We start from the raw sequence: 72,089 nt of genomic DNA, 5'->3' as shown, positions 1-72,089 counted from the left end.
ATACCCAAAATGTTACGCGTAACAGAAAATTTCCATAAGGTTGAGTAAAGAAAATCTTCATTTTTTTTCCTAAAGTGAATCACGATAGTTGATTCTTGATCAGATTATGTCCGTTATCAAGAAAAAAAAATCTAACGCGACTTCACATCACATCACGTCACATCGAGTTGACTCGTGTAGTGTACGAAACTGCAGAGCAGTCTTGGTATTACATTCGTTTAGTGCAATTTGGCCTTTCTGTTCCAAGAATTTGCAGTTTATTCATAGCGTACAGAATCCTTCCCGGTCGGAGCTCGACTACTGGTTTGCAAGAACAGCGCCGTAAGCATTGAACCACCAACCAATGCATACTTGAGAATATGAATGCTTCGTTGAATTAATCGATAGGTAGTTTCTTTCAGTAATGTTCAAATCTTGCAGATCCTTCCATTTTCAAATAACAAAATTTTCACTTCCAAACTTCGCTTGATTTTATTCATGGAACTTAGTAGATGTATAGATCATTCACGAAATAGATTAATCAAACAACGTTCACCTTGAGTTTCAAAGAGGAAATGAAGTACATGTTCAACTCCTGAAAAAGCAATCCACAATGCCGACCGACATGCAGTTTATAGCTTCAGCTTGGTACGTCTCCAGTGGCGACGTTTGGCATTGTATCTGGAATTAACAATATGGGTAATTATACAAATTTTTATCATGTTTGAACATACCGGATTGTGTTGCCCGTACGCATCCTAATCCATTGCGGAATGGGCCTGTTTTGCTTGAGCTTTTTGGCCAGCTTTTGCTTAATCCTAAAAGTTTTATGGGCCGACTAAAATCAATTTTAGATGAAAAATAAATTAATTCAATATTGTCAACCAAGTAACGAGAAAACATTCAACACAATATCGAAAATAAACTATTTATTACGTACCATCTTGATCTACCGTGTTCACTTTGATCCAATTTGACGGAAAAGAAGGTGAAGTTCTAGCGGAAGTTGGCAAACGCAACAAACCTCAGAAGCAGAGATGCCATTTATACAGATTTATCTGTATTATACAGATACTAACATGCTCATACGATTTAATACAGAGTACAAATTTCATACAGATTTTTTCAATTTAATACAGATTTATACAGATCTCACAAAAAGTAAGAAATAAAAAAATAATCTTTTGTCTGAACTATCTTTTAGTGTTTGATTCCAGTGACGAGATCAAAGTCTAACAATCAACGAACAAATCACAAATTATATGGAAATCTGTTGAGAAATCTATTTATATTATAATTTGAAACCAATTTGAACTGATATTCAAGGAAGTAATGGCATCATGAAACTTTACTGTCAAACTGAGAGTTGTATGACCCGACTTGACGTTAAATATTGGGGTTTGAAATTCCATGTCAAATTATGAAGTGAATAATTTCAAACTAGATAAATATATGAATTTACAATTCAATTGTTGTGGATAAAAAAAAATTATCTTGTGAGCGCGGCAATGACTGATTGAATCTACAATCCTACAACCACAATCTATTGGAATAACATCTTTTGGCTACATTTTGTTGTAAGAATTTCATTTTATTAGTGAATACAGATTTTTTATACAAAGCAATACAGATTTTATATGAAAATATCTGGCATCTCTGCTCAGAAGAACGCATAATATCGTGACTGCCATCTCACGGTGAACATTACCAAGTATTAAATTTACACTGTCAAAATTGAAGAATCTTACTAGCATGTTTACCACAAGGTATCGTTATGCTGATGATTTGACATTTTTCCTTTGATTTTCTAATGAATTTGTCGATTATTTCAATTCTTTAGAAATAAACTGAACAATTAGCGGCTTTTACACGATCATTAAAAGTGTCATTACTAAGTAATGACACTTCTGTTCAAACGCTCGTCATTACTACATTACTGTACATCATTACTTTTTAGCATTACACGTTCATTATTAATGATGAGTATTTGTAACTACTCCAGCACCGGGCTTGTGACCAGAATAACTTTCCGTCTGAAATTAATGAATATTAGTAATATTCTTTATCTTCGTTTAGCTGAAAATAAATTTGATTTGCCATTGAAACGTTAAGGTTAATGAAACATTAATAATTTAAATCTTCACTTTGTCATTTCCAGAATTTTTTTCACGTATAGTTCTGAAGAGAATTTTTACTTCATGGTTGTCGAATTTTCTCATCTAATAGCGGCCCTTACACGATCATTAAATGTCATTACTAAAAATTATGACACTTTTAATGATCGTGTAAGGTCTGCGAGTTCAGTAATGACACGAGTAATGATGGAATTCCGGATTTTCCATCATTACCAACATTATTTCTTCTTCTTATTTTTTATGGAAGTGCTGAATATCGCCAGCAGAAGTGTCATTACATAGTAATGACACTTTTAATGATCGTGTAAAGGCCGCTATTAGTTTTTTTCCGTCACTGCTAATTTCAATTTGATGAACACATTTTAACAGTTTGTGAAGAGTTTTTTTGTTTGTCTGTTGACAGAGGGTAGCTCAGGTCAATTTTTCCTAAATAGAGTTTAAAACCATTGTTGATGATTCGATTTGGTTTGTTTCAAAGATTTATTAAATAAATGTGGCTAGTTGCGAAGTGTAAAGATGATTGTTTGAGATGTGTTCATCGGATTTTTTAAAGCCTATTTGTAAACAGTACTGCTGTACTGTCAATGATTAATGCTTGTTATTTTGTGACGTAACGATAAAAATCTAATGAAGATAAATCGATAGTCCCACGACAAAAGGACATAAGAGCAAATGACAGTTTTTTATTGTTTACTTTTCCTTTCGCGATTTAGCGGATTGATTTTTTATTTGACACCATACCCTTCGTAAACATTTCAAGTTGAAACGACAAGCTTTCGATTTATATTGAAAACTTCCGAAAAATTTCTCTAATGGTTCCGTAATTATCATAAGAGAAAGTGAAAAAAAGAGAAGCTCTCATTTGCTGTTAGGCCCTTTTGCTGGATCAGGGTCATTTCACCGAAAGCCATTTCGCCGAAAGCCGTTTCCCCGAAAGCTAATGTATGTGGTATTTTCCGTTTCCTCAGTGAAAAAATATCTAATGCGGCTTCGCCACATCGATTTGATTCTTGTGCTGTCCGACCTCGCTACCGCTCGTTCGGACCTAACTAAAACAAAGAAACCTTGCTTTGAGTAGACCGGGCAAACGAGGCGGTTACATGTTTGTATGCAAGAGGCAGCCGTTTCCGACGGCGGGTCGGCGGCCACCTCACCCGGCGTTGCCTCGCCGGCTTTATGCCACCGAACCATCTTGGCTTCGGTTATGTGGCTGCGCCACATCAGTTATGCAGGTATCATAATACTATGTTTACACTATGAGTTAAAACAACTTTCAACTCTGATTTCATGTTTTAAGCGAAATAACATGTTTTACTTTTGCGTTATTTCATATTCAGAAACGTCACATTAAAACATGTTTTCCCGAAATAACATGATATAATTGTCAGTAAAGCACAACCCTGCTAGCATTTTCCGTCACTTTACGACTATGTCAATCAGAGATGCCAGGTCTGCAGATTTGTCTGTAAATCTGCAGATTTGGGGTATAGTGCTGCAGACATTTTTTGTTGTGCAGACTTTTGCTGACTTTTGAAATTCTCGCAGATTTTTGCAGACTTTAGAAATTCTCGCAGACTTTCGTCTATATTTACAGACTTTTGAAATTTCCGCGAACTTTTTTTTTTTTGCTCGCCAAGTCAGTTTTGCGTGTCATACTTTATAGAGAAATTGCTGCCAGCAAGACATACTTGCAGACTGCAGATTTTTTTTTCAGATTTACAGCCCCTGTCTGCAGATATTTGAAATTTTTACCTGGCATCTCTGATGTCAATTGACCAGCTGTTCAACAACAGCAGTTTTCCATCGAAGTAGCCAAGTAGGGTAAGGGCTCCCTATTTCATCTCAGCTCCAATTTCCATCTCATTCCTTCACCTCATAACTTTGAACATTAATCATATCTTTAAACGTACCTGAACAAAACTGTGGAACGTTTTAAAACATTTATTCTAGGTTTTGCCACACTTTCCAAATGGAAAAAAATAGTTGAAAAACCTTCAACGATCGCTTTTTCATTTAAAATAAACTCACTTTTTGATTTAGGAACCATTTTCGTCTGAAGTTTTACAATTCATCAATTCATCATGTTTCTGAATATTTACTAATTGATTCGTCTCGAAACATGGTCACTATTTCACATAATTACACCACTATTCAATGTTGGATGACTTTATAGTTAGTAATGTTCACTTTCCATTTGTTTATTCAACGATTGAAGACTTCTGAAATTACCTGATAAGCAATAAAAGCAATTAAAAATATGAGATGAAAATTTGCACTTAATTCACTTGATTGCGCTTTGTTTTCATCTCATTTCGTATCGCAAGGTTGCCAAGTTTTCTCATAATGTTAAATAAATTTTTTTCTTCTTTAAATTATCATCAACAAGTATTTTTTTAAATCCGTGACATTAGTTTAATTATATCATTGATATTTATATATAAATAAAACTGTTTCGAATTCTAATATTACCAAATAGAGCGTGTTAAATACTAATCAAATAACCATTGTGTCAAATCTAGTAGCACTGATTACTTTCCGCTATGCGTCACCATAACACTGTTAAATGTGTGTGTTTCATCGGCTGTACACAAAGATGTCAGATATTTTCATAGAAAATATGTATCTGCTCTATCTGTTTTCACTGATAAAATGAATCAAATTCAAATTCAGTGTTCATCATCAAACATTTGCACAAAAGATTTCCATTTTAACATGTGATTTGTCCGTTGATTAATAAACTTTTAAAAAAGTACTGTAATCAAATACTAATAGATACTCAGAGAGAAAAGTCTAACGTTTTACTTTTTATGAACCTTTACAAATCTGTATTCAATTTAGAAAATCTGTTATCTGATTTAACGAACGCGAACGCAAAAATCTATACAATACAGATAAATCTGTATGAATGACATCTCTGGTTCTACATTTTGTTTTCAGAAGGGCTAATGTCTAAATAGTAACAATTCTTTTTTTGTTGTTTTTTTAAGTTCTTCAAATCAACTGCAAAGTAAAATTTTAAATTTGAAACGAAAGGTAACAAAAACGATCCAAAAAATTTTAAACATCGAAATGATTCCAAACTGTTTTTTTTAAATATCGTGTATTGTGTCATAGTTGGCATTAAGCCCTTTTTAAGGAAAATTCTGACATTTTGAACCTGAGAGTGTAATCGACGACACGACCAGCCACCCAGTAAATCCGAACATCGGACGCATCGTGCACGAAAGCTTTTGATTGCGTTTCGAGCTTACATAGTGTATCGGTAGAACAAAAGAGTGAAGATATACCAAAGCAGAGAGCGGATGTCTGATACTCAGGGGATGGGATATATCGGGGTTGGATTTCCAACCCCGAACATAGGGCCAGAGTTTTCCTGGCCCTAAGAGGCGAATGACCATAAGGTCAAAGCCTATATGATCGAAACAAAAGAATGTATTTCACACCCTATCGGGAGACGTCGGCTCGAAAATGCCTTGTTTGATGTTCCCTCGCTCTGCTTCTCTAGCGATACATAATGTAAACATAAAGCTTTTTTAGGTCAGCGCGGTTGATGCAAATGGTGCAGAATTGTCCGATGACGGGCCGATCGAAGCGCTACGATCGGCCCTATATCGTGCTCAATCGGTCCGATAATCGGACCGATGATCGGACTTATGCGGGTCTACAAATTTCACTGGGCACTCGTCTATTAAAACTGTATCATAAATTTAACTACCCCCCAGTAACTCGTAATGTCAAAACGAGTTTGTTCAAACCTTTTGAGTAACTGGCAATATAGGGCAAAACTATTGATTTCGAATAACGGTTACTATGGTTATTATTTATTGAAGACACGATTGGGAATGCAAACAAAACTAATTTCAACACCAAGCAAAGTTTTGGTTTGAATTCAATTGTGTTTATAAATAACACAGCAAAAGTAAGCTACTCTCAATGATCGGCACTAATGCTAGCGCAAATATAGCGATATCTATTCCTGGTTCTCAGCATCGAAACATTTTACCACTAAACTACATAACATTTGCACTATTTCGGAGACAACCTGCATTCGTCCTATATTGCAGTTTATTTTGAAACATGCCACCATTTTGCTATGGATGTTGTATCTATCCGGTGAAAAAAAATACAGAAAATTCGATTGGAAAACTTTTTCAGCTTTTTAGGAAATGCATGGCACACATTTTAACGAAAGATATTTAACACTATGTTTATTTTTTACTGCTAATATTGATTATCATCAATTCGCAATCACTACCAGACATGATTTTCTAGGCTAATCATGATCGAATCATCAGTATTTTTTTTAAAATTGATGCTTTATTTGAATTCCCTATATTCATGATCATGACATATATGAATCATAATCGCATCGGAATCAGATCAATATGGTTAAATATATTCACGACATAAAAACGTATTTTGCAAATACAAGAGAAATAGAGCATTTTATGATTAACAAAATCTAATTATGTATAATATCTTTACTTCATAGTATACTAAAGCATAAAGTGTATTTAGAGATTTCCGGCACCTGCGCTAAGTGCACTTAAACGGTGAGCCTTTTGTATCACGGACCTTAATACCTCCATTTAATTGACAGGTTTCCAGTAAGACTCAATTCGTATCTTTATCGAATGGTTGCGTTTTGGCAATAGTGTAAATGGGTGACAATGATAGTACAAGTTCGATTTTCATGTCCAGTTTTAGGTTCATTTTAGGACGTTGTGACCTAAAAAAAAGGCAATTGTTTCGAATGCTATTGAGAACTATATTCCATGTTTTGCATTCAACGAAGCAAAATTCTAATTCAAAAAGTTTAGCACTTACTTTTCCTGATTTGATTTTCGTTTAGCTAGCACTGACTATGTTATTCCGCTATTGCAATGCTCTCTGGAATTACTTTTTCTCTTGCACCGAAGAGGCCGCAAAAAAAACTTTTTAAAAATTTTAAACCGTTTATTTATTTATGGCTGGGTTCCTTGGCAACTAGTCTGTAGCAACCATAACAGTGTTGCTTGACAAGATTGTTTTTATCGTATTCAAGGGGCCGCTCCATTTTTGGTAACTGGTGGTAAATCACTAAAGAACACTTTTTATGCCGATTTTTCTACAGAGTGCCTGGTCGTGTCGTCGGTGTAATAGTGCAACACGCAGAGAAATTGAGCATGTTTAAAATAACAAATCGATTAGTAGATTTTCGAACTTGATTTCTGTTTATTTCAAGCTAGATCATGATTGTTACAAACCAATTTCTCCCATCAACATTAAAAATAATCTCTGTTTAATTTGAATCAAAATTTTGGTATAACCAAACGAAAAGAATATTTGTTCCGGCTGAGTTTATTGTTGAAATGAACTAACTATTTATTACATGTCAACCAAAGTTGAGTTAATGTTATCAGCCATGTCCTTGTTGATTCAACTCAGCTATATCTTCAAAACAGGAAAAAAAAATTGGTTCGATTTATATATGATTTTATTTGTGTTAAGATACAACAACTTTACCGTTTAAATGAACCGTAATAGTTTTATTTCTTGTGAACCAGAGAATTTTTTTCCCGCGTGAATAAACCAGGGCATTCTTTCTCGCGGATAAAGTTTGTACGCGTTTCATAAGTAAAATTTTATCTGCTTATTCATTCTCGTTTAAGGTTTTCAACAATTCAAGTGTACATTCTCTTCACAAAAAAACCGGACTGATGGAGCACCTAACCGTTGGATGTTATAAAAATCGAAAAACCTTGATTATGGTATGTGAATTCGTTCGTTGATCGACAAAACTCCTGAATATTTTGAAAAATTCATGATGAAAAAAAAATTGTTTTTCAGGAATTTTTTAACAAATATAAATCGAAATAAAAGTTGTATCAAAAATTACCTTGTAAATTAGTTTGAAAGAAATCTTTTCATTCTTAAAAACGAACAAAAATGTATGATTTCAACAATCAAACACGTTAGTTAAAATAGCTAAATTTAAGGTAATTTATTTCAACTAAAAAGTTTGTTAATTTAAAGCGCAACATTTCTTAACTTTATCGAAAGTTCGTTCATTCATAATAAATGTTTTAAATTGAATTCACTGTGAAATTGTTTGTCAAAAAAAATGACAAGAACGCACACGAGAAATATTTGTTGTTTTTATCAAAATGTCGCTTGAAACAAACTAACCCACTGAGTAAAATTGATTATCATGTTTTGTAGTTTCAAGCAGCAATGTTTTCTATATCAAACCAGATTTTCTTTTGTCACTATTTTAACAAAAAAAATCGTTGCGAGAAACCCAATTTTGGTTATATTTACAATTTTTTTCTCTGCGTGAATATTTTGGTTTTGATTGCTGTCGCCATTGCTAATTTATGGGATGAATAAAGGACCAACGATAGGTTGAATACAAAACCTTTGAGATGAAATTAGGAGCACAGTAGTGAACATATCTGTTGAAAATAACAAAGTAGGCAGTTGTTTATTTTTAGTCAACAACTCGTACAATAGCAACGGTTGCCATCAGTAACCAGATGATATAAAAGTAGTTGTCAGTCGTTGGAAATACTCAGTCATTAAATAAACTTTGCTCTTAACGTTCAAACCGTATTTCTTTACAGGTTATGGGCCCAGTCGCGCCATACCTACGAGTAAAGTGATAAAGTTACGTTTCGTGAAGCTGTTACAGATTCAGGATGTCCAGTGCAAAGAAAGCAGGGATCACCCAGTTTGCTGGTGAAGGTTACGATACGTGGAAGTTTCGAGTAGAGTCTCAACTATCGGCTCAAGGAGTAAAAGAAGCGATTACGGAAGACCCTCCTGAAGATGAAGAAGCTAAACCGGAATTCCAGGAAATGGATAACAAGGCCAAAGCGCTTCTGGTGGCGTATATTGCAGATAGTCATCTGGAATATGTTCGCGATAAGCAAACCGCGAAAGAAATGTGGAAGTCGCTAGAGAACACGTTTGCTAGAAAGGGATTTGCTGCTCAAACATACATCCGACGTTCAATGGCCATGCTCCGAATGGATGAAGGAACGTCACTGGCGGATCATTTTCGTCGTTTTGATGAACTTGGACGACAGTTGAAAAATGCAGGTGCTACAATAACAGAGCTCGACATGGTGAGTCAGTTGTTTATTTCGTTGCCACCTAGTTACGATGTGGTTACCACGGCGATGGAAAATTTGGACAACGAGCAACTAACGATTGAAACCGTCAAAGCTCGTCTTCTAGCAGAGGAACAAAAGCGGTGTGGAAGGGAATGCAATTCGACTCCTACTAACGGATCAGATGGAATGGTGCTGGCAACCAAATTCAAAAAGCGAAACAGTAATCCATCGAAGTTTCTGGGAAAATGCTATCTTTGTGGAGAGGTTGGACACAAGAAATTTGCTTGTCCCAAAGCAAAAATTCGATCTGGTCTAGCTCACATAGCAAAAGATCCAATCGATAAGGAGATTGCACTAGTTTCCGGCGCGGTAGAACCATATAGTAATCAAGAAATCTTATGGGTTCTAGATTCAGGTGCGAGCAGTCATATGGTTAACAATGAACAATACCTTCAAGAAATCCACGAACGAAATGAGCCTTTGCATATAGACAGTGCAAAAGATGGTGAGACACTTACAGCAACCAAGGAAGGAACTGTAAAAGGCAAGTTATGTGTCAAAGGAAATCGATTTACGTTATTATTCGGAAATGTGCTATATGTAAAAAAGTTAAAATACAACCTACTATCTTTGGCAAGACTGTTGAAAGCGGGAGTTCAGGTCGAGTTTAAGCCAGATCGGGCCATTTTGATAAAGGATGGCGAAACCATCGGTATTGCCAGTTTGAAGGGAAATTTATTCTATTTGCGAATGAAAAATGTTTCAAATGAAACAGTTTTGGCAGCTGATTGCGATGCGGATCTACAAACTTGGCATAAACGGTATGGACATCTCAGTTATAAAAGTTTATTGAAATTAAAAAATTCGAAGATGGTAAATGGATTGAACGATATCATCAACGGTAATAGTAAATTTTGTGATGTATGCATTGAAGCCAACATGGTTAGACAGCCGTTCAACAACACAAGACCGCAAACGCGAAGACCACTGGAACGTGTACATACGGACGTGTGTGGACAAATAACTCCTCCTACATTTGATGGACATCGATATTTCCTTTCTTTCATAGACGACTATACACACTTCGGAGTCGTTTATTTGCTAAGAAGAAAAGATCAGGTATTCGATTATTTTAAAGCATATGAAGCAATGGCGACAGCAAAATTTGGTACAAAAATAGCAAATCTGCGCTGTATTAATGGTAGTGAGTATTTTTCAAAGGAACAGTTGACTTACTACAAGAGAAATGGTATTCAAATAGAATCAACGGTAGGATATACCCCGCAGCAGAACGGAGTGGCGGAACGTTTTAACCGTACCATTGTTGAAAAGATGCGTGCAATGCTGACCGAGTCAAACGCACCAAAATATCTTTGGGGAGAAGCAATATTGAATGCTGTGTATGTTACCAATAGAAGCCCGAGTGAAGCAATAAAAGGTAATCAAACGCCGGCGGAACGGTGGCATACGAGAAAACCGGATGTGAGCAAGCTGAAAGTGTTTGGATGTGAGGCTTTTTCTTGGATACCGAAGCAAAAACGGAATAAGCTTGATCCAACGGGACAGAAATGTGTTATGCTTGGATATGCTCCAACCGGATATCGACTCTGGAATCGAGAATCACGAAAAATGTTTGTGGCTCGTGATGTCCGATGCAACGAAGTAGTTTTTCCATTCAAATCATCGAACGACGATGTTGATCGTCGAATGGTAATTCCTGAAGAAATATCGCCAGTTTCTGAAAGGAAAAATGAACTGAGGTTAATGGATCAAAATGAAACTGTGGATGATAATTCTCGAGATTCTAATACTCCAACTGAGGATGAACGTTGATGTTCCAAGGTCTAGTGGTAGGGAGTGCAGGAGACCAGGTTGGTTTTCTGATTTCATTGCTTACAGAGCTCTTTCTGCTGGTGTAAATTCCTTACAGATTCCCGAATGTTACTCTGATGTTGACGGTCATTCAAATGAATCAGAATGGAGAGAAGCAATCTACGATGAATTGGAAGCAATGCGGAGGAATCATACTTGGACTATAGTGAAATGTCCTACTGAAATACAACCCATACAGTGCAGATGGGTGTTCAATATAAAGACAGATGCTGATGGAAAACCTTTACGTTACAAAGCAAGGCTGGTCGCCAAGGGATACACACAAAAGCGACATATAGACTACGAGGAGACTTTTGCCCCTTTAGCGAAATTGACTACCATTCGAACGTTGTTAGCAGTAGCCACAATTAATAACATGAAAATACATCAGCTCGATGTAAAAACTGCTTTTCTTAATGGAAAACTTAACGAGAAAGTTTACATGCGGTGTCCAGAGGGGGTAACAATGCGTTCTGAAGAAGTATGTTTGCTGCATCGATCACTTTATGGACTGAAGCAGTCATCCAGGTGTTGGAACAGTTATTTCAACAATTTTCTAACCACCATGGGTTTTACACGGTCTAATCACGATTACTGTTTATATGTTGGAGCTCACGAAGACGATACGGTATATATAGTGGTGTACGTAGATGATCTCCTGATTGCTGCTGGGAGAGAGACCAGTATTGAACATGTAAAAGTAACACTGATGAAAAAGTTCGAAATGACGGATATGAAACAGCTCCATCATTTTCTGGGAATTAAAATTGATAGAGATTTTGATCAGGGACTAACGAAACTGTCTCAAAAAGAACATATTGAAAAGATACTTGCTCGTTTTGGTATGGAAAAATGCAATCCTTCGAAGACACCTTGTGAAACGAAACTACAGTTGAAACGAAGTACTGAAAAATGCGTGTACCCTTATCGTGAGCTTATTGGCAGTCTTATGTACATAATGATGGGCTCGAGACCAGACTTATGTTTTATCGTTGGATATTTATCAAGATTTCAAGATGCTGCTGGAAATGAGCACTGGAAGCATGCCAAGCGTGTTCTTCGATACCTTCAAGCAACAAAGGAAATGGAATTGGTTTACAGACGAAATCTGTCAGAACCAACAGTAACTGCCTATGTGGATGCAGACTATGCAAGTGACGAATCTGATCGAAAATGTGTTTCTGGATTTTTGCTGAAAGTTCAAGGAAACACTGTTTCCTGGTCTTCAAAGAAACAATCTACCGTGGCGATGTCATCAACTGAAGGTGAATACGTTGCCATGAGTTCTTGTGTAAGTGAAACTATATGGTTGACCGGTTTAATGACTGATCTTCGGCAAAGCGTTCGGCTGCTTCCCGTTCCTATTTATGAAGACAACCAAGGAGCAATTGCATTAGCTGAACGAGAGGATACGAAGCGAATCAAACGCATCGACGTGAAGCATCATTTCATTCGAAATGCAGTGTCTGATGGAAAAATTAAATTAGTATATACTCCAACTCAGAAACAGCAAGCAGACATTCTTACAAAATCGTTATCTGCTTCAACGTTTCTAGTATTAAGAAATCAACTAGGCTTAGAAGAGAAACAAAAATAATAACTGAGAGGGGGTGTTGAAAATAACAAAGTAGGCAGTTGTTTATTTTTAGTCAACAACTCGTACAATAGCAACGGTTGCCATCAGTAACCAGATGATATAAAAGTAGTTGTCAGTCGTTGGAAATACTCAGTCGTTAAATAAACTTTGCTCTTAACGTTCAAACCGTATTTCTTTACAATATCAGAAGTGTTTTTAGCTGATTTCTTAATTATTATTTTAATTACCAAGGAATGCGAATCATTTCCCAATGTGGAGCAAGACGAATTAGGCAGAAATATGAAAAAATCGTAGTGTTTTTGATGGCTAAATCAGGTTTTTAAGGTAAGGTCTTTACAAATTAAATGAAATATGGAGCCCTTACCCTACTCATAATCAAACAAAACTGGAAACTGGTACCAACGTTGCCAGGTATACCGATTTCTCGGTATTTATACAGATTTTTGCCATCTATACCGCAATACAGATATGTACTCCCGAAATACCGATAACTCACGAATCATACAGATAAGTACCGATTTTGGTTTTTAGCTTGAATAGACATGAGAAAAGGTTGTCGTGGGACCTGTTTTTGCTTACCTCTTGGTGACATTTTCTACTACTTGTGTAGAAGAGACTCTGATACCGATATGGTACACACTTAGAAAATTTCGCAGTATTCGGTAATTTTTTACCGAATTTTCAACAGCTGAACGTTCGGTAATCAGTTCGGTAATCGAATTGATTACCGATCGTTCTGTAATTGCTGAACTGTCAAACAATTACCATAAACTGTAAACCAAATGGATCTAACAGATTGTTCGGTATTTTTTGTTTGTTTGTTTTTCTTTGGTTTAAATTCTGGATTTTCGGATTTCGAAAAACAACACATATTCACAAAAACGAATGAAGAAAATGGTTTTATTCCACGAGAAATTTAAAAAGTGTCAGATGTTCCGACTGACCGGAATTATGAGCGCCTTCCAAAACACTGCACAATCCGTCGAGTCCAACAAAAATTACCTTTGAACGATTTGTGTTGGCAGCAAGTGGACAAGTGATACAAAATTGTTTTCTGCCTACACACTTAAAACCATTTCTTGAGCTCGGCATAATAAAATGCCGAAACTGATCAGCAACACGTAAATTTTGCTGACTGCTCAGTAATCAATACGCATGTTTCTGAGCTTCGTTAAATGCATTCACTGATATTTCGGTAAAACGCTTCACTTTGCCGAAATTTGGCATAATTGCTTGCTGAATTTATCAGTAAACAACAGATATGCCGACATCAGCAGAGACGTTTGCCGAGATTTCGGAATATGCGCTAGCTGTTGCCGAGATTCAGCACGACAGCTGTCATTTATTGCCACGCTACATTTTCGCTACGCATTGCGCGATTATTTTCTGATGAATTTCTCGAGTGAAAAAATGGATAATCTTCGAAGAAACGTGGAACCACTTGCAAGTAAAAGTATTGAATAAATATAGTGACATGTTTCGCTTTATAAAAAGCGACTTTATCAGATCACATTATAAGGGAAAAACACCCAACACGGGGCTCAAAGAGTCCTGGAGACAAAACTTTGGGGGATATGCGAAAAAATAACCCAATGCATGGACAAATTGAATAGATCAAAGTAAGTTCATTTTTTGAACAATACCGTATATGCATCATTAAATATTGAAAATTTTTGTATATTTATTTTTATTTTCATATTTCCAGCTCGACTCAAGGTGGCCGCATCCGGAAACGCCGCTTTTTATTATGCTACATGTTTAAAGGTAGAGGCTTTAAGCACCACTGGCAACAAATTTGTAAGCCTCCTTTAAATGTTAATAAAATGAATTTTTGATCCTGAATGGTGTGTTTATAATGTTTAGAAATTACAAACAAAATTAATTGACTAGATTTTTAATTACTGATGATTCGGTAATTTGTTTTTTTTTATTTTTTTCGCTTTATTGGATTGCCGAATATTCAGCGAACGTTTCACTGAGCAAACAGTAAATCTTATGCTGACGATTTCGGCAATATTTGACGTTTGTCAAATTTGAGGGTGCCGAGACGCTCAGTTATTTTATTTTTGCCGAGATGATTGCTGATTACTCGGCTGTGCGAATCTCGGCATTTTTTTTACCGAGACTCAGCTAAAAAATTTAAGTGTGTATAAGTAAACAAAAAGCTGTTAGTGGCTCTAATGTCTTTAAAACTTTTATCACCTGTACCTCAATCCATTCGATGAACCCTTCAACATTTTTTTCGTTTGGTTAACAAAAAGACACTCACTGAATAGACAGTTAGTTTCGTGACAATCAGTTTTCACAGAAGTTCGGTTATTGGAAGATAACTTTACCAAACGGACAGTATGATTTTTACAGTATTTGGCGACTATTCAGGTTTATCGTATCAATTGTATATCTAATACAGAATTCTGTAATGAAAATTTACGTTAAACTGATCGTTCGGTGAAAATTTGCATTATTGTTGTAAAATAAAACCCATGTACCGAAATATCGGTTATTTCTATAGATTACCGAAAGTTATCGTCAAAAATATTACCGAACTAAGGAATAAAATCTTAGTGTGTACAGATAGATTTTTGCGCCGAATACAGATTTTTGGAAAAACGACCTGGCAACGCAGAATGGTACAACTACTTTTGTTTTTGAATTAAAAGATAACTTTTGTGATCATTTCCTGCTCAAAAATATTCGAAACGTTGGCAATAAGTGTGTAACGATAATATCGGATGGATTTTTCGGATGTTGTCAAAATACTTTATATTTTTATAACTATAAATAACTATTTATTGGAATATGAGTTAAAATTAAATTATTAAGATTTAAATTGGGTGTTCAGCCACAAGTGGTGACTTTTCAGCCCTGTTATATATATATATATATATATATATATATATATATATATATATATATATATATATATATATATATATATATATATATATATATATATATACATATATATATATATATATATATATATATATATATATATATATATATATATATATATATATATATATATATATATATATATATATATATATATATATATATATATATATATATATATATATATATATATATATATATATATATATATATATATATATATATATATATGATCCATGAAGACATCATTTGCTTCCGCAATTCTGAGATTTTTGTGTAGGGAAAATTCTAAACCTACTTGTATTGTGTAATGGGGAAAAGGAACTTATATACTAACTTACTAACTAATACAGAGAGCGAATCGATTCAATTGAAGATTGCATCGATTTTTGTCGGAATTTGCTTATAATATTATGTGACATTACATCTAATGGTTCTATATTTGTGAGTCTGTGTAACTCATTTGTACTAAACCAGGGAGGACGCTTCAGAATCATTTTCAGAATTTGACCAAATTGGTACCGCATAAAGCATGGCTGGTCTGAAAATTTGTTTATAAATTAACAATTTGTTTTTTAGACAGAGCTTAGAATTTCTGTTTATAAGAGGATATAAACATTTAATATATTTATTACACTTTGCCTGGATTCCTTCAATGTGATCCTTGAAAGTGAGTTTTTTGTCATACGTTAAACCTAAGTATTTAGCTTGATCAGACCATGTCAATTCCAAGCCATTAAATTTGAGAATGTGATTATTGTTTGGTTTAAGAAAAGAAGCTCTTGGCTTGTGAGGAAAGATAATTAATTGCGTTTTTGCTGCATTTGGTTTAATTTTCCATTTTGACAGATAATCACTGAAAATATTTAATTTTGCGACTGCAGATCACTCTTAGATTTCTACCTGTGGCTAACAGACTTGTGTCGTCACAGAATAGCGATTTCTGACAACCAACGGGTAGATTTGGAAGATTAGAAGTGAAAATATTATACAAGATTGGAGCTACACTCGAACCCTGCGGAACACCGGCTCGTACGGGTAGCAATTCAGATTTACAATTCTGATAGCTAACCTGAAGAGTACGATCAGTTAAATAATTTTGATCAAATAAATAGGAAACTGGAAATCAGACATTTTTGCTATTAAACCTTTGTGCCAAACACTGTCGAATGCTTTTTCTATGTCTAGAAGAGCAACTCCAGTGGATAACCCAGAAGATTTATTTGATTTTATCATGTTCGTTACTCTGACAAGTTGATGAGTAGTTGAATGTTCATGACGAAACCCAAACTGCTCTGGTAAAAAAATTGAATTCTCATTTATATGAGTCATCATTCTCAACAAGATAATTTTTTCAAAAAGTTTACTGATAGAAGAAAGTAAGCTAATTGGGCGATAACTTGATGTTTCTGCTGGGTTTTTATCAGGTTTTAGGATAGGAATTACTTTAGCGTTTTTCCATCTTTTTGGGAAGTAAGCTAATGAAAAACACTTGTTGAAAATTTTAACCAGGAGTCTCAAGGCAACATCGGGAAGATTTTTAATAAGAATATTAAAAATTCCATCATTACCAGGAGCCTTCATGTTTTTGAGTTTCCTAATAATTGATTTAATTTCATCAAAATTCGTCTCAATAATGTCATCGTGTGATAACACTTGGGTTGAAATATGATCATATTTCAGTGAGACTTCATTTTCAATAGGACTCACAACGTTTAAATTAAAATTGTGGACACTCTCGAACTGCTGAGCAAGTTTTTGAGCTTTTTTACCATTTGTAAGAAGTATTTGATTTTCTTCCTTGAGAGCAGGAATTGGTTTCTGAGGTTTCTTAAGAACCTTAGAAAGTTTCCAGAAAGGTTTAGAATATGGTTTAATTTGTTCAACTTCTTTAGCGAAATTTTCATTTCGCAAAAGAGTAAATCTATGTTTAATTTCTTTTTGTAAATCCTTAACTATGTTTTTCATAGCAGGATCACGAGAACGTTGATATTGTCGTCGACGAACATTCTTCAACCGAATGAGCAGTTGAAGATTGTCATCGATGATAGGAGAATTTAATTTAGTTTGAGCTTTGGGAACTGAAAGATTTCTAGCTTCGATAATATAATGATTCAAATTATCAATTGCTGTGTCGATGTCCGCAGAATTTTCTAAAATAGTTTCATGATCCACATGATTTTCAATGTGAGATCTGTAATCCAACCAATTAGCTCTATGATAGTTGAAAATAGAATTAATTGGATTAATTATAGCTTCGTTGGAAAGTCTGAATGTTACAGGAAGATGATCTGAGTCAAAGTCAGCATGAGTAATCGGTTCACTACAAATGTGACTTTGATCTGTTAGAACCAGATCAATTGTAGACGGGTTTTTCACGGAAGAGAAACAAGTAGGATTACTGGGATGAAGAACTGTGAAGTAACCAGCTGAGAGTTGATTATGAAGTATTTTACCATTACTGTTATTTTGCCTACAATTCCACTGGACATGCTTAGCATTTAAGTCCCCTATTACGAAAAATTTCGATCGATATCTTGTAAGTTTTTGCAAATCGCCTTTAAGGAAATTTAATTGTTCGCCGGTGCATTGGAATGGCAAATATGCTCCAGCGATGAAATAAATTCCATGAATGGTTTCAACTTCGATTCCCAAGCTTTCAATAACTTTAGTATTGAAAGAAGGTAAAATTCGATGTTTAATTTGCCGTTGGACAAAAATGGCAACTCCACCACCCATTCCAGTGAACCTGTCAAATCGATGAATCACATAATGTGGATTACTTTTCAATTTTACATTTGGTTTAAGAAAAGTTTCTGTCACAATGGCAATATGAATTTTGTGAACTTTGAGAAAATTATAAAATTCATCTTCACTCGATTTCAAAGACCGAGCATTCCAATTTAAAATATTCAAATAATTATTCAACATCACTGTTAAATTTTAAATTCATTATAATATTATTTGCAAATTTCCATCCGATTTGAAATGCTTCAAAAAGTGATGAAGTCGAATTCATTTGGATGATCATTTGAAAAAGTTGATCTTGTAGGTAGATCATTTTATTTTCAGTTATATCGCCTAAATCGACTTCATTTAAAGAAGCGAATGGCATTGAAGGAATATTTGTAGGTAGACTGCCATTAGAAGAAGATGATTTGGCCGGTCTATCTATTAATAAATTGTTTTCGTTAGAAGAAGAACTGCAAGGCGGTCCTGTGTTTTGATTATTTACATTAGAAGAAATAGGTGATAGATTTCTACCTAATATACCAGCATAACTGACATTAGAAGAAGATGATGACGAGGTCGATCTACCTGTCAATAAATTGTTTTCGTTAGAAGACGAATTGGCAGGCGTACCTGTTTTTTGTTTCCAAGAAATCAGTGCCTTAGAAGAATTAGGCGTGGCATTTGTAACGGTTTTTTGATTTTCAGGTATGTTCTGTAAATTTAAGGTCGTTGATTTGACTTGTTGTCGAAGCGAAAGAGCGTTTAAAATTTTTTCCCTGACAGGACATTTCAAATAATTGGATTTATGATTTCCATTGCAATTTGAACATGAAAATTTATCAGTGGTTTCATTCATTGGACAAACGTCTTTCGAATGCGATTTACCACAATTCAAACACCGTATATCCATATGACAATTTTTGGTTCCATGACCGAAGCCTTGGCAACGACGACATTGCGTTAAGTTTGCAATACGATTATGCCGTTTATAATGTTCCCAATGAATTTTAATGTGGGAAATGAAACGTACTTTTTCTAAAGTTTTCAAATTGTTTACATCAGTTCGATTGAAGTGTATTAGGTAAAGTTCATGGGAAATTCCAGAGCGTGGTTTAGAAGTACCATTCGCTCTTTTTTTCATAAGTATTACTTGGGCAGGGACAAAACCAAGCAATTCTTTTAGTTCATTTTTAATTTCATCAATACTTTGATCATTTGATAATCCTTTCAAGACAGCCTTGAAGGGTCTGTCTGATTTTATATCATATGAATAAAATTTATGAAGTTTCTCGGACAAATATCGGATAAAACGTTCGTAATCTTCCAATCCATCCACCAAGACTCGACATTCTCCTCTTCGTCCGATTTGAAATGAGACTTTTACTTCCGGGAGAAAAGTAGAAAGCTCAGTACGGAATGCCTTGAAGTCGAAAATCATCACCGTCACTGGTGGCATAGATTGATGTTTTTTCCCAGAACAAGCGTCCATTTTGGGAATTTTTGAAGAATTTTCTTCTATGTCGCTACAATCGGATTCAGGAAGAATCTCGTAAATATTGTTAGACGGCATAGGATCAACGGAAGGGAAATCCGTCCGTTGTCTTTTATTTTTACATTCAGATTCTATAAGATCGTGAATGTTATTAGAAAAATGTTGAATAACGGATTGTGATTTATTCCGCATTGAATTATTTTTAGCCTTAGGCTTGTTGCCTTTCCGGTTGGACGCAGGCATTTTTGAAATTAATGAAATGTTAAATTAAATTAATTAGGCTAAATTAGTCTTCGATTAGACTCCTAGCTAGCCTTAAAAAAGGCTGATTAATTTCTTAGTCACTCTAATATCACTTAGTCACTCTAATATCACTCTTTGTATCACTTAGTCACTTATTTAATGATTCAGGTAGCCTTGAAAAAGACTGAAGCCTTGAATCAATGAAACTCTAGGTAGCCAGAAAAAAAATTCCAGGAGCCAAGAGCTATACGCGTGCGGTGCGAACGACTGTTCAACACCGACTGATTGTCAAAATACTTTTTTCTGTCCTACCTGCGACGTAGGCATTTTTGCAGTTTGTTTATAAACAAACTCAATACCAAGTAATATGTCATGCGTATAACATAATCTTAGTGTGAACAGTGCTGTTTTAACTTTATACTACTATCGTTATAACATGTTATTTTCTGCAGGTGTGAACATAGTATAACGATATTTTACTTCTTAAAGTTGTTCAAATGATTATTCAATATATAAACAGTATCCTTAATCAACTCACCACGAAGGCAACCGAACAAGTTATCATCGATACTTTGGATATTTTTGTTACAGGAATTTTCGTTGTAGCAATATACAATCGATTTGCCGTGAATTAGCGGAGCTTAGACACGAACTTTGCAATCTGTCCCCAACATATCTTCAGCAAACCGCGATTTGCTTTTTCAGGGGCGTATATTCGTGGCTCCATTTTGGTGCCTACAATCCAATATCTTTAACTATTACTTCTTCGATGACAGCAAAGCAATATCCTTTAGGTCTGGTTTCGCATTTTCACTTCTGTGGGAATGACTTGCATCGCGATATTTTGTTATTGATAAAATGTTTCCACAGAACCCTTCCGCAATACATTACACATAAGTACACATTAATTTTGAATAATTCGAAAAATACAAAACAATTCAAAAGTACCATTGCGTTCCAATGCGCAAAAATACATTTAACGCACTTATCAATACACTACCCTGCATCCAAAATACGGAAGTGAACCGCCCTTCGTTTTTGCTCACCAAGTCAGTTTGGTGTAGACGTTTCCCGCATAGCGTTTTGGCTACCTGGGCAGCCATGGCCACCAGAAGGCTACCAAAATTGATTCAGTTACGGTTGTCAAATCCAATTTGACAAAACAAAGTCGCCTGTATCCAAGTTAGCCGAGCGTTTTTTTCTTCTCACCTTCGCTGAAAATGTCAAAGATTTCAATGTGGAAAAATCCTGGTGGATACGGTTGTATCGTTTGAGTTGTATTCCTGGCAGCGGTGAGGCAGCCGGTCACCAGAATGTCTGCCAGCCATATTTTTCCAGCTGGCAGCGTTTAGTCAGCCATCTGGCAGCCATGCGTATGCGGGAATTATAGCGAAATTCAGCTGTTTTTCAAAGATGGGCAAATCTTACAAAAGCAAACAAATCGAGTTTTTTTTCACCTACCGATAAATGCTTCAAAATCCTACAATTTTGCCTAAAAATTTGGATTCTACAAAAATCTCAATATTTGTAATTCAAAGAACTATAAAGGGCGAAACTGTCATTCCATTTGTTTACGTAAAGTTCGCCCTCCGTGTTCCATGCCAACAAACAGGGCGAGATACTTCAATCGCTAGTAAGGGATGGCGAAACTATTTATTTTCTTCATTTTAGATGGTTTCCGAACTATTTATTACTGGAAATAGTAAATGAGACAATAAAATTATTGGAAAATTTATCTTAGTCGCGCAACCTTGTTTGAAGCTAAGACAAGACCTGACAACTGACTTCTTAAGTACGATTCAGACGGTCCGGTTTCTTCCGTCACCGTCACCGGAACGTCAACGTCCGTCACCGTCATTCTGATTCACACGATCCGGTTTCCTATCCGTGTACGTCATGTCATTTTCTTACACGCGGAATTTGAAGAACTTAGTTTCGCACAATTTTATTCCACTAATACAAAATCTGGGAACTTTTAAAGTAAATCGATCTGTTGTTTTCCTACTTTTTAATCGAATAAATAACTTTCAAAATGAACTAGAAAGAGGAAAAAACAAAACAATCAGTTCCACTCAACAACGTAACGTACTTTGCAAATTTACTGATAAGTTTAATTACTCATATGTGATATATTTCGTTTAAGAGTGGGATGTTGACACCGAATACATACATAAGAAACGTCAGCTCAATACCGTAATCATACAAATCGTGCATGTGTGCGATAATCACAGTCCGTCAAATATCCTTTCGGATAAATGTTGACGGAGCTTGCCGTTGACGAACGTTGACGTTCCGGATCTCTGCTGGAACGTGTGAATGCGCAAAGGGAAAACTCATTTGACTAATTTTGACGGAGGCTAACGTTCCGGTGACGGTGACGGAAGAAGCCGGATCGTCTGAATCGTACATTATTCTTTCTTCCGAATCATCCTTCTCGTCATTTTTGCCCTGTGGAATTGAGGTTTCTATGCCCAGTGAAAATGAAGCCAACACTGAAATGAAAATCTTATTTATAATCATCAGATTTGTCATATGAATCATATGCAGAATATAATTTATAGAAGTTATATGGGAACTTATAATCTTTATTTAAAGTGTACGTTAAATCTAAATAGACGTCACCATAATGAAAGTTATGAGAATATTCCATATAATGTATATGGAAATCCGATGAAACCTAACTCGTTACATAATTTATATTCATTGGATATGTCTTATGAATCGTACACAGATGGTATTTCACAAAAGACATATGACAACTTATGACCTTTCATGGAACTCTACATAAAATCTAAACTATGTTCAATGGATTTTATATCTTCATAATCTTTATGATATTGATAAAAATACCATATACAAGTTGAAGCTGAAGATGTTGTAGTTGTGTCCTCGATATTCATCAACTGCTCCAGACAGTTTTTTTAGGAAGTTCCGTTATTTTAAATCGCTGACAAGACAGCTCATTCAATTTCGTTCCAGGATATGCCCTAACGGATTATGAAATAATTACCCGGTACGTCTCATCATTCTTTCTGTCTAATAAGAGGATTTAAATTATTAATTTATAGTTTCGGGATCCTACCTTCTTCGCAAATATCATAACGACTAGTATAACTCAATTCCTCAATAAAAGAAGTAGTTTCCGATTCGTTGCGCATCTGATTCGTCTGGTAACTGTAAATATCTGATGTAATCAGCCAGTTCCAAAGAAGTAAGTGTAGTTGAAATATGAAAATAAATTTTCATTGTAAAACTCTTTACATACGAAAAATATAACAAGTTTTTAATAAGACAATTATATTTATTGTTTTTGATTCCGTTAAGCACCATTATCCCAGTATTTTATTTTATTTGAATCTTATATGTATCACTTATTCAATCAAATAGCAATAATTTGATCTATATATAACTGCTATATAGAACTGGGATGACCTTCATCAAAAGTTATATATAAATTTTATGAAACTAGTCATATGGTATAGATAAACCTATCTATATTAATCCGAAATTAATATAATATGCGCTTCATAAATTGTGTCCATGTATGTTGTGTGGATATCTAGTAATGGTTATAGGTGCGCGCCAATAAATTTGACTCAGACTGGAAATTTCATTCGTTATATGAGGATCTTGTAAAAATAACGTTACGAAGAGTTTTATGTTTCATAAGATTATCTTATATATTTGACATGATGTTGAATACACTTTGTAGCTATCAATGGAAATGCTAATAGTGAAAAATCATTAGAATATCATATAATGTGAAAATGAGAATTTAGCTCAGTGAACGTATCGGCTACAGTGTAGCCATATTTACAGATTTTTTAAGAAATTTATGCTAAGAAAAAATTATTAATCATATTTAAATTTTTAGACTGGATTTTTGATTTGAAATAAACATGAAAAATGTTTTGGTGAATGCATTTTTTTTGTTATATATTAATGCTTAAAAACAATTAATTGAGCTTTGATGACAAAACACGAAATATTTCATGTTGAACGCAAAATTGAATCCATTGTTGACGTATTTCCTGGACCTTTTGGGAACTGGAAAAAGTCAAGTTTGGATAGAAATGCTTAGTGTGACCTCAGTATGCTTGTGAGGAATTCTGGCAACCGTCAGAAGGCTGGCTGCATTCCGGCTGTTGTCAAAATTGTCCAGGCGAAATTGCGTAATTATCTCGCCGTATGTGTCTTGTTTATTTCTCTCTTCCTTTTTTTATTTTCTTTATTCGACTTTATTTGATATTCGACAATCCCGCATGTACATACAAAAAAACAAATCTTGAGACGAGGTAAATGAGATTAAAATATGTATGTTTGGTAGTGAGAAAGTAATGTGAACATATTCCATAATTAGAATATATGAAAAGCAATAACTTATTGCCTTTCATATGTACTTTTTATTGAAAAAATAAAACCAAGACGCTAATAATGTGAAACCGATTCAAACCGGTTCTGGCAATCTTGTATGGCAAAAATCCGACAGAAACAGAACCGTTAAGGCGAAATTCTCTGTCAGAAACGGTTGTTGCATTGTTGCCAGACTCTAAAAAATTTTATTTTCATTGGGGAGCTAAAATTATACATTTTAATAAAATTGTTTTCTGATTTTCTTTGTACTTGGCATCATTGCTTGCGTACCCTGCAAAAGTTTTTTTTTCATAATGTGTGGGTAGCAACATCAAAATCACGCGTATTTTTTTAGAACGGCCAATAAGCCACTTCTCAACTTCCACTTTTGTAAGAAATTTCAAGCGAGCTATGAAAGAAAGTGTATTAAATTTAACACAAGACGAAAGAGAAAACTTTCGTCTGCCGTTTACTATTATGACTTACTCTCAGCTAGTGCCGAGTCATTCGAAATTACACTTCAAAGTGAATGTTGATGGATGGCTTATCGGCCGTTCTAAAAAAACGCGTGAAATCAACCAAAAACCGAAACTGGTCCATTTTGAAACAAAAGCAGCCCCCCAGTTGTCTGGTCTTGGCGTTGGTCTGAGGATATTCGAATTTTTTTACCTAACATCTCTGTTAGTCTGTCACAGAGATGCCCGATTTATTCATAGGAAATCTTTATTACTCTGTATAAAAAATCTGTATTTATCTGTATTCGCAAATAAAATAAATTTCAATGTGCAATAATTCTTTCCATCTGTCTGTTGGAACAGAAAGGTCAAATTCCACAAAAGGTATGTAATGCCGAGACATTGCCTCTCGTCACGGCATTTAAACAGTAATAGATTGCTAATGCGAAAAAGGTTTTTTATGCTTCTTAGGAAATCCACATTAAATTTAGAAAATCTGTATCAAATCTGTATTCTGTATGCGTATGTAAAAATCTGTATAGTACAGATAAATCTGTATAAATGGCATCTCTGGTCTGTCAAGTTAGTGACACCAGCGTTGCCAGATTGCAAGAATAATCTGGCCAATACCAGATTTTTCTCGCTTCCTAGCTTCCTGCTATGACGTCATGAAACTGTGGCCAGCATCATTCTTCAAAAACCAAAACAATGAAGAAGAATGGCTATCAAAAAGTTGGATATTACAAACTACTTGTTTATTCAGTAGCCTTTACCGCACTTCCCAGCAAATTATCGATCAGAATATCATTACTACGATAAGGAAATTAAGATTTTACTCGATTTGAAATGCTCGAATGTTTGTTTACCATACTCTGAGCGCTCTGATTGCCCACCAAATGCTCCAGATGTTGAATACGATAGCACTTGCTGAAGCGCTTGTATTTGGTAAAAATGCATCTCTGAAAACAAAAATTGAAAAAAAAATTATTAAAGTTGGCCGAAAAATATTGATAATAGGGCATATAGTTAAAGAAACTGGTCCTCAATTAGGAGCTGACATTTGCTCCGAAGTAGAAGAAGAAGAAGAAGATGCGGACTCGCCTGAGGGCGCCATGCTCGCAAAAAAGGATGTTGCCAATGATTTGTACGGGAAATGTGAGAGCTGGATATCTTGTTAAAATGATGTCTTTGCCTGCGTGTAGCATTATCTCGGAATTATAGTGGTTTTCAGCTGGACATAGAATGCGACGGAATTGTCGCACACTCAAATAAAAATTCACGTTCGATTTACTTGAAAAATCACGTAAAATGGTTTCAAATGTCAAATTGAATATTTTACGTGACGAAAATGAATGTTATACGAACATCCCCTAAAATGAATAGAGTCATCACATAAGGTTTACGTGAATTGACCAAACGTCAAACAATCTACGTGAAATTCCAGTGTAAAAAACTCGATTTTGAAAATGGCGAACAGGGCTAAAGCGTCGATTAATACGCATTATCAATATGAATTCATTATGACACATACGCATTATCAATATGAATTCATTATGACTGAAGTTTTCTTATGCCCCGTTTACCAGAGATGCCAGGTCTGCAGATTTGTCTGTAAATCTGCAGATTTGGGGTATAGTACTGCAGACATTTTTTGTTGTGCAGACTTTTGCAGACTTTTGAAATTCTCGCAGACTTTAACAGACTTTTGAAATTCTCGCAGACTTTTGTCATTATTTACAGACTTTTGTAATTTCCGCGACCTTTTTTTTTTTGCTCGCCATACTTTATAGAGAAATTGCTGCCAGCAAGACATACTTGCTGACTGCAGATTTTTTTTCAGATTTACAGACCCTGTCTGCAGATATTTGAAATTTTTACCTGGCATCTCTGCCGTTTACACTTCTGCTGGCTGCCAGCATGCTGGTGTCAGTGTACTGCCCTCTTAGGAAAAAAACGTGGTTCAACGGTGGTTCTTCGTTGGTCTAATACTTTGGATCATTGGACCACAGTTGAACGTTTTTTCCTAAAAGGGCAGTACACTGACACCCAGAGATGCCAGGTAAAAATTTCAAATATCTGCAGACAGGGTCTGTAAATCTAAAAAAAAATCTGCAGTCAGCAAGTATGTCGTGCTGGCAGCAATTTCTCTATGACATACGCAAAACTGACTTGGCGAGCAAAAAAAAAAAAGGTCGCGGAAATTTCAAAAGTCTGTAAATATAGACGAAAGTCTGCGAGAATTTCAAATGTCTTCTAAAGTCTGCGAGAATTTCAAAGGTCTGTAAAAGTCTGCATAACAAAAAAAATGTCTGCAGCACTATACCCCAAATCTGCAGATTTACAGACAAATCTGCAGACCTGGCATCTCTGCTGACACCAGCATGCTGGCAGCCAGCAGAAGTGTAAACGGGGCATTAACAATAAATAAAAAAATAGTCATTGTAACGGTCAATTTAAAAAATATTTTTTTCTGGCTTGTGGTCTCGAAGGGGATGAATCGATGCGAATGACAGTTTTGCAATCTTTGCGGCATTTTATCGCTATCTTATCGCATCGCAATCTTTTCTAGCCGACAGTGAAAATCACTATAATAGGAAAAAACATCTATGTTAGAAAGCCATGTTCGTGAAACCATTCAAAATAAAAAGTAATATTTTATTAACTGGCTCCGAACGAAAACGCCTGAAACAACGTACTCAAACTCAGTTTGGAGTTTCAGAGTCCGCTCCGTTTGTCGAACTATTTGGTAACAAGTGTAAAGTGTGTGTTGTGAAAATTGTTACTTACAACGAGACTTTGGTTACCGTCTATACCAGCGATAAGCGTCCAATATTTTTCGAATTGGACGAAAAGCTTCTTCCTACGGTTTACACTTTATGGTGCTGTGTCGAACTTGTTCCGTACTTTACAACTCATGCAGCAGTTCTTCCTAAGTTGGCCAACGGAGCAGATCTTATGATCCCTGGTGTTGTTCGAAATGGGAGTGATTTGAAATCTTGGGGAAACTTTCGTAAGGATGATGTGGTTGCTGTTAATTTGACGTCTAATCGTTCGGCAGTGGCAGTGGGACTACTGGCTCATGGGAGTGATGACCTGTACATGTGCGGTGGTCATGGAGTTTGTGTTCGAGTGCTACACGTTTTTGGTGATAAGCTCTGGGGAATGGAACCCTCAGTCTGTCAACAAATACCTTTGCAGGGAGGAACACAAGTTGTTCCGAAAGCAGAAGATTTTCCTCCTCTAACATCACCGTTTGAAACAGATAAGCAGCAGCAAGTAATTTTGGTTACAAAACAAATGAGAGAGGCGAATATTAATGACGATGAAGACCAAACTGAGGAAAAGGTATAGTTTCATTTTAATACGTAAATATGGTATGAAGTGCAGTATATTTTTCAGAATTTGGATCCAAGTCATGAAAAAAATTGTTTACCGGACTCAGATAAACTTATTAAAGCAGCTTTTCTAAACGCACTCAAGCTTCATGGGAAAAAAATTCAGTTGCCTATACTGACCAGCAATTTTTATCCGCAATACGTTCAACCGGAGCTTCCTGAAGGTATAGAAATGAAACGCAGCTCTTTCAAAAAAGTAGGAACGTTCCTAAAACAAATGGCAGAAAATGGTTTGATTCAAATAAAAGAGGAGAAAAAAGGCGTGGAAAAAATTGTATCACTCAGCTTAGATCATCCAGAACTTGTGTCATTCTATCCCTACAAAATAAAAAGAATCGATGAGCTTGATGTGGGTTCTACCGATCACTCCGCAGCTACTCCGTTGCTCCTAACAAAAATGGTGCAAATGTATGCCGTAAACACTACGACAGAAAAACTCTTTACATGTCTTGGGCTATCGAAGGGACGAGCTTTGAACGAAACACAAGTACGAAACTATGTCAAGGACTACGTCGGTAGATATAAACTCATAGATCAACCTAGCAAAATAGTGACTTTAGACGAAATGTTGCAGCAAATATGCGAAACAGAATCAACGCAACTATCCCTATCTGATCTTACGAATCAGATTCTTCAACAAATGAGCAATACATTTGAAATGCACAGTCAAAAAGGACCAGTGAATAAAGGAGGTAGACGATCAATTATCCATCTGACGACTGCAACACGTTCGGGCAACAGAAAAGTAACATTGATTAGTAATCTTGCGGATTATGGTGTTAATATATCAGAGTTTGCCAAAGCTGTCAAATTGGGCGCGGCTGCTAGTACCAGCATGACGGAAGTGCCCGGCACTAAAGGTGAACAGCTTCTTGTTCAGGGAAATCATGTCAAATTTGTTTACGATCTGCTAACGGGAACATATCAGATACCGAAGGCTTGCATCACTGGTTTGGAGTTTGCAAAAGATTCGAAAAAGAAGAAAAAGTAAGATTATCTGCAGTGTTCGAGAATAAAATTATGTGATGCGATATACAAGGTTATGGAAACATCTAGATGACTTCCTACAAGACATGTTTGTAGATAAAAATGCCAAATTTATTAAAACGATTGAGTTGAGAAACAAAAAAATATACAATTTTATAAGATAGTTGCACAATTTCAAAAACATGTCAAACTTTCGGAGACTAAACCGCCTGTTGGATTAGACTTCGAAGCATTGTTTCCAGCTTTCGTCCATCAGCAGCAAACTTTCGTATTCCGTCGGAAAGCTTATCAGTGGACATTTGATCTTCGTTTAGCAACCAACGGAATGTTGCCTCGTCCATATGAATTTTTTCTAAATTGCTAGCTTTGGCCGCCGAAGGGTCGAGATAACGTTTGATCTTATCATCACTCTTCTCTAAATCCCCAAGTAGTTTCGGGCTAATCGTCAACAAATCGCAACCAGCCAAAGCACAAATTTCTCCTGTATTTCGGAAAGATGCTCCCATGACGACTGTTTTGTAGCCAAATTTTTTGTAGTAATTATAGATTTTCGTCACAGAAACGACTCCTGGATCCTGTTCTGGGTCAAATGTTTTATTATTTGTATTGGTCACGTACCAGTCCAGAATGCGACCAACAAAAGGAGAAATAAGTGTAACGCCAGCCTCTGCGCAGGCTACAGCTTGAGCAAATGAGAACAACAGCGTAAGATTACAATGAATTCCATAGTCCTTCTCCAACACCGCAGCTGCTTGTATACCCTCCCAGGTCGATGCCAGCTTAATTAACACTCGTTTCCGATTGATACCGTTCTCCTCGTACAGTTGAATCAACTTCAGCGCTTTCTTCACCGATGCATCCTTGTCAAAAGACAGTCGAGCATCGATTTCGGTCGAGACGCGACCTGGAACTAGCTTGAGAATTTCACATCCGAATAGTACAAACAGCATATCTGCTGCTTCGGCGACCTGTTCATCTTCGGTACTGAAGCGATAGTAAACTAATTACAAAAAAATTCAACAATCAAACGAAGGAATGAATACTCACGATCCATGCTTCAGACCATACTTGATAGCTTTGTTCATTAGGTGCTGATACTGCTCCATGCCGGCCGCCGACAGAATCAAGGAAGGGTTCGTTGTGGCATCCGTCGGTTTGTATACCTTCATGGCTACAAAAAAGGATATTTGATTCAATTGCCTTATGCATAAATCTATGACTTATTTCTTTTAATCGCTTATTGAAAATTCTATTCGCAACGTGAAATGTTATGTAGGTAGGGGTACTACTAGTTGCATAGATATACATTCACTGTACGATAACATTAACCTTAGAGAATGATACGGTGGCTCCAAAAAGAAAGGTACACCAGAAAATAGATATCTTCGTGGCACACTATGAATGGTTTTGTATTTATCTAAACCACATAGCTTAGGATGGATACTAAAGTTTTTAGTATATTGAACAAAACTGTTTTGAAAGGTACTAGTGAAACTAACTGATATTACATTGGTATACAAAAAGCAAGGGTATATGGACAGGTCGCATTAAAATGTGTGTTTCGCCTTGATCAAGGTGAGCAAACCTTGTTTCATAAATATTTGCACTAACTTGTAATCGGTTTACAAAAAATAAAAGGCGAACACAATTATTCTTATCTGTGTTGGTCTCCATTAGAATTGAGCCTCGATAGAAACAATATTCGTGACTGTACAAATTACAGCAATGCGGTCACCTTCATGAAAGTAAAACAAACCTGACACATGTTTTTTTGTGATATGGAAATGCGATCTGACTTGTCCGACTGATTGCGATAAACACCGGTCATTTCGTTTACACATTACCAAAAAAATCACTCACCTTCGAAATCACCCGTATCTGCCACAATGGTGGTCAATTGCTTCAGTTGATCAAGACTCGAGACCATTTTGGTTTTCTTGCTCTGCGGTTCAGAACTGCTCATGATAGACTGACGATCAATATGTGAAATATGAATGGATCAGACAAACTTGAACAAGTTATATGGCGTTGTGAAGGCAACTTGTGAAGTGTGGATATACGCGACCGGTTCATATGCCGTACAGAGTCGCTATGTGGGCTCTTTTCTGTGGTTTTGTAGGGCCACCAGTATAATGTAAATTGCACTGTAGAAACACACACACTCATCTGTATAACTGGAAACAGAAAACGATGATAAGCTTTCAAATTATTATTGCACGTACAGAAATGATGTATGTTTTTTAATATTGATTTGACGATTAAAACCAGAACTGTGTGTGTGTATATATATATATATATATATATATATATATATATATATATATATATATATATATATATATATATATATATATATATATATATATATATATATATATATATATATATATATATATATATATATATATATATATATATATATATATATATATATATATATATATATATATATATATATATATATATATATATATATATATATATATATATATATATATATATATATATATATATATATATATATATATATATATATATATATATATATATATATGTGTGTGTGTGTGTGTGTGCACATATCAGCTGTTGGTATTTACTCTCAGCGTTTTAAGCGGCCTTTACACGAGACAATATTATTGTCAATACAAGGAGTATTGACAATACTTTTGATCGTGTTGTGGAAACTTCATTGGATTGACGAAAATATTGTCAAAAAATCAGAACTGCTCATCAATCCAACAATACTTTCTCTCCAGAGAGGAAACGGTCAAATTGTACTTGATGAAACTGTCCGGATTACTATGACAAATTGTGACCTTTTTTTTAAATAACTATTTATTGGAATATGAGTTAAAATTAAATTATTAAGAGGTATTAATTGGGTGATTGGCCACAAACAACTTTTCAGCCCTACACTGAGCTAAATTTTCTTTTTCACATTATATGATATTCTAATGATTTTGCACTATTAGCATTTCCCATAATAGTTACAAGATGTGTTCAACATCATGTCAAATATATGAGATAATCTTATGAAACATAAAACTCTTCTTAACGTTATTTTTACAGGATTTCCATATAACGAATGAAATTTCCAGTCTGAGTCAAATTGATTGGCGCGTCTTATAACCATTACTAGATATCCGCACAACATACATTGGAACAATTTATGAAGCGCATATTATATTCACATCGATTTTATTTAGATAGGTTCATATATACCATATGACTAGTTTTATAAAATTTATATATATATATATATATATATATATATATATATATATATATATATATATATATATATATATATATATATATATATATATATATATATATATATATATATATAATCGCCAACTACTACTTTTCTTTGAGGATTCAAGTTTTACTAGTATTCCGTTCGGTAAGGGAGCACCTCATGATATTTGCGAAAGAGAAGTGAGATCCCGAGACTGAAAATAAAAATGAATCTTACTAGACAGATAGAGTAATGAAATGTACCGGATATATATTTAATGGTCCGTTAACGCATATCCTTGAACGAAGTTGGATGAGCTGTCTTGTCAGCGATTTAAAATTACATTGAGATGTGGAACTTCCTGAAAAAAAAAATGGTCTGGAGCAGTTGATGAATATCGAAGACACAACTATTTCTTCAGCTTCAAGCAGTACGATTCACGACTTCCATCGGATTTCCATATAAAATATATGGGATATTTTTATAACTTTCATTATGATAACGTCCATTCAGATTTGACGTACACATTAAATAAAGATTATAAGTTTCCATATAATTTCTATGAATTATATTCTGCATATGATTCATATGACAAATCTAATGAATATAAATAAGATTTTCATTTCAGTGTATTATATATATGATTTGGTTATTATATACCATGAGGACATTATTTGCTTCCGCAATTCTGAGATTTTTGTGTAGGGAAAATTCTAAAACCTACTTGTATTGTGTAATGGGGAAAAGGAACTTATACTTACTAACTAATACAGAGAGCGAATCGATTCAATTGAAGATTGCATCGATTTTTGTCGGACAAATTGTGACCTGTTATTCTTTGGTCATAATGTAGTTCCTTAATGTAGTCCAGCTTGAATATATTTTTTGAATATTGTAGATTTTTGTTTCCTTTCATTGTCAGTAAATGGCTAAGTAGAATTTAAACGTCAATCGCGTTTTTAGTCTGTGTTTACACGTTTGAGTTCTGCTTAATAGCAGAGGATGGTGTCAAAAGTAGGGCTTATTTATTTGTTTAATTATTTATTTTATTTATTCATTCATCTATTTATTTGTTTATTTATTTATTTATTTATCTATTCAAAATTTATTTATTTACATATTCATTTATTTATATTCATCAATTTATATATATCTTTGTTATTGGTCAATACAATTCATATATCAAATCATATTACATATTTATATAATAAAAGGAAACAAGAGTAGTAGTTACAAACACTTATCAAGACTAGGGATGTCGGAAATTTCGAATTACTCGATTATTCAATAATCGAGTATAATTTTGAAACTAATCGCTTGAAAATTATTCGATTATCTAGGTTATTAATCGATTACTCGATTATTACTATGGGATTTTTTTAATTATTCGATTAGCTCAATAATCGAATATTAGTTTTAAGGCTATTCGATTAAATATTACTCGATTATCTGGGTTATTAATCGATTACTCGATTAATCGATCGATATTACGACATCCCTAATCAAGACACCAAAAAGAAAAAAAGTACGGGTGTATAATGTCAGAGACATAACTGGATGTCGTGAATACGAATAAAACTGACACGATTACTTTATACTATCGAATTCGAATTGATAGCTTATCGATTGTGTGAATTGTGAAACTTTGGACGTCGATTATGTCATTTCGGATTTGCATATTTCATTGGAAGAAACTATCAAGATGCTGTACACGATTCATTTCACAGCGAAAAGCGCACGAAGCAAATCAAATTATTTTGAATTTTTACTAAACTGATGATTTTTACCTTCGATTTGCAAAGAAGTAATCTTAATAGTTTTATAGATAACATTCAGAGCCATTAGATCGGCTGATTGCATATAATGTCTACTTATCGTTTTTCGTTTTCTTTCTCTCCAATGCAAACGACCAGAAGCTCAGTTGCATGATGCAATCGCTCGTGTTTGAGTTGAAACTAGCTTTTCGTACAAACCGCAAGACATCCGCTCGCAGTGCCAAAAGACGCCAAACTGAATCAATTGTTCTCAAGAGGTTTCTTTTACGTGATTTCGTTTGTAGCTTTTTCACAAATGGGCGGTTCCAACGGCCACACATATAGGCACTTTGCATATTTCATTGAAAGAAACTATCAAGGTGCAGTACAGGAATCATTTCTGTCTTTTGAAAGGACCAAATTGTAGAATTCTCTATGATATTTAGCACAGTTCGGAACATTTTTCTCGAACGATTTTCGCACAGCGAAAAGTGCACGATGCAAATCAAATTGTTTTGGATTTTCACTAAACTGATGATTTCTACCTTCGATTTGCAAAGAAGTAATCTTAATAGTTCTTTAGATAACATTTAAAGCCATTAAAACGGCTGATTTTATACAATGTTGTCTACTTTTCGTTTCTTGTTTTCTTCCTCTCCAATGCACAGCACCAGCAGCTGATGCAATCGTTCTTGATTGAATTGAAACTAGCTTTGCGTACAAACCGACACATCCGCTCGCAGTGCCAAATGATGCAAAACTGGTTTAATGCGTCTTCTCGCCTTGACGACCGGAAGGCAAAAGAAAACTACGACCTTTCGATTTGATTTTTCGATTTCTCTATCACGTACCAAATCAATAAGGTCCTTCATGGTCCCCTGCTCCACCCAGTTCCAATGTGCCAGCTTCCGTAAACCAGCATTTGTTGCACCTTTCACAATCACTCGCACTACAGCTTCCATTTCCTCATCAGTTCCATAATCACACAGTTTAGCTGTTGATGTCATCCGACGAACAAACTCAATGCTACTCTCTGTAGCCTTTTGTGACATTATAATTAATTTTCCTCTTTGTGCGAGTATACATGTCCTGGATCCAAAATATTCATTAAGTCGCACAATTGCGTTCGCAAATGGAGAAGAATTTTCATCAGGCATCCACGGGGCCGATGAAGTAGTGAGTAAAATATCTATCAGTTTTACACCTGCATTGACTGTTACTGAAAAAAGGTTTCTCTGCAATGTTACTGAACGTTTCACTGCCTACCCAAATCAGAACAAATATCCCCAAGCACGAAGCGGAATTAACATGATGTCATAGGGTTCACAAATATTGAGGGAAAAAGCGTAATCACTCACCTAATGTATTGCCATCATCTTTCCAAAGTTCAACCGGGCCTTATGACTCGGGAGCTGACTCCCTGGGATGCCCTCGAGCTGACATGAATGTGACAAGTCTCGTAGTAAAACTCGCGCTGCTCATGTAGCTGCCGCTGATCTACGTCTGACGTGTGCGTCACCCGCCGTGTTCCCTTGGGTCCGTGAATTGTGGCGTGATGCTGCCAATGACACCTGTTCCACCGAACTTCGACCAGCTCGATTGCGTCCGATTGACCGGTCTATGATTTGCGGAATGGAGGAATCGATTCCGACGGTTGATCCCACCAAAAAGTTCCTCCACGGTTTCCTTGGAACACGCGCGGCGAGGTTTGCCAAGTTTTCCGGTGTGACCGTCGCGGTTACAGCACCAGCGCTCACAGGAACCACTCTACGCTGTGTGATGCGTATATTATCACGTTCGAGCCAAAGATCTCCTGCGAAATGCGGCCGGCCGGGTGTGAGTCCTCTGCGACCGGCGATTGATCGTCCTGTTCGATGCTCTCACAAGGCGAACGTTGTCTCTCCCAGAAGGCGAGAAGAACCTAACCTCCCGGCTTTTCCTCACGATTCACTTTTCTTTTAATTATTTATCGGTCGATGCACTTGCCACCAACTCACATGCGGATCCAACCTCGTCCAACTGTGTGTTGGACTCTCTTTTTTTTCTCCTGACGTATCCGGTGTCTTGTTGGCAGAAAATATTTCGATTTTCAAGCGAGTGTGTGAGGGGTTTTTTCTTTAAACTCAGTGTGTGATGGTACGCTAAACCTGAACACCCTCAATGAACCCAATAAACTATCACCCTCATTCTTGTTTACGGCCGTATGCGATACGTTCGAAAGTATATCAAATTCGTATTCCCGTTTACGTTCGAATCAATCACTATTTTAAACATCGCACATGCATAAAAACAACGCCCATCCAACTTTAAACTATCAGTTCTGGTACAGATTTTAGTTGTAATTAAAAATCTTTGCTATCATTTGTTATTTAACTTGTTTTTTTCGCTGACTTTGTATCTTCATGCTTGCTTACGTCCGTATCGACCATACGACGAACACATGCTTTCGAACGAATGCGAACAAGCCATTCTTGTTTTCACTCGAACGTGTACGAACGCGACTCCTGTGCAAAAGAACGATCGGCAGCGCAGGTAGTTTTTTTTAGGAAGATTCCAAGCATCAATGAAGTGATGAATGCTACATAAGACATAAATATCGTACTCAGGACCAATTTCATTCATGTCGGTAAATGAAATTTTCAAACTAAACTTCATGCAAAATAAAAAAAGTTTTTAAAATAGCAGTCCGATCAGTAGTATCGGCGAGAAATATGTTGCATTTTTCTTGCAATTTCGTCATGTCGATAGTCTCCATATTTATTACATTGGTAAAATCATGCATTTAATATAAAATAAAACATGTTTACCCATGGCGTTTTTTTATGAAGTACTTAATAGATGTAAAATTGATGCGTAAAAACTTTGATCCTCGCATATATTCAAAGGGCTTCCCAGAAAAAAACAGCATTTTACTATACTGCTATGCTTTCTAAATGTTTTATGCAAAACACACATTTATGATTTGATTACAAATCACCTTTAGATTCGAAAATAATTTTGTTAGAAATCGGTTAAACTTTTTTCAATGTGTTCGAACGGTTGATTCGCAACATTAAACTGACGAATCGAAACCACGGCATTTCGTCTATTCGTCCGTAAACGAGAATGGGACTTTCCGTTCGTACGAATGATGTTCGAATACACGTATCGTTTGAAGTTAAACTGCCATACATTTTAGCGTTTCGCATATGGTTAATCACAAGAATTGGACTGATTTCATCAAGACTTAGCATTTATTTGAAGAAGTTTACTGATATTTCAATTTTTTGTGGCAAACGAGTCGCGTTCAAATTCATTCGAGTGAAAACAAGAATGGCGTATTCGTATTCGTTCGAAAGTACCCGTTCGTCGTATAGCGGATACGCACGTAAACAAGAATGAGGGTGTATATCTTACTGTTAGAGTGCCTATAACCAGAGTGACGACATCTCTTCCGTAATGCTGGCAACAATTAAAAACATTCCATTAGCTTTACATTGAATTGACAGGTCATTTGCTCGTTTGGAACTGGTAGCTGTCATTCCAAACAAACAGCTGTCGCCACCCTGATTATAGTCACTCTACTTACTGTAACATGACTTTAAAAACACTGAACTTGAGCTGCTCATTAGAAACGTTAACCAACTCCAGGGAAGAGATCAGAATATCCTTCCAATACTCGTAAGCTCGTTTATCGATTTCCGTTTCACCTTCCGAAGGAATGCATTCGGGAATATTAGGCGTTCCTAACGTCCAATTGTTTATCGAATTCAACAAAGGATTATTTCTTTCTGTAATGCTGGACGCTAATATTGCATCATTTGTAGATGTATCGTTATTCGAATTTTGTTCGCTTGGTAGTTGAATCACAGACTAACAGACATGACAGTATGAGTAAATTCTTATCAAAATAATTTTTCGTGATTCACTAGTTCCACCTATATTGTACTGCGCGAACTATTTACTATCGGTACACCCCTTGTGTTATGTGAAAGTTTTTTTACTAGTTGGTTTCCCCTCGTTTGTCAACACCGATCAGCTGCTTGCAGGGATGCCTGATTTCATCATAATATTTGAAAATGAATCATCACAATAAATTATTGGATTACGTTGATAATATACTTAACTTTTTCAGAGGTGTTGGAAGGTAACCATTTATTTTTCTCAACGTTGCTCATCTAGATTATTTTTTATTGTGTTGGTAATTTTCATCCGAAATTAAGTGGCGGTAGACCAGAAGCAAGTAATTATTGTAACAAAACGGGTTCGATTTTGTATTGCGTTGGAGGATGAGAAGTAGCACAATTATGTATATAGTTTTGGCAATATGTATTAAATCTGTATCCTGCATGAAATTCGCATGGACGTATACAAATCAATACATTACAGGTAATTCTGTATAAATGGCAACTCTGTTGGTAAATGAAAAAAATAAACACAGTCCAGATGACAGACAGGATGTTTTTGCTGGGGTAACGTGGCGACATCATGACATATGCGTGTACTGTCCCAACCAATGGAATATTCGAAATGACCGTTAAAATAATTGAAGAATCTAATTTGAGTATCCTGTCTGTTAGTCTGTGGTTGAATCACTTGTTCACGCTAAACATTATTCTTCGCTAGAGCTTTGGTCAGCTCTTTCAATAACTTTTTTTAGAACGATTTCTGCAACATTCGAGAATGAATCTCATTAAAATCAACTCTCTATGGTAGTTAGCAAAAAAACTAGTAGCTTTGAGTTTCGTCACTTCAGGGAAACTCATTTTAAAGCTTTTTTAAAGAATTTCATCCTCTCAGCGAAATTCATCAATAAAAGAATTTTCGTTTACCGTTCTGTTCGAATTTCGTCCTCTCAGCGAAATTGCCTTAAAAGCACTCAGTTCGAATGACTCACGGTAGAATCTAGCGATCGCATGTCGAACTCAAATTGAAGACAGCATTTCAAATGCTGTTTACTTCTTATGGGTACCCGGCCATTCTGGTATTACTGGAAATGAATGGGCTGATGAGTTGGCTAGAGCTGGTGCAACGAATGATTTCGTTGGTCCTGAACCAGCTTTACCACTTTCAACTAGTTGGATAAAGCACAAGATTTGTTGTTGGGCTGCATCCAAACATGCCAGCTACTGGCGCAGCTTGCAAACTTGCGCTCAGACAAAAGCATTTCTACCAGATTTAAATCTGAAAATGTCAAAGTGTCTACTGCATTTCTCCAAGCATCATTGCAGTATTCTGGTCAGAGCTCTGACTGGACATTGCAAACTAAATTATCACATGGCTACTATTCAACGTGCTGAGTATTATTCGTGTGATTTGTGTGAATGCGATTATGGTACTTCATATCATCTGATATGTAACTGTCCCGCATTGACGCAGCTACGTATCCGGGTTTTTGGTTCTCCATACATGGTTGAGTCTGTGTATGCGGAGCTAAAATTGAAGGATATTCTCTCGTTTCTCACCCAATGTGGTAAGGAGCTATAGTCGGAAGGGTTCATCGTTCTTCCTGGAGTGAATGAATCCCTTCTGTATTCACCTTAAATAGGGTTTAGCAGATTGTTTGGCATCCTTTAGGGGTTACCGAATTTACTTCTGCTCGTACATACTGCGAATCGTTCTGCATTCTTCCGGGAGTGCAGAATGGTGTCGTTTTTGTAAGATCTTTAAATCCTCTCGGAGGTTGGAGGTTTTATTAACAGCAGACTGTTCGGGACCTCGTAGAGGTTCAGAATTTACTTCTGCTTCCACTAAATGTGATCCTCAGCAGATTGTTCAGCATCCCTTAGGGGTGCAGAATTTACTTCTGCTTTTACCATTTCCTTTCAATCCTTCCCTCTTATATATCGGGAAAATGATGCTAAAAACAAATTGATGGCAAGGCACAAATCTCCAAATATCAAGGGGAACGTGCCATTTGAGCCAATTTGTTCTGATTCCTGATTCCTGGCAATATGTATTAAATCTGTATCCTGCATGAAATTCGCATGGACGTATACAAATCAATACATTACAGGTAATTCTGTATAAATGGCAACTCTGTTGGTAAATGAAAAAAATAAACACAGTCCAGATGACAGACAGGATGTTTTTGCTAGGGTAACGTGGCGACATCATGACATATGCGTGTACTGTCCCAACCAATGGAATATTCGAAATGACCGTTAAAATAATTGAAGAATCTAATTTGAGTATCCTGTCTGTTAGTCTGTGGTTGAATCACTTGTTCACGCTAAACATTATTCTTCGCTAGAGCTTTGGTCAGCTCTTTCAATAACTTTTTTTAGAACGATTCCTGCAACATACGAGAATGAATCTCATTAAAATCAACTCTCTATGGTAGTTAGCAAAAAAACTAGTAACTTTGAGTTTCGTCACTTCAGGGAAACTCATTTTAAAGCTTTTTTAAAGAATTTCATCCTCTCAGCGAAATTCATCAATAAAAGAATTTTCGTTTACCGTTCTGTTCGAATTTCGTCCTCTCAGCGAAATTCTTATTGATATTTATTTTTAATTATCATTATTTCGTTCTCCCAGCGAAAATTCTATCTTCAAAACGATTTTTTATGCTTACATCTTGGGCATTGGAGGTTCTCCTTGATCTGCGCCATTGTCGCAACTGTCTCCTGCCACGGAGGACTTTTGGTCAGCCATCAGGTGTTGTTCGTAGCACTACGTTAAACCAACTGATCCGGAGCGGTTGGTAGGCCTCTCTCAAGCAGAGATGCCGGGTAAAAATTTCGAATATTTGCAGACTTGGTGGAAAAAGTCTGCAAATCCAATAAATAATCTTTAGTCAGCAAGTATGTCTTGCAGGCAGCAGTTTCTCTATAAAGTATGATACGCAAAACTGACTTGGCGAGCAAAAAAAAAGAGGTCGCGGAAATTTCAAAAGTCTGTAAAACTCTCGATTTTCAAAAGACTGCAAAAGTCTGCACAACAAAAAAATGTCTGCAGCACTACACACGAAATCTGGCATCTCTGCTCTTAAGTAATTCTTTTCACAGAGTCTCCTGTTAGTGTTGCGTCTTAGGTGTTGCCCGATGCGATGCTGTCACGATGGTTTTCCTCATTATCTTTATTTCTGATAGGCAACAACTATTTGTGAAATAGTTGTTTTGTATATTTATGATTGAAATAATTTATGCGAAGGAAGATGTATTTCGAGCAAAAGAACACTATTGATTTGTAGTAGCATTTATTACCATATTCCATTATTTCATTTTTATTTTTTTTTATTTATTTGAATTTTTTGCCTGGCTCTATTTCCTACACAATGAGGAGACAAAATGTTTCCACTGCAAATCAAATAGTCATAAATCATTGGATCCAAACTGCCCAGAACGTGCAAGGCAAGCCAGTATCGATCTTTTGACAAATTACATAGAATTTACAATACTAAAAGACTCATACGCGAAATCCACGGCTGGGAAAAGCACAAAGAACCTCAATAACACTCTCCATGAAAGCTCAATTGCGAATAAATTGGTAGGAGGAAACACTCGCAATGATCAAACCGAGAATAGAACGGGTAAAAGAATGCTCTTCGAACCAAAACCAACTGCAAGCAGAAAAAAAAAATGCAAACAGGAATGCTAAAACTAATGCAATGAGCTTTTATTCAGTTCTAACAGACTAACAGACATGACAGTATGAGTAATTCTTATAAAAATAATTTTTCGTGATGCACTAGTTCCACCTATATTGTACTGCGCGAACTATTTACTATCTGTACACCCCTTGTGTTATGTACAAGTTTTTTTACTAGTTGGTTTCCCTTCGTTTGTCAACACCGATCAGCTGCTTGCAGGGATGCCTGATTTCATCAAAATATTTGAAAATAAATCGTCACAATAAATTATTGGATTACGTTGAAAATATATTTAACTTTTTCGCGATGTTGGAAGGTAACCATTTATAAACAATGTTGGAAGGTAACCTTGTCATAAACAATTAATAGAAACCGATAAATTTACATACCTTGAAAAGATTTTCGTTGAACACAAAAATATATATGATCAAATATCGCCGCGTGTGCCCATAAGAATTACAAAAAAGGGCAAATACTTTTTCCAATTTAAAGAGAATGTAGAAACAAAAACATGGTTTTTCGACAAAAGTATAACAAACGAACAAACACGAATTCTTAATAGAACGTTATCTAGACATATTTTTTCGAAATACTATCCAAGATAAAAATTCAAGATGATAGTGACTACGATCTTTGTGGTGAACCTGAAACTAGCGACCATGTTATATTATGTTGCACTTTCCAAAATTTGGAAGAATTAGATCTGAATTTAACTTCGATTGCAAATTCAGAAATTTGATTAATATATTTAAAACAAAAAACGATCTATCATATACGAATAACCGATTTTTTTAAAGAGATAAAGATTGAACTAAGAATAAGCAAAAATGGAACTGAAAACTGAGGGCATATTCAGGAGTGTTCTAGTTCTAGATGCATAATTTATGTCAGTTTTAAAATTTAAATCAAGGAATTATAACAAAATAAACTGGCAGCCCCAGCAGCGTTTTATATGTGTTTCAAATATAGAAAAAATAGAACGGCAATGTATACCAGTTTTAAATTTGACAGTAGAACTGGTCGAATATATAAATCTAAAACGGATTGCTGGGGATACGTTTGCTTCAGTTTCATTTACATTATAGACCACCCATATGAATCTTGCAGCTGCTGAATTTGCTCTGAGCATATCACTCGATGCAATTGGCTGAATAATCAGTAAAATGTTTGCACACGACACGTGAAAAATAACAGGGCAATATAGTCATGGTAACTGCGCCCTCAAATACGGCTGACACCCAGAGTTGCCATTATAAAATCTGTGTTTCAACTTGAAAAATCTGTGTTGCATATTTTCGATCGTAATCTGTGAAAAACATTTTGAAAATCTGTTATTTTTATGAAATATTCATAGAAATCTGTGAATTTTGAAAAAAATTGTGTTCTGTGACACAGAATCTGTATGGCAAAATAGCAAAAAATATCTGTGGTTTTACAGAAAATCTGTGAATATGGTAACTCTGCTTATACCTATGTCGGCTAACAGAGATAAAGAGGAGAAGAAGAAGATAATTTTGTATATTTCTAATTTCTAAATACCGAAATCAACAAACTTTTGACCAAATCAATTGAGAACTGTTACCTTATCGTACCATCAGCATCCAAGGAAAAAGAGCGAGTTTGTGAAATATTCGCCTGCTACGACATGATAAGTCGATAATTGGAAAATGAATTATATCGTTTTAGATTGTAATTGTCTTTTGGTTAAACAAATCGTCACATAGTTGCGTGGTCTTAATTCAATCAGATCTCATTGTGTCATGGATGAAATTGATAATATAATTTTTCATTCACTACGACAAATTGGATGGTAAGTCAGAATATAATGTTTTTACAAGAGTGAAATTTATTAAATCCTCTTCAGCACTTTTGACGAAGAAATCAAAAGTTTGGATGATATGAGTCCTTCACAATTGATTCCTATTGTGTCAAAATGTATTACATCGATAGACTCCAGTCTGGATTTACCAAAAACATTACCCTCAGGAATGGCTCAACGATTCACAACTACAGCTAGTTTAGCAGAAGCTTGCAGGGTAACAGCTCTACACATTGAACCTTGAATTTGAACCGTTTTTTTATCTAATCCAATTTGCAGCAAATCGGTTACCGCAGAGAAATTGGATATCAGACATTTCTTTACTCTAATGTAATCGAAGTTCGTCGCGTAATGATGTTTTTGATCGAACGACTACCTAAAAGTTCTTCTGACGAGTCCGAAGGAACAGGTCAACCTGTTGATGATACGACGGAGTTAGAAAATAGAATTACTGCCAAACTAAAATACCAACTACGAGCACCTTGGATACCGGAGTTTTGTCGAGTTGTAAATCTAGATTATTTGCCCAATACAACCAGCAATGCGTTGCAAGCCCGAATCGGGTTCCGACCATTTCTTCCGAAAAAAATCTATATTCCATTAGTATTGGAAGGTTTGTATTTGAGTTTGTTTTTACTCTATTCAAAAGGTTTCTATCTGGTAAAAACTGGTTCGTCTAATCATAAGTTTGACAAATTCATATGTTGATCCTTAACCCACAGAAATCACTGAACTTCTATCTCGTCACAATGTTTAATTATTAGATGAAGACAGTCTGGTGCCTTCGGTGATAGCGACTAATGATGGATCCATCAAATCTAAATATTCAACTGATAATGTGAATCGCTACAAAGGGGAAGATTTATCAGCAAACGGAAAGTTGATTCAATATTATGGGTCTATTGAGAAGTTAACTAATCGAAAGACAAACAACATTTCATTCACTCCCCCAGTCAAATCGGTACCAATAAGTTTGAAGTCGGAGATAAACCCTCTGGAATCGTTGCAGTTGGAAATAGAACAGACACAAACAGAAATTGAGCGTCTCGTAATACAGTGTGATGATCTAAAAGTCGGATGTAAATATTTAGATAAGACGGTAGATGATCATTGGGCAACAGTAGCTAAGCTGAAAAACGAAAAGAAGTTTAAAGAACGTACCCAAATTTTACTCGAAGATCCTGATGTAAACGTTACAAAACTCGAAGGAATTATAGCGGCTGGTGGGGAGCGAATGCAAAAATTGCAAGATCAATGGAAAGCGCATCGAGCGCCGCTACTGGCAACGATGGACTCACATATAGCAATAAATTCGAATAAAAAGGTAAACTTGGAAATGTCTTGAAATAAAAATGCATCAATAAATGTATATAATTTGATGTTCGTACATAACATTGAGGTTTATATTGCAGTCAAAAGTTCAACCACTTTTACAGCAAATAGATGTCACTCACCAAAAGTGCGAGCAGCTAGTTAGCGACTTGCAAACCAAATGTGCAATGCATCTTCGTCTTCAAAAAGAGTTAGAGAAACTTGATAAGACGGTTAATCGAACAGCATATACAAACCGAATACTGGAGATCATTGGCAATATCCGCAAGCAGAAGACTGACATTGATAAGATCTTACATGATACGCGCTTGTTGCAGAAAGACCTCAACATTATAACGGGGCAACTCGATCGCCAGTTCACCGTGACAGATGATCTTATTTTTCGGAATGCAAAGAAAGATGAACATTCGAAACGGGCGTACAAACTATTGGTTACGTTGCACTCGGATTGTGCGGAGTTAATAGGACTGGTACAAGAAACTGGTTCGGTTAAGCGAGAAATACGTGATCTAGAAGATCAAATTGAAAATGAAAAGACAAGGAATACAGTGACGAACCTAGCTCAGATAACAAACGATGTAATTGAAATGAAAAACGAGAGTGAACGATTGGAGGTAAGCATACGAAGACTAGAAGAAGCCTCCAGTCTGCAACCAAAATGATTAAATTTAATTGTATTGAGATGATTTTAAGTTTTTGCACAAAACGAAGATGGTACGAGATACTCACCAAACACTAAAGTGCCCAATAAAACGGGTTTTGTTTATTTTTTAACCTAAATTGACTCTTACATAGTTACAAAATACTCCTAACCCTGCCGTTGGCGAACCTCTGGTGGAACGTAATCTTCGTCAACAACTCGTGGTTTTTTCTTTTTGCCGAACCATCGCTTTGGATAAAACACCTTTTTGCTGTCAATTTGCAAATCAATGTTGTCCTCATTCTCGAAGAACCAAAGTTTCTGCTCTTCCTGTTCCATGTCTTGGGTCATTCGTTCGATATCTTGGATACGTTTGGCGCGGTTCAATCGAGCCAATTCTGTTTCAAGACGTTGCTGCCTTAGTTCGCACCACTTGTTGTACATCTGAAAAAAAAATCTGCAAAATGAATTAATGCTATCTTCTGTGAAATATACCAACCTTTTTCTGTTGTTCGATTTGTTTCTGTTCATCATTTGCAACAATTTGGTCGATGTTTTCAATTAATATTTGTTCGAAACTGCAATCGTTAATTTTCATCTGAACGTCATCGGTTTCCAATAAATTTGTTAGATTCACATAGTCTACGTTATCCTTATGTTCATGGCCTTCAAGAAAAGTTTTTACTAATTTCAGTACCTCTACGTTGAATTTGGCATCAGTATTTAATCGAATTAATTCTATTGCTTCTGCATACTTTTCATATAAAACTAAACCCAGTAGCTTACAACTGCTACCAACGAGTTCTTCACTGTTTAATCCAAGTAGAAAGAATGTTTTACCAAGCAGCAGTTTGGAATCTTTTATGTCAAAATGGTCATCGAAGAACTCGTTACGAATAAACTTCACACGCACTTTAATTTCTTGCTTTTTCTTCTTTTTCCCTTCGATCGATTCTTCAAGTGGTGGTGGCACCAAGTCATCAAAGTGATCGATTTTACCTGATTTTACATATCGGTAGCATGCATATAAAGCAAGCGACCGTGTAATCGGATTTGTAAAGTCTTCCTGTAGTCCTAATAATGTGGCGATCCGAGCAGCCCATTTGAAATCATTAGTAGTGATCAACCGGTGCAGCGTTAGATTAGCTGTAAATTCATCAAAGAATATACCATATGCTAGACGATTATTGAGTAACTCGATCAATTCCGCGTAGTGACCATGATCAACGTAGTTCCGAATGATTGCGTGATGAGTGGAATCAAATATATTTGAAGCCTCTTCGGTAAGACGAAATTTTGCCATAAGATCGGCCACTTCCTCGACATGAGAATCATCTGCAAGTTTGTTGGTGTAAATATCAATGTCAATTGCGGACACTTTAACTTTCTGGTGGAACTTCTGCTCCAACTCGTAGTACAGGGAATCGTGGTTGATCTTTTCTAAAATCGGTGTCGTTAATCGAGCATGCCATGCCTCTTGACACGAATATGCGTCTGATAGGAAAGTACGACGTATTACAAATCTCTTCACAGATAGGTTTGATATAATAATACGTTTAAACATTGTTCGGAGCAAATTAAACTTGAACTTCTTTACACGAGTCCACACTCCACACCTGAAACAAGACAAGACAGCTCGCGTTACGGGCTTGGCAGTGCTGTCAACTGTTTTTAAAAAAATCAGAATTTGGCGGAAAAATCTATCTGTACAATATCTTTCTCGAAAAATCAAACATCGATTTAGTGCGGAAACTGATTTTGCAACCAAAAAAAAAAGGTCGCTCGACCTGGTTAACCCCTGTGGAATCCAACACAAAAACTGAAAAACGGTTTTTATCTGTATGAAAATTGAAATATCGGTATTTTGAGAAAGCATATCTGTATTCCTGTATCGATTTCTCGGTATTTATACCGATTTTTGGACTCGATACAGGAATACAGATATGCTATCTCAAAATACCGATATTTCAATTTTCATACAGATAAATACCGATTTTCAGTTTTTGCGTTGGATTCCATAGGGGTAAACCTACTTTTTTTTTGTCGCAAAATCAGTTTCTGCACTAAATCAATGTTTGATTTTTCGAGAAAGATATTGTACAGATAGATTTTTCCGCCAAATACAGATTTTTGGAAAAAAAAAAAACAGTTGACAGCACTGGAGCCCATTTCACGTTTTTGGTGTTGAACTGTTTTCGTTACCACAGGGTCATTCTCATCCAATTTCGCAGTGTTTGCAGCAACATTAGTGGAAAGGTCTAAAGGAAATTTAAACTCAAAATAAACTAAATTCAACAAATAATATTATTTTATTTTACGTATACACGTATACAAATTTTCGTAGTATTAGATCGTCATACTTCGGCTATCATATTTCTTTTTGCGGGATTTTTTAGATACGCCAGAATTCAGACGAAACGAAATGAATCTGATAATAACTGCTTGTTGGAATTGAATGCAATGAAAAACGTTATCAGGTAGTACGGTCATTTCCATTTCAATTTTTCTTTGCAAATTAGTTTCTGATATATACTACAAGATACCAATAAGTTATAGGTGCTTTAATTGGTTCCAGTTTTTTTGCTTATTGAAGGTACTCTATATAGATATTTATAAAATCTCCAAATGTTAGATAACTCAATACCACACAAAATACGACGGAATTTTTGTTAACATAACAAGTTTTATTATTTGAATAATGGATTGTGAATAATATGCATTAATGGTTAAAAAAATTGGCTGCACTGCCAATGTCACCTCCCTCTCAGCAGGCGATTCTATTTTGTTGATCGTTGAGCGCTTATTGAACGACATAGGGTAACAGAGGTATTTTGGCCACTTCATATATTTTGGACCACCTAACAAACTATATGGATTCAATCGATCTTAGGTAACCCATGTTGCATCAGTTTGAAGCTAATCACATTAAATTACCTATTGCGGAAGGATTTTTCAAGCGGGCCAAAATACCTCTGTTACCCTACTGCACGAGATATTCGTTCAGTTTGATGGAACGGTTTGTTGTTTTTTTCTCTCACAAAAATAGTGTGAAATCTAGGAATATAGGCATTATAGCAAGGTGCTGTGCCATAAAACAGTGTGACAGACATGAAATGTCAGTAAGTCACAAAAGAACGAAGAAGAAGAAGAAGAGGAATATAGAAAGAAGATTTGTTGTTATTCTACGTGAAGTAGAAGTATTGTACAGGTATGTAGTGTTAGTTTAAAAAATAAGTGGAAAAAACTTCGGAAATTCTGCAGTAAAACTATTCCAACGGGGCTCCAACTCCTCATATTAAAAATGGCTCAACAATGGATCTCTGTCTGCCGGGTTTCTTGAACGAAAAAAATGGCATTCGGTTCAACGGTCTGTTTCAAAATTGGCAGACGAAGCAGAGCTGCCAACTATACCGATTTCTCGGTATTTATACCGAATTTTGGACTCGATACAGGAATACAGATATGCTCTCTCAAAATACCGATATTTCAATTTTCATACAGATAAATACCGATTTTCAGTTTTTGTGTTGGATTCCATAGGGGTAAACCAGGTTTTGACTGTAACTTGCATTCTGCTAGCAGGTGCCACTGTATGAATTTAAATGTACCTTTTACCAACGAAGCAGATGTATGCTTCTGTGGCTCAGTCTATTAACAGACGTACTTGCGATCTAATGAATCTCGGTTGAAGTCGCGACGGTTGCTATCAGTATTATTTTTTTATTGCAACGAATTTCATGCATAAAGTTTTAGACACAATATTAAATGTTCTTCCACGTAAATTTGCGTGAACTGCGACGCCCCTTTTATGTGCATCTAATAAGATGTAAAATCACAAGGTTTTTTTTTAAGTGTTTGTATTTTTACCAGCATCAGCCGGTACAGCCACCTATCGGAAAACGGCGGAAGCAAAGTTGTAATAATTAATATTTTTGTTAAAAACAAAAAAAAAACACTTTTTTGATTGTTACTCTCCCATCTTCAATCATAGTGCAATAAACTACATCAGTTGTATTGTAACCTGCATAACAGATTCCAATATATGTTTTCTTTTGAAACCATCGATACTTACAATCATTAATTACTCCTTTCATGGATTTGCTTATTTATATTACTAATTATAAAAAGGGATTCCCACATTGAACTGAACTACCCTAAGCCTACATTCAAAATCAAATTAAAACTGTTTCCAAATATCCCTCCCTGATGTCCAATCCTATGCCATTCCGACAGCAACCGTTAGCACCATCTAAGTGCGTTTCTCGTCGACCTGCACATTTCACGAGCGTCTTCCGAGTGACAGTTTCTACCCGGACTTCATTTGACTGAAAACAACCGACGAGGCACATGCAGAGGAGATTGATGGTGACTCGAAGAAACGCGTGTGGTCAAGTACGCCACTGTGCTTCCTGTGCGGCTGCCGGTTCCAGTTTGGAAGATAGTCTCGATCGATTTGTGTTTCACCGGGGTAGCAGTGTTTTTGACCGAGGACCAACTTTAAGAAAAAAGTCCGGTCTACCAGTTCAGTTTGTGGAAGTGCCTCGAAGGCCAGAAGAAAAGCGTGTGGTCACGTACAAAACAGTGGATCCCGTTACGCTGTCGGTTCCAGTTTGGACGGTTACCTAGGAAGATCCCCACCAGTGCGGCGATTTATCGAAGAACGCCGTCGGAAAAAATTTGTTCTGGATCAGGTCCGTCGTCTAGTGAGTGCCATCGACCGCCATATTGGAGCGAACAATCACACACGAGGATATTCCGACGTCATCTCGATGTTCGTTGGTCCCGGTGTGTCGCTCTTGTGGACGTACCAGAAAGACGGAGAAACAATCATACGTGTCGATATTCCGGTGAGATTGTAAAGATCAATCGGTCCACGTGTGCCATCTGTCGTAGGAAGATGACGAGACTGCCACGAGGTTCAGCTACGGTTTGACATTCCCACCATTTAAATCCCTAACCAACTCAACATAAATATGAATAAACTCCCATCTATCATGTGAATCATCCGTTATTTTATATATATAATTAGAATCAGTCCCTTCTGGGTTTTTCGGTCCGCTCAGAAAATATTGTATTCCTCCTGTGAGATAGTCCGCCCTGAGACGAATTTGGAAATTAAGTAAGAAATAACTTACAGTATGTTACAATAATCAGAAAATAAAAATATCAAGATAAGCACTTCTGGAGAAAATTGATGTTTTCAAGATATAAGGAAAAGTTTTTTTTCTCTGTGTATACATCCAGCTGACGTTTATCGACGTATTTTTGGTTTTTGCCAACTTTTGTATGGAGAGGCATCACTGTGCACCGTCCCAGGACAAAATATGTTCGGCCGGACCATTGAGTCCGAATTGATCACTCTAAGCTGACTTCTGTGTTTTAGAAACTTGTATTAGAAATGTTGCCTTAATCCATCGGGCGTGGTTATGAGGATTGTGGTTTTTGTACCACACCTTATCTCCAGCCATCAGATTATCCAAAGGACTTGCTACATGAATAGCAGAATTTTCCTTTGACATAACCACATCATTTGGTTTTTCCTGTGGTGCATGCGATGTTAGTGGTGTTAAATAGTGTGTTTTTCTTGGATGGATTAAATCAATTAGCGTCTCAGGTGTGCAGGAGAAAATTTTCTCTGACGGGAATCGCCCATCGCTAGTCATGCAATTACGAAAATTAAATAAAAATAAATTAATCTGGTCTTCCAGATCCAACTCACTTATATCTGGTTCAAGCAAAAACACCTCTTTAACCGTCCTTACAAGTCTCTCGGCTTGACCATTATTTGCCGGGTTATACGGAGGACTCTCATATACTTTGATATCCTGCTTTTCAAGAAATTTTGTAAAAACTTGTGAGTTGAATGGAGGACCACCGCCTGAAACTAGAACATCAGGTAATCCATAGCGAGCAAAATATGCTACTATCTTTTTCAAAACCTGGCCTGTATCTGTGCCTCTCTTTATCCACTCAATTTCCACCCACTTTGAGAAACTATCCACCAAGAGTAGGAAGGTGTGATGTTGGAAATAAAAAAAATCAATGTGTATACGACTAAAAGGTCTAGTAGTAGGAATCCATTTGGATTGTTTCTTTTGTTTTGGTATTATCGCCATGCCGTTGCATGCATCACAATTTGAGACAAACTTTTCAATGTCTCCATTTATACCAACCCAATAAATAAATCGTCTTGCAAGTTGCTTCATTTCAACTACGCCCCGTGGTTAGCATGTAATAGTTTTAAAAGCTCGCTTTGCAGCGATTGTGGCACCATTACCCTGTCTTGATAAAGTAAGCACTCGTCAAACAATTCTAAAACATGCTGATGTCTGCAAAGCGCTTGTCAATTCGTTTTGGCCAACCACGTTCCATATAATCAATAATTTCTTGCAGAAATTTATCGTTCTTTGTCTGAGAAGCAATCTTGCTATGATCAATTTGAAATTCTTGCCCAAAATTGATACTTTTAATAATTTCTTTATCATAATTACTTGGAACCAATTGCTCTAAAGGGAATCTGGAGCAAAAATCCGCGTTTCCCATTTGGGCAGAGGGTCCATATTTAATTTCAAAGTTATAAATGGAAAGTTCTAAAATGTATCTCTGTAATCTAGTAACATAAATTGAATGTTTACCTACCTTCCCAAATATTCCCACTAAAGGCTTATGATCAGTATAAACATAAAAAAAATTCCCATAAAGGTATTTATGAAACTTTTTAATTGTGGACACCAAAGCTAAAGCTTCTAAATGTAAAATTGGGAATTTGAAGAAAATGAAATGAAACAAATCGGTTTCTCAACTTCATCAATAATATGAGCAATTACTCCTCTTAAACCGTACCCTGAAGCATCAGAAACTACTGCTATGGGCTTCAAAGGGTCATACAACTCCAAAATATTAGCCCTTAACAAGGACTGTTTACTTTCCTCAAAAGCTTTGTCACAATTACTATCCCAAATATATTTAACATTATTCTTCAAAAGATTGTATAAATGGTACAGCTTTGAAGACAGATGTGGAATAAATTTATTATAATAATTTATAAGTCCTAAAAAGGACTTTAATTCTGTAACATTCTTTGGAATTTTAGCCTTCTGTATAGTAGTAATCTTTTCCGGGCAAGGCATTAACCCGTCTTCACTTATTATATGGCCTAGATATTGAAGTTCTGTAACAAAAAATTTACACTTTTCAAAATTAACTTCAATATTAGCTTCAGCAAGTCTTTTTAAAACAACGAAAAGTTTTTGTTTGCAATCTTCTACACTATCTCCTGCAATAAGCACATCGTCCAAATAACGATAAACATATTCTAAACCCTTTAATACTTGGTCCATCACTTGCTGGAAGATGGACGCACTAGATGATGCCCCTTGTGGCAGTCTATTGTAAGAAATGAACCCTTTATAGTATTTATTACCATGAATTTTCTTGATTTCTTAGAGAGTGATAACTGGGTATGTGCGCCTTCTAAATCTAATGCGCAAAAAACCTTACAACCTGCTAAACTAGCTAATAAATCTTGAGCTGTATTGGGAATTATAACTTTATTAACAGATACCTTGCAATCTATTACAAGTCTGATTTCATTATTTTTCTTTGCTACCACTACTACTGGTGAAGCCCATTGATTGGTTTGAATAGGAGTAATTACTTTCTCTCTCTCCAGCTTATTTAAATACTCTAAAACTTTATCACTTAAACAATAGCGAACGTCATATGCTTTTTCAAAAATTGGTATATCTGATTTCAGCTCCAAATCAGCTTCATAACCAAGAATTGGTAAAGAAAAATCTTTTTTAAATAAATTTCCAAACTTTTGTTTTATTTCAGAGACAATTATGTCACTGCTAATTTCAGAAAGATTATTAATTTTTGAAAAATTTGAGAAAAATGTTCTCCAGTTTGGAATGAAGGCATCCAACCATGGTCTGCCAAAAAGAGGAATGAAACAATTTTTGAAATTTAGTACTAATAGTTTCAAATTTTCATGTTTTTCCTTAAAGTCAACTTTGACTTTAACCTCTTCAGCTATTATCAGCCAACAACAATCAATTGTTTAGAGGATTTCTGTAAAGATTTATTAAAAAGAGAAAAATACTGTGTTTTACTAATAACAGAAACGGAAGAACCACAGTCAACCTCCATTTCCAGTTGTTTATTCTCTACATTCACCTTTACCAAACATGGTTCATTTATTTTGTTAATCGATGTCACATTCATGCATTCCAAATTACCTTCGTCTGAATCATCGCTGTCAGACTCCTCGGTCCTCATATGGTTCATCAATTCTGAAATATTCTACGTGATCGTACCTGACGTCCCAGGTTTCATTTGCTCCACCAGCTTGACGGCCTCTTTTTCATATTTTTCAACCTAAAGCATCGTTTCTTCAAATGTCCTTTTAACCCACAAAAATCGCAAATCCTAGTTTCAAAGCTCTCTCGAAAGTCTGCCGGCTTAAAATTGCTATTTGGTTTCCAAGTATTTTTCTGTTGATATCTATTATATCCAAAATGCTTATGATATCGAAGATTCCCGTATGGCCTAAACCCTAGTCTATCTTTTACGGTAATCTGCTATTTTGTTTCTGAGGAATTGGATTATTGGTAGCATTATATGTCGCTGCCAGTTTACCTGTAGCTTTCCCCATTGTATTTGCATTTGAAGCCATAGAAACGACATTGTGAATAGAAAAGAAGTTTTAACATTGTTTTTTTGCCGCTTCCCAGGTCTGTATAATTTTCTCCGCAGACTCAAGGGTTTGATCAGCTTCGCTTAGAATTCTTTGCTTAAGCATAACGTCTTTCAAACCAGTCAGCAAACGATCTCGTATTGCCGTGTCCTTAAACGCACCATAGGCACACAGCTCAGCCTGAAGTTTCAATGCTAATAAAAAATATTTCGCCGACTCATCAGCGTTCTGAGTATGCTGGTTAAAAGAAATTCTTTGGCAAACACCAGAGGCAGTTTTGTCTAATCTCATTTTCAATTTTTCTATCATGGTAGGTAACGGTACAGCTGCCAAACTACTACTACTAGTCGGAAAAATGCTCGAGTTCCGTGTACACGAACGGTCCCACCAATGTACACTAAGGTCTCTTTTTACACGGTATTTTTTCGCACGGTTTTTTCATACACGGCTTTTTTTACACGGATTCCGGAATCAATACGGTTTTTATTTACGCGGTTTTCGCAATTAACACGGTTTCTGATGAGAGTCAGAATTTGTTTTTTGAGAAAAATTTTAAAAGGGAACAGGTTGTCTGTAAGAAAACGATTATTAGAGCTAATTTAAAGTTTAAAAGTTAACTAAAATCATTCACTCAACAATTCACGAGATCATTGACTGTCATTTCATAAAATGATTAATCAGTCTTCAGATGTAAATGATGTAAATTACACGACAACGTCTCTTCCGCTCAGTTGTGGTGTACGATGTCAGTATCGTCATTGATATTATCGAGAATTTCGTAGCGGTGAAGAAATAGTCGGATTTACTAATCTCTTCAACTATTCATCTTATCGAGCAGTACAGTATTTTATACCCATTTGAATAATATAACTCTAGTAATATTATGATTTACGCCGATGAAATGAGTTTCTTCAGCATGACACATAGCAATTCCCTTTTCTAATTTGATCCATATTCATCTCTATAAATTCTTCCCCTTTAATTCTGTCGCTGCGTGTATAGATCTTCATCCAATACCCATGTCGTTCCACCCAGTTTAATTAAAAAAATGACTATTAAGATCGTTAGTGATTACTACACATCGCAACTACGAAATTGAAAAGAATTTATTCTCAAGCTTTATTTGCAGTGAAAGTGTTTATGGGTGGTATTATCAGTACTTCCTTAGTCGAACGTTCTAAATTGTACGTATTATCGTTCTTTTGAAAACCGAATTCATTAAACATAAGGCATGAGCCATTTAGTTTTTTTTTTATTATTGTACAACGTGCTTCCTGTGTGTTCTAATTTTAATTTGTCATCCAATGTGTTTTATCAAGTATGACTAGACCTTCTCGTAACCTCAGGCTGGTTTTCAGATTTCTGTTTTTATTGTGAAAAAACAGTTACATTTTATCAAAAACAAAACAAACCAATACTCAAATCAAGGGTTTTTGGAATTATTACGTCAAATTTTCCACGCGGTTTTTTTTTGCACGGTTTCCGCAATTAACACTGTTTTCTTTTACACGGATTTTTTAACACGGTACGTAACCCCCGTGTAGAAAGAGACCTTAGTGTAATAAAATGGGCTTACGGTCATCTTCTGGAATCTTATTTGCAATGAATACAAATTCTAGTCGTTCCACCCAATGAGTGAAAGATGTACCTTTTCTAAAAGGTTCCATTGTGGAAGCAAAACCTTGAGACATCTTTTCAAAATTGAAGCGTAAAATCAAAAATTTATCACAGAAATATCCCCAAAAATTTAAAAAATTAAAAAAAAAAACAACCGCGAGAAAAAAATCCACAAGAAAAAAAATATCAGAAAAATTTGTTTCCACCAAACAATTCACTAACCTTGAAATAAACTTGAAAAAGCAATTACCACCACAACAATTTTTCCGTTCGCGTATTAATAATTTGCACTTTAATAAAATTTATATATTTGCACTACTAGTATTAGAGCCACAAGAAAAATTAATCGACTGGTGGATTGAGGTCAATTGCAGTTTCAACTGGTAATATTCCTTAGTGACAAGTGTTATTTCATTGTTCATTGAATGCATCAACAAAAATATATCTGTCAAAGACGACCAACTTTTTGGAGTGGACGATCTACAATTTTTTGTAATAACACGCCTAAAAAAATCCGTGCCAGTTCTATCCGATGGCAGATCACATAGGCATTATCAAAATGAATTCATTATTATTGAAGTTTACTTAATAATTATTCTGCTAATAGAAATTTGTCGTTGTCGGTTAATTTAAAAAAATATTTTTCTCTGGCTCGTGGTCTCGAAGGGGTTGAATCGATGCGACTGACAGTTTCGCTATCTTTGCGGCATTTTATCGCTATCTTTTTGCATCGCAATCCTTTCTAACAGACAGTGAAAATTACAATACTATCTGGCATCGCTGCGGACCAGCCTCCTGCTATGACGTCATGAAACTGTGGCCAGCATCATTCTGCAAAAACCAAAACAATGAAGAAGAATGGCTAACAAAAATTTGGATATTACTAACTTATTGTTTATTCAGTACCCTTTACCACACTTCCCCACAAATGATCGATCAGATTATCATCACTCCGAAAAAGAAAATTATGACCGACGACACGACCAGGCACTCCGAAGAAAAATCAGCATTAAAACTGTTCGCTAACGATTCACCGCCAGTTACCACAAATCTAGCGACCCCTTGTAAATGATAAAAATAATCTTCTCGAGCAACACTGTTTAAGTTGCTATGGACTAGTTACCAAGGAACCCCAAAACAAATGAACATGTTTTGAAAGCGGTGGAATAGTTCTATTAGTGTTCAACTTTGTCCAAATTAAGCAGAAATGCATTTAAATGAACTCGATTTTCGGAATTTAATCGAAACTATGGATGAAACCAACGAACGAGGACAATGATCTGCTTCCAGCGATTCATCCGTACACTTCAACTGCTAGCTTTTCTGGGCAGTAGGATTCGGTGTAATATACCGGTGTCAAAATTGTTTTGTGTCGGTTGATTGCGCAGCAGTAGAAACAGTATTTCACCTTGTTGGCCACTATTCGAGGATTACTAGTGAAATTCCACAATGAAATCATTTTACCGTACGTTATGCCGGTCGCAGAGCACTAGCTCGTTGTCGGTCATTTCCATGTCTTCCTTCTCACACAACGGTTTCATGTCAAGACCTGAATTTTGAACTTGGCTTTATAAAAGACATAACTCATACTCCTCAATTTTTACATTCCGCTCGAGTCAGGTAAATCCATTAAAATGTTCCGTAATATAATAACCGATCTGAAATTTATTTTGTTTACATTCATCTTGCCTTCGGTATGCAGTAACCAAGGATATGGTGACTGTTATTCAAAATCAATAAATATATCAACTTGTGCTGCCAGTTTAAAAAAATTCACTAGCGTTTCCGATTTGACATTTCCAGTTACTGAGGGGTAGTTAAATTTACAATACAGTTTTGATAGACGAGTGGCAGGTCGTGTCGTCGTTATGACTTTACTCGATTTGAAATGCTCGATTGTTTGTTTACCATACTCTGAGCGCTCTGATTGCCCACCAAATGCCCCAGATGTTGGCTACACTCACGATGTAAAATACCTGGTGATCACTTTTTTCTATGTGTTAGTGCGGTTGTCATTTTATTTTGGAATAACAGAGAGACGTGAAGAAGAAAAAACATAAACAAATGACGTTTCGGGAGTTGCTTTTATGAAAATATTTAGAGTTGGTTCTGTTTGCGAAAATATTGGCAGTGAAATGCGGTGTTTTGTTCCGGGATGTTTCAATCGTTTTCATCACCTGCATTTGAAATGCCACCCACAGCACAATCACTCCATTATTCATAATAACTTTAATAGATACCACAGTGCGATCCGCCAAATCCTTCCTCCAACGAAATGAACAGAATCGGATGTGTGTAAAATTTTTTATATTTCGACGTTACCTTGCAAGCCCTTGAAGAAAAAATGTCCAGATTTTCAATTAGTGCCAAAGATTCGCTAGGCTGCGCGACAACTGGAGTAACTTAGAAGTGAAATCCCGATCTGAAATGGTCGTTTGTTTATGTTTACATGCATGAATCCCGGCGCGCCATACTTAATTTCGTGAGAAAATTACCAACACAACCAAAACTGTCTTATCACGCCACCAGTATATTTTACGTCGTGGGCTACACTATTACTTGCTGGAGCGCCTTATCCTTGCCACCGGGCTGCTGCGGACCGTCTGAATCGTACATAAAGACTAAAGCATCGAGCGTCGAAATAAACACATATTGAAAGTTGATTAAACGGCTTGAATGTAAACTTCTACGTGTATATTTTAAATTTTTAACAATTAAACGTGATTACGATTTGGTGCATCGCAATGTCTGCAGCTTGCATCATTTGCAATAATTCACCGGATAAGAGACCAGATTGTATACTCTTTACTTTTCCTGATAAAACTGAACAATCAATCGAATATCAAAAATATTTAGTGGCATGTGATATTGACGAGTCATGCCTATCCATCAATAAAGCCCCGCTTTATATTTGCTCAACACATTTCGAGCTCAATTGTTTTGACGATAGTTGTGCGGAAAGAATTACCTTGAAGGAAGGAGCTATTCCTAGTTTGAATATGGAGAGGATCGAAATCGAGGCTTATGTGGATGAAGATTTTCAGATTTTGGATGAGTACATGCCGTTATTTAACATTAAGCAGACCAAAGTGGCATCAGAACCGTCGGTTGATCTAACGATAGAAGATAATGAAGAACATCCAAGAGTTGAAACTTTACTTGTTCCGAAACCAGAACCAATAGAGGATACAATTGAAGAAGCATTCATTTGCGATGCCAATGAAGTTAAAACAGAGGCTCCAGATGCGGATGAGGGTGTTCCGGACCCGTTCGATGATGTAAATCCGTCTACAGATGAAAAATATTGTATTTTATGTGAGGACAACGAAATCAAGAACCCTTCATGTCGACTGTACGTTTTCCCTCGTAAAATTCCAAAAATTTACAAAAAGTGGATGATGGCTGCTGGTTTGGATTTCGAAGAATTCAAAACCCGCGACATTTACAGCTGCAATCGACATTTTCCAGAGAACGGGTTTTTTGTAGGTGGCAAATTTATTCAAAGTTGGGCTACCCCGAGTTTAAATTTGCCTATCAGAAAACAACCAGCTGAAGCTTCAAGACCTTCAACAATATCAGCATCACAATTTACAGTTGATTCAACATCTGCGAAAGATAAACCGGCTGGGGCAAAAATCATTATTAAATCAAATCCTCAAAACAGAAAAAACGCCGAAGCACTAAATATAGACCCGGATAGTTATGCGCAAACGTTTGCCAAAGTTGTAATGGAATTGATGCCGAAAAAAATCAATTATAATGGAGAGGACCGCCCGGTCACTGGAACGATTGTTTTTCATTCTAACTTATTCTAAATTAAAGGCTATTTTTAATCAGATGTGTTAAATCTAAGAACTGTCGGAATATTATTAATTCAACTGAGCTGAATAAAAAATTAACACATTAGCAAATTTATAATTATCTTATGGTTCTAAATTGTTGAAACTCTATTGTGCTGAAAGGTCCATGTTGTTCTAATGGATATGTCGCTCCTTCCGTAGGTGAATGTACCCGAATTTGTCGCATGTGTGTATCTCTTCCATTTTGGTGATTGCTAATAACTGCTATTTGTATCATAAAAGTACGCATAGGAATATCCCGCACTTCTTTAATTGCTATACAAACCCAACCGGACGGCTCACATAGATCTACAACTTCAACTTCCTGCAAGTCGTTAAAATGCGTTCCACAGCGAATAGAGATCCGACTCGGTGTATAGCTCTCATCAAGTTTGTAATCGGAATAGATGTAAATCTGGCTTACTGTAGTTTTCCTAGGAAATTGAATATTCACGAGATGAGGCAATTGTCCGTCAGATTGCCAGTATGTTTCCATCGAGTTATCACGTAGTTGCTCAACACCAAAACCTGCAGAATTGACCTGTTTAGATTGAAAAGTAGTACGAAATAAATCCAGATATGCGGAACATTACCAGGTTTGCATGAGGAAAGACTCCAAACCGCCTGCGAGCCAACCTCGCGAACATTACCCGAACGTTCTTCCGTTGTAGGGCATACATTCGCACCTGTTTTTACACTCATTTGTTTAGATTTGCGCAGAATAAATTCAATGAAACGTAAAATACTGCAGAAGAGAATTTAGTGATGTATTTTTTACTCGATTAATCAAAATAATCGATTAAAAGACTGAGGTAATCGAGTATTTGTAAAGGACTATTCACACATTTCAGTTCCGTGACGGTTCAGTGAAAGTGCCTTCAGTGCGCCGTCAGTGTTTTTTTATCGGAACCCTTCCGTTCCGTTTCCGTGCTGTTTCCGCTCCGGCACAGCCAATGCAATAACATACCTACTTCAGTGAAAATAAAAAATATCGGTGACGACGAATTTGAGTTTGCCGGACGGACGCTACACTGACGGCGAGCTGCACTAAAACGGCACGGTGCCGGATAGGTGTGAATGCGCGCATAGAAAACAAATGAAATAAAATCAGTATCCGTGCACGGTGTCGTGCCAGCACTAAAGCGGACCGGTTATGTGTGAATAGTCCTTAATCGATTAACGACAGTGCCACTACCCCCCGCATTGAGCAATTTGACGTCTCTGTTACTCACACCCAGAGATGCCAGATATTTTCATAGAAAATCTGTATTGATTCGTATATAATATCTGTATTTATCTGTATTCGCTAATAAAATGAAATTTCTACAATACAATTATGTTAAAAGGTGTTATTCCAACAGATTATGGTTATAGAGTGGTAGATTAATGTCGTTTTTCATTGAGAACACTCGTGGAGTGTTTTGCTCGATTCGTGCACTTTTCGTGCAGTCGGGCAATCAAAACAGGTGCACTGTGTTTCATTGATTTGCACCGCACGAAAAGAATTTTGCACTCGTTTTCTTTTCCGAGCAGCATGCCTGCAAACCAAACTTTACAAAACCGTTTCATTGATCGGCTGTCAGCAAAACACTGGCACTGAGCGAGTGGAATCAATGAAAAACGACATAAATTTCATATCTTATATTATATTCATCGACGAAATTTTATAGTTTTTTCCTATCAACAACAATTGAATTATGGTGCCATATACTTGTCTAATTTGAAAATGTTCACTTCATAAGTTGAGATGGATTTCCAAAACCCAATATGCAACGTCAAGTCAGGTAATACAACTGTCAATCTGGCAATAATGTTTCATGATGTCAAGACTTGTCTAACTTTTAAGTTCAATTTAGCTACAAATTTTAATATAAATGGATTTCAGTGTTCTTCATTAAATATCTGCACCAAAAATATATATTTTAAATAGTGATTTGTACGTTGATTTCTAAACGTTTATACCGTCATTGCAATCAAATACTAATAGATAGCTCAAATACTAATAGATAGTTTAATTTTTTCCTTAATTCTTTTGGTGAAATCTGTATAAATCTGTATTAAATTTAAGAAATCTGTAAGAAATCTGTACTCTGTATTAAATCTGTATGCGCATGTAAAAATCTGTATAATACAGATAAATCTGTATAAATGGCATCTCTGCTCACACCGATGCAGAGTGCGCAGATCTCACGACGTAAAATACACTGGTGGCGTGATAAGACAGTTTTGGTTGTGTTGGTAATTTTCTCACGAAATTAAGTATGGCGCGCCGGGATTCAAGTACGTAAACATAAACAAACGACCAGTTCAGATCGGGATTTCACTTCTAAGTTACTCCAGTTGTCGCGCAGCCTGGCGAATCTTTGGCACTGTTTGAAAATCTGAATATTTTTTCTTCAAGGGCTTGCAAGGTAGCGTCGAAATATAGAAAAATTTACACACATCCGATTCATGTTCGTTGGAGGAAGGATTTGGCGGATCGCAATGGGGTATCTATTACAGTTATCATGGATAATGGAGTGATTGTGTTGTGGGTAGCATTTCAAATGCAGGTGATGAAAACGATTGAAACATTCCGGAACAAAACACCGCATTTCAATGTCAATATTTTCGCAAACAGAGCCAACTCTAAATATTTTCATAAAAGCAACTCTCGGAACGTCATTTGTTTATGTTTTTTCTTCTTCACGTCTCTCTGTTATTCCAAAATAAAATGACAACCGCACTAACACATAGAAAAACGTGATCACCAGGGTATTTTACATCGTGCGCAGATCTATTCATATACGAAATTAGAATGTGTGCGAGCCGAAGTCAAAATTTGTTGTGGGCAGGGTTACCATATTCACAGATTTTTCTGTAAATCCGCAGATATTTTTGCCTATTTTGCCACACAGATTCTGTGTCACAGAACACAGATTTTATCAAAATTTACAGATTTTTATGAATATTTCATAAAAATGTCAGATTTTTAAAATGTTTTTCACAGATTATGATCGAAATTATGCAACACAGATTTTACACAGACTTTTCAAGTTGAAACATAGATTTTAAAATGACAACTCTGGTTGTGGGTTCAATTTTACAATGAGGTAAAACATTTTTGACTCATAATCATACACTGCGAAAAATGCATATAGAATTTCGTGAGCTATGAACTAATGAACCAAGTAGAAGACAGTTCCATTACGTGATATAGAGTTTCATGAACGATTTTGTGTCTTTCTCAACTGTTCTCCCCGCTTGTGAGGAATTCTGGCAACCGTCAGAAGGCTGGCTGCCTTCCGGATGCTGTCAAAATTGTCCAGGCGAAATTGCGTAATTATCTCGCCATATGTGTCTTGTTTATTTCTCTCTTTCTTTTTTTTTTCTTTTTTTTAATTCGACTTCATTTGATATTCGTCAACCTCGCATGTGCATACAAAAAACGAATCTTGAGACGAGTTAAATGAGATTGAAATATGGGTATGTTTGGTAGTGAGAAAGCACCGTTATTGGCAACAAACGTTTTCCATAATTATTATTATGAAGGGTAATATATTATTGCCTTTCATATGTACTTTTTAAAGAAAAAATGAAACCAAGACGCTAAAAATGTAGAACCGATTCAAAACGTTTCTGCCATTCTTGTATGACAAGAATCTGACAGAAACAGAACCGTTAATAACCGCTAGGTGAAATTCTCTGCAGGAAACGGTTGTTGCATTGTTGCCAGACTTTTGCCGGAATTCTGACAGAATTCCGGCAAAAATGGCTGGCAGACATGAAATGATTTTTCGATGGAATATAATCAAACCCCTGCTATGGCATCTGGTTCCTGAAACCGACGCATTTTGTTTTGGTGGCGTTGTTGTCAACAATATGTTAAGCTACGTTCATACCATACAATCAAACCACACTGGTGTCAAAAGTTAATTTCTTCAAACCCAATATAAATATAACTCTTGTCTAGTATTCTCTGCAAAACAAGTAATTTGACCTCTTTTTGAAAAAGAAAAAAAAAGTGGTTTGATATAGTTTGATTCACCCCGGTGGTGCGATTGTCATCTGCATATTTTTCCACACTGAAAGAAAACGCCAGCCGCATTTAGAATGAAACTTCATTCAATGCGATAAATAACTGAGAATTCCGACTATTGAATGAAAGAACAATCTGCATGATCATATGATCAATATTCAGTGAGTTTTACTTCTTATATGTGTGATTACCATTCATATATTATATGACTGTCAGTTACGTTTGAAATGTTAGTGAACTGTGTGTTAATCATCATGAATCAGACTGAATGTATGTTACCCATTGTCATTTTAATCCCTGAGAAACTATTCTTAATAATGAATTATAGAACAGTTCGAATAATTTTATGATGAGCGAAAAGTGAGTTTCATACTCATTTCTTCTGATTTTCTTCCATCATTTATATGATTGGCATAAATATATGGAATTGTATTACAATTGTATTTAAAATTGATCGAATCGAAATGAATTTGTCATATGATATTCCCGTAACAAAATCTTTCCATGCATGTAACATTTTCATTTTGCAGTGTTTCAGAAAAGTCAATGACAGAATGTAAACAAAACGCGTTTTTAATCGAAGTTATACGATTGAGGTTTTTATTTAATACGTATTGGAGTGGTGATACTAAATCAGTGATTAAGAATGGTGCTCGATGGAAATCTTGGAAAACCTGGTGTCAGAGTACTTTAGTGAGTATTTAGTGAAGTAAGAGTCTGTAGTAGACTTAGAATTCACGTAACTTAAGGGCAATTTCTGCTTTAGACTTCTATTTTTCTAGGATTGTATATTGTCCCCTGATTTAATAAATTCAAAACCTCTTTGAATCCGTATATCGGATCAATTATATTTTATTTGTATCTACTATCTTAAACAATCAGTTTGATAAGAGGAGACTTGCTCCGACCTCCGACCCTTATGTTTAATAGAAAATCGAACCAAAGAACTGAATTGAAATGAATGACGACGCTTTTTAAAGAAAAATAAGATTTAATCAGTAGAATGAAACAATGAAATGTTCAAAAATTGACAAGAAAGTTTTCATTCTACCATCGATCTACTGCATACTCTTGGAATGGATCAAATCTGAGTTGTTTCTTCTTACAAACGTCTTTTTCCAGGATTGCTTTGGAGATGGAAACCAACAAATCTCTGTAACTATTTTGCAATGCAGAACTTGATCATCTGCATACTTTGCTGCAGATTTTTAGTGTACAAGTCAATCATGTTCTTACTCTCAATCAATTTTATTGTAAATAAAAATATTGTTTTAAATAATTGTTTAAATTCATTTTAAAATCATTACTTTTACAGACATTAAATAACAAAAATAAATCAAAGCGCTGGACTTTATCTAAATTTAACTTTTCTGGCTGTTTAAATGAATTTATTGTGAAATCGTTTGGAAAGGTTATAACGGTTTACAACAGTAATATAATTTGCATTTGAATGGAAACGGAAAAGTCGTGTATCTCACAGCAAACGATATTTTATATGAAATTGATACTTTCAACTTCAAAGTTTTCTTACATTTTCTTATATTAACAAACCATTGTATTTTTCATTTGACCAACCAATTCCACAGCGGAAATAAGTGATTCTCAATCGGAACTATTCGGTTAAATACAATTTATTGTATTTTGATGACAAAATATATTTTTCACTGTGCAATATGTTTTTCTTATGTTCACTCAAAATAATAATCATGTTATAGTTACGTGAAAAGTTATGTGAATATTTTCCACCCTACTTTTCACGTAACTTTTAATGGACTGGCATTTAAAAACTGTTTAATGCATAATCCAGTAAAAGCTACGTGTTTCATAGGTAAACACGTTATGAGATTGCATGGACGTTATGAGATTGCATGGAAACATACCGGGACGCACTGTTATAGGCATTTTGGAAGCTCCTGAACCCCTCACCACAGTCGAGTAATTGCAGCCAGCGTTCTCCAGCCGTCCTGGTCCTGTGTGTGGGTGTGATGAAGGAGTCTTCCAAACATTCCTCCACGGCAAGTATTGTCTTTTTTCTTTGCATCCAAGTCCTGATCTTGCTCGCGTTTGTAGATGTCTGCCCCTCGTTGGAAACCTCTTGCTGCCCAGCACCATTGATGCGCATGATTTATCGTTTGAGGTTGGACTGGGACGCAACATAGTTAGCATCATGGAAGCCCCCGATACGTTCCCCACAGTCGAGCCACTGCCGCCAGCGATCGTCAGCCGTCCCGGTCCTGTGTGCGGAAACGAAAAGGGGGTCTTCCAAACCACCACAAATGGCAAGTACTCATCTGCATTGAACGGTTCTAGCACTGATCCGATCCCAGTTTCCAGCCTTCCATCGCAAGTCCGATCAAGTAACTACAATCTGCAGATTTACTACCAAAACGTCGGTGGTATGAACTCATGTGTCGACGAGTATCTGTTAGCAAGTTCAGACGATTGTTTTGACATTATCGCTCTCACCGAAACTTGGCTCCGAGAAAACACACTGTCTGTGCAGGGGTTTGGTGCCAGTTACCAAGTTTTTCGAACCGATCGCAGTACTCTTAACAGTCCCAAATCTATCGGAGGCGGAGTGCTCGTTGCGGTACATAGACGTTTCGAAGCGCAGTTGATCGAATCAACGCCTGGTAGTCGTGTCGAGCAATTGTTGATCAGTGTCAAGCTCGCCGAGTTCACACTCTTCCTCTGCGTAGTGTATCTTCCACCTGATCGATGTCGCGATCTTGCTCTAATCAATGCTCACTTAGAGTCCCTTCATGAAATAGTTTCAACTCACGCGCGTCCAATCGACGAAATTTTAATCGTTGGAGACTTCAATTTTCCCGGAATCAAATGGCAAGAAACTTCCGGTGGATTCTTTTTCGCTGATCCGACGCTTTCAACATTCCATGTTGGCATTACAACCTTGCTCGACGGTTAAAGTGTGAACTTACTTCGCCAATCGAATCCTGTTACCAACGAAAACGACCGAATGCTGGATCTATGCTTCTCGAGCAGAGCAGATGTTGCACCTATAATTAGTGCCTCACCGTTTCCTTTGGTCAAATCTGTTCGACATGACCCGCCATTTCATATTGTGCTCAACTCTGATCTTCCACCAGATGGCTACAACACGACCGACATCATCAGCTATAATTTTAATAAAGCTGACTACACTAAAATGACCGACTTTCTAATACATATTGACTGGGAGGAAATTCTCGACAATGATGATGTCAACGCTGCTGTACAAACGTTCTCTAACGTCATGAGCTACGCGATTGACTTCTTTGTACCAAAACGATCCAAACGGCTTTCCCTGCATCCACCATGGCAGACCACCGTAGTGAGACAACTGAAAACGACTAAAAGAGCCGCCCTAAAACGGTATTCAAAACATGGAGGATACACACTGCGTAATCAATATGTCCAGATCAATCAATTATATAAAAAAACTGTCAAGCGTTGTCATGTCAACTACTTGAAAAATGTACAACGGAAATTGAAATCTAATCCGAAGTCTTTTTGGAAACACGTGAACGAGCAAAGGAAGGAGTCTGAGTTACCTTCTATAATGAAGTTTGGAGAGTTTACTGGTTCGTGTAAGCGGGAAATCTGCCAGCTTTTTTCGGAAAAATTTTCTCGTGCCTTTACAAACGAAACCTTAAGCCCGCAACAAATTACACTCGCCGCGCTCAACGTTCCAGAATCTAATAATTCTTTGAATCTCATTCATATTGACGAGGATTCGATTCGGACGGCAATCGCTTGCATGAAGTCGTCTACCTCCTCTGGACCTGACGGCTTACCGGCAGTTATATTGAAAAATTGCTCGACTGGTGTAATTGCTCCCCTTTGTCGACTATTTCGGATGTCACTCTCTAAAGAAGTTTTTCCCAACTTATGGAAATCTTCTTTTATGTTCCCAGTGTATAAGAAAGGTGACAAAAAAGACGTGAACAATTACCGTGGCATCACATCGCTTAGTGCAGTTCCTAAACTGTTTGAAAAGGTTATTCTGGCACCGATTTTCAACCACTGCAAGCAATATATTGTTGACACTCAACATGGTTTTATGCCCAAGCGCTCCACAACCACGAACCTATTGTCATTCATGTGCTACGTGACTGATGGTATGTCAAAAGGCTTACAAACAGACGCTATTTACACCGATCTCTCCGCTGCCTTTGATATAATAAATCACAATATAACAATTGCTAAATTGGAAAGACTTGGATTCGGCTCTAACATCCTTCGGTGGCTGCAGTCATATCTTGTAGATCGTCGTTTAGCAGTGAAAATCGGCGATCACGTTTCCAATGAGTTTATCGCTTCGTCCGGAATTCCGCAGGGTAGTCATCTCGGGCCTTTAATATTTTTACTGTACTTCAACGACGTCAACTTCACTCTAGAGGGCCCTCGTCTATCGTTTGCCGATGACGTTAAGATCTACTATTACATTCGAAGCCCAGAAGATGCAGGTTTTCTTCAACGACAGTTGTTGAGCTTCGCCGAGTGTAAACCGTATGAAATTGAATCCTGACAAATGCTCGACCATTACGTTTTCGAAGAAGAAAGAGCCATTTCATTTTGATTACTTTCTGGAAGGATCGCCGATAGTCAGAACGACGTGTGTTAAAGACCTTGGTGTCTTTCTCGATGAGCAACTTACATTCAAGCAACACATTAGCTATATCGTGTCCAAAGCTTCTCGCAACCTAGGATTTGTAATGAGGATGGCTAAACATTTTACAGACGTGCACTGTTTAAAATCTCTGTTTTGCTCGCTTGTTCGTTCATCCTTGGAGTACTGTTCTGTCGTTTGGAACCCTCACTACATAAACGGAGCTCATAGAATCGAATCGATACAACGCAGATTCATTCGCTTCGCCCTACGGCGCTTACCGTGGAACAATCCTCATCAACTACCAAGCTACGTAAGTCGAGGGTTATTAATCGGTCTCGATACACTACAAGTTCGTCGAGATGTTGCACGTGCTTTATTGATAGCAGATGTTCTGACCGATAGGATTGACTGCCCTGCTTTGCTCCGCGAAATTAATATCAACGTCCGACCCCGGGCTCTTCGCAACAGTGCATTTCTTCGACTTCCTTTACGACGAACTAACTACGGTGCTAACAATGCTATTATTGGCTTGCAGAGATGATTCAACCGCGTTTCATCAGGATTTGACTTCAATCTATCACGCATTAGAATACTTGGAAATTTTTTATATATTACTAGAAATTATCATTAGGACCATATTGTGTCTGTTGATTATACCTAAATAAATAAATAAATAAATAAATAAATAAATAAATAAATAAAATATAATGTACTACTCATATCACATTTACCTATCAGTTCATGTAAAATTTAGATACCAGAGAATTGCTATTGAAGTCAAAAGGGAGATTTCAGATTTTTATATTATTCTAGGAAATGAAAGATGCCATGAAAAATAAAACATTTATTTCAGAAAATTAGCATAGAATTTTACCGGCTGAAAATAAAAAGCAATTAATAACGTCGTGGGATCTCGAATCGACAAGCCTCCAGAAATCGTTTTGTTGTCACTGCCATCCAACCGAAGCTGAAGTCGAGATCTGGGAACTCCCGCAACACTTACGATGCAGGTTGAGTTCGCATTACATGGCTCCAGTGTTTCTAGCTTCATACCGATTCTGAACTCGTTTTTTGGTGGATCAACGGCCTGCTTGAAGCATTCGGCAGGAGCGGGCACACTTCCGGACTCACGCAGGCACTCGGTCCAGTCAAACACATGGGAACTTTCATACTGGAATGAACCGATCGATGTAGTAAAAATTTGTAATTAAATAACATTACTCGCAAATATTTACACTGCTCACACTTTGAGGGCCACTGTTCGCCATGTTCAAAGTCGAGTTTTTCACACTGGAAATTCACGTAGATTGTTTGACGTTTGGTCAATTCACGTAAATCTTATGTGATGACTCTATTCATTTTAGGGGATGTTCGTATAACATTCATTTTCGTCACGTAAAATATTCAATTTGACATTTGAAACCATTCTACGTGATTTTTCAAGTGAATCGGACGTGAATTTTTATTTGAGTGTTGGTTTCTACTGCTAAATGATGAATATATCCAAACTGTACACTTGATTCTTTTCCGAAAAATTGTTGAGAGGAAAAATTAATCTTTTAATTGTTACGATACTTAACAACCTACACACTTCATTGTAAAAAGTTTGTGTGCAATTCATGGAATACACTGACGAAAATTAGTACGATAACTCAATCGACTCCAGCATAGTTTATACAGAATATTGAAATGTCGTATTATGTTCAATGGAAAAGTTTCAATGAATATGTAACAATAAATTCTCTGCAACATTGTCTCAAGTATCTAAGTGGTATATGTAAAAACCTTGCTCTCGGCATCTTAAAACTAAAGCAGAGTGCCTTATTTAATATATTATTATAACTACCATGGAGTGGGAAGGTAAGTTTCTTGAGACATTATCAACTATTCAACCAATTGTCTTTCAGTTATTTTAGTCAAGGGTAAGAAGCCAGAAGAAACTATCTTTGATCCGCATGCATACGACCAATGTTGCGACATGTTTTACAGTTCGGAATTTATTTCAAAGAATAATAGCCCGCTCGGTAATTTCTGGTGTAATCAGTGTAAGTGGATTTACATAAATTCGGCAATAAATCATTCGATTATTATGAACCGTTTTATCAACAGCAAAAATACGACCAACTTCGAAAAGCAGATCAAAACTTGAAGAAACTGTCGTCGTAATGAATAGAAGGCCTTCCTATATGATGAATTGTATGCACTGAAAATAATTTGCACGCTAGCATTATGTGCAACGCACTTAAACTATCACTACTTGTAGAATACATGAAATTCATGAAAATATACTCTAAACTCATAAAACGAGTGTAAAAACTGTTGATATTGAGTGGAAATCATGCGACATATATCTGAAATGCACTTCACACCTATAAGATATATCGATACCACTAGATTCTATATGAATTTCAAACGAATGTCACATTGTTTTCCACATAGATTTCAAGTGAAAAAAAAGTTGGCCGAATCAAGTGTTTTGCACATACATTTGTGCTATACTCATTTTCTACTAGAAAATGAAGTATTGAACACATGTAATTCGATTTGATAGCAAAACACATCACATCCGAATGAAAAAAACATCGAAGCTAAGTGAAAAATAATCTAATCTAGCATTTTGGTGAATTTGTACATGAAATCTTAAAACAAATAACTTTGGTAATGTATTGAAATGAAAAAGCATATTAAATTAAAGTGCTGTTTACATATGAATCGATCGTGCAAATTTTTATCAGTGTGATAGTGCTGATCGGTTTAAAATATATATATATATATATTTTTTTTTATTTATTTTTTTTTTAAATAACTATTTATTGGAATATGAGTTAAAATTAAATTATTAAGATTTAAATTGGGTGTTCAGCCACAAGTGGTGACTTTTCAGCCCTGTTATATATGATTTGGTTATTACCATGAAGACATCATTTGCTTCCGCAATTCTGAGATTTTTTGTGTAGGGAAAATTCTAAACCTACTTGTATTGTGTAATGAAAAGGAACTTATATACTAACTTACTAACTAATACAGAGAGCGAATCGATTCAATTGAAGATTGCATCGATTTTTGTCGGAATTTGCTTATAATATTATGTGACATTACATCTAATGGTTCTATATTTGTGAGTCTGTGTAACTCATTTGTACTAAACCAGGGAGGACGCTTCAAGGTTTAAAATATATTAATTATAATAACACATATGCGAAAAAAAACCAAATTTAAATGGGAACAAATATATTTTTATTTGTGTTAAATAAATGATTTTTATCTTCAGTGTTATTTCAGCTGTTTTTCAAAGAACGGCGGATCTAACAATGACAGCAAATGGAGAAAATCATCGATGAATGTTTCGACTTTGGTTTCAAATCGTGTTTAGAAATTATCGTATATTCTCTGATCAATTTATGATTAGTCGATTAATTGTTAGTTTATCTTCAAAAGGCACGCAAATGTTACCACTTTACTTCTATATCCACTGAATAAATCAACATAAAAAGAGTTTCGCCCTTTTTCGATTTGTTTACTTTTATACTTCTTGTGTGAATTATAAAGATACGCCCTTGCGCATTTTTCATGAAATTGGCTGGTTTTCGCTACTAAGACAAATCTGTGAGTAGTTTTATTGTCTCTTTTACTATTTCCAGTAATAAAAGGTTCGGTAACCATCTAAAATAAAGAAAATAAATAGTTTCGCCCTTCCTTACTAGCAATTGAAGTATCGCCCT

At 36.0% G+C, this 72,089-nt stretch overlaps 7 protein-coding genes across 7 annotated transcripts; 3 read left to right on the top strand and 4 right to left on the bottom strand.

Annotated features, from left to right (window-relative positions):
• Positions 1–445: 445 nt before the first annotated feature.
• LOC131435966 (large ribosomal subunit protein eL39) lies at positions 446–1,038 on the bottom strand. Its single transcript, XM_058604281.1, has 3 exons — positions 920–1,038; positions 714–817; positions 446–660 (listed from the first exon to the last, which is right to left on the bottom strand). The coding sequence occupies exons 1-3, from the start codon at positions 920–922 to the stop codon at positions 612–614; spliced, it is 156 nt and encodes a 51-aa protein (XP_058460264.1). The 5' UTR covers positions 923–1,038; the 3' UTR covers positions 446–611.
• Positions 1,039–27,328: 26,290 nt separating this feature from the next.
• Positions 27,329–29,302, top strand: LOC131436218 (eukaryotic translation initiation factor 2D). Its single transcript, XM_058604835.1, has 2 exons — positions 27,329–28,193; positions 28,248–29,302. Exons 1-2 carry the CDS (start codon positions 27,468–27,470, stop codon positions 29,232–29,234), a joined length of 1,713 nt encoding a protein of 570 aa, XP_058460818.1. The 5' UTR covers positions 27,329–27,467; the 3' UTR covers positions 29,235–29,302.
• A 17-nt stretch (positions 29,303–29,319) lies between these two features.
• Positions 29,320–31,388, bottom strand: LOC131436219 (probable transaldolase). Its single transcript, XM_058604837.1, has 3 exons — positions 31,091–31,388; positions 30,278–30,401; positions 29,320–30,214 (listed from the first exon to the last, which is right to left on the bottom strand). The coding sequence occupies exons 1-3, from the start codon at positions 31,191–31,193 to the stop codon at positions 29,431–29,433; spliced, it is 1,011 nt and encodes a 336-aa protein (XP_058460820.1). The 5' UTR covers positions 31,194–31,388; the 3' UTR covers positions 29,320–29,430.
• An 11,847-nt stretch (positions 31,389–43,235) lies between these two features.
• On the top strand, positions 43,236–45,717 carry LOC131436435 (coiled-coil domain-containing protein 22 homolog). The gene is made up of 6 exons (XM_058605155.1): positions 43,236–43,410; positions 43,479–43,602; positions 43,657–43,828; positions 43,891–44,224; positions 44,376–44,935; positions 45,024–45,717. The coding sequence occupies exons 2-6, from the start codon at positions 43,553–43,555 to the stop codon at positions 45,603–45,605; spliced, it is 1,698 nt and encodes a 565-aa protein (XP_058461138.1). The 5' UTR covers positions 43,236–43,410; positions 43,479–43,552; the 3' UTR covers positions 45,606–45,717.
• On the bottom strand, positions 45,680–47,228 carry LOC131436436 (uncharacterized). The gene is made up of 2 exons (XM_058605156.1): positions 46,083–47,228; positions 45,680–46,027 (listed from the first exon to the last, which is right to left on the bottom strand). Exons 1-2 carry the CDS (start codon positions 47,145–47,147, stop codon positions 45,752–45,754), a joined length of 1,341 nt encoding a protein of 446 aa, XP_058461139.1. The 5' UTR covers positions 47,148–47,228; the 3' UTR covers positions 45,680–45,751.
• A 10,609-nt stretch (positions 47,229–57,837) lies between these two features.
• LOC131437343 (uncharacterized) lies at positions 57,838–59,816 on the top strand. Its single transcript, XM_058606617.1, has one exon. The coding sequence runs from the start codon at positions 58,643–58,645 to the stop codon at positions 59,711–59,713; it is 1,071 nt and encodes a 356-aa protein (XP_058462600.1). The 5' UTR covers positions 57,838–58,642; the 3' UTR covers positions 59,714–59,816.
• On the bottom strand, positions 59,799–60,866 carry LOC131437344 (anaphase-promoting complex subunit 10). The gene is made up of 2 exons (XM_058606618.1): positions 60,331–60,866; positions 59,799–60,265 (listed from the first exon to the last, which is right to left on the bottom strand). Exons 1-2 carry the CDS (start codon positions 60,437–60,439, stop codon positions 59,817–59,819), a joined length of 558 nt encoding a protein of 185 aa, XP_058462601.1. The 5' UTR covers positions 60,440–60,866; the 3' UTR covers positions 59,799–59,816.
• Between the last annotated feature and the right edge of the window lie 11,223 nt (positions 60,867–72,089).

The sequence above is a fragment of the Malaya genurostris genome, chromosome 3 (assembly GCF_030247185.1).
Source record: "Malaya genurostris strain Urasoe2022 chromosome 3, Malgen_1.1, whole genome shotgun sequence".
NCBI lineage: Eukaryota > Metazoa > Arthropoda > Insecta > Diptera > Culicidae > Malaya > Malaya genurostris.
This window is presented reverse-complemented; position numbering and strand designations above follow the sequence as displayed.

Excerpts from the sequence above, each read along its gene's own strand:
- LOC131437344 (XM_058606618.1), bottom strand. The coding sequence starts at position 60,439 with ATGAGTGTAAAAACAGGTGCGAATGTATGCCCTACAACGGAAGAACGT. Across the intron at positions 60,266-60,330 it reads TCTTTCCTCATGCAAACCTG|GTTTTGGTGTTGAGCAACTA; the intron begins GTAATGTTCCGC and ends TCAATTCTGCAG.
- LOC131437343 (XM_058606617.1), top strand. The coding sequence starts at position 58,643 with ATGTCTGCAGCTTGCATCATTTGCAATAATTCACCGGATAAGAGACCA.
- LOC131435966 (XM_058604281.1), bottom strand. Across the intron at positions 661-713 it reads CGTACGGGCAACACAATCCG|ATACAATGCCAAACGTCGCC; the intron begins GTATGTTCAAAC and ends TGTTAATTCCAG.
- LOC131436435 (XM_058605155.1), top strand. The coding sequence starts at position 43,553 with ATGGATGAAATTGATAATATAATTTTTCATTCACTACGACAAATTGGA. Across the intron at positions 43,603-43,656 it reads TCACTACGACAAATTGGATG|CACTTTTGACGAAGAAATCA; the intron begins GTAAGTCAGAAT and ends AATCCTCTTCAG. Across the intron at positions 44,936-45,023 it reads CAATAAATTCGAATAAAAAG|TCAAAAGTTCAACCACTTTT; the intron begins GTAAACTTGGAA and ends TTTATATTGCAG.
- LOC131436218 (XM_058604835.1), top strand. The coding sequence starts at position 27,468 with ATGTTCGTGAAACCATTCAAAATAAAAAGTAATATTTTATTAACTGGC. Across the intron at positions 28,194-28,247 it reads AAGACCAAACTGAGGAAAAG|AATTTGGATCCAAGTCATGA; the intron begins GTATAGTTTCAT and ends TATATTTTTCAG.
- LOC131436219 (XM_058604837.1), bottom strand. The coding sequence starts at position 31,193 with ATGAGCAGTTCTGAACCGCAGAGCAAGAAAACCAAAATGGTCTCGAGT. Across the intron at positions 30,402-31,090 it reads AGATACGGGTGATTTCGAAG|CCATGAAGGTATACAAACCG; the intron begins GTGAGTGATTTT and ends CCTTTTTTGTAG. Across the intron at positions 30,215-30,277 it reads TATGGTCTGAAGCATGGATC|TACCGAAGATGAACAGGTCG; the intron begins GTGAGTATTCAT and ends CTATCGCTTCAG.
- LOC131436436 (XM_058605156.1), bottom strand. The coding sequence starts at position 47,147 with ATGTTTAAACGTATTATTATATCAAACCTATCTGTGAAGAGATTTGTA. Across the intron at positions 46,028-46,082 it reads AAATCGAACAACAGAAAAAG|ATGTACAACAAGTGGTGCGA; the intron begins GTTGGTATATTT and ends TTTTTTTTTCAG.